The sequence below is a fragment of the Colobus angolensis genome, unplaced genomic scaffold (genome assembly GCF_000951035.1).
Source record: "Colobus angolensis palliatus isolate OR3802 unplaced genomic scaffold, Cang.pa_1.0 Scaffold99, whole genome shotgun sequence".
NCBI lineage: Eukaryota > Metazoa > Chordata > Mammalia > Primates > Cercopithecidae > Colobus > Colobus angolensis.
Genome location: NW_012123931.1, coordinates 4,115,184 through 4,173,485, shown reverse-complemented (window position 1 = coordinate 4,173,485; position 58,302 = coordinate 4,115,184). Strand labels below are relative to the sequence as shown.

Below are 58,302 nucleotides of genomic sequence, written 5' to 3'. Positions count from 1 at the left end.
GCCTCCCAAAGTGCTGGGATTACAGGTGTGAGCCACCGTGCCTGACCTGGCATCATGTGTCTATGGTTCCGTCCATGTGGCTGTCGTGCCTATCAGTAGCTCAGTCCTTTAGACTGCTGAGTGGTGTTCCATTGTAGGGATACTATGTGCCCCTGGTGGTGGTGGTGGTGTTTTTATCCATTCACTAGCTGATGGATATTTGGGTTGTTTCCAGTTCTTGGTGATTATAAACACGTGCATAAAGGTTCTTGTGTGCACATTTTTATTTTTCTTGGGTAACTGCCTAAGTGCAGAATTCATAGGTTATATTATGAGTGTATGTTTTACTATGTGAGGAACTCCCAAATTATCTTCCCAAGTGGCTGAACCATTTTTGCATTCCCACCAGCAGTGTATGAGCTGCTCTGCATGCTGGCTAGCACTTGATAATTTCAGTTACATTTTGAAAATTTTTCAGCTATTCTAATAGATGTGTAATGGTATTTTCTTATTTTAAAATTTCATAGCAGCCATTTTGATTGGCATTCACAACTGCCTCAGAGGGAAACGAGACAAAAAGAAAACATAAAGAAAGAAAATTCTGCCTGTGGAACGGAAGAATGGGAACAGGTGCAGAAAGAGTTCTGAGAATGAGTGTGACATTGAGGATATTCAGGGTAAAAAAATCAGCTTTGGCTGAGGAAGAGTGCCCCAGGGAGGTGGGGGTTGTGTCAACCAGACTGCCCTCTCTCCCAGAGCTCAGACCCAGGGCTCTGAGAGTCCTCAGGTCTTCATGTCTCAAGAGGAAAGGAGTTGGGGTGGGGGAAGGGTGGAACTCTTTCTGCCTTTATTTATTTATTTATTTATTTATTTATTTAGAGACAGGATCTTGCTCTGTTGCCCAGGCTGGAGTGCAGAGGCATGATCATGGCTCACTGCAGCCTGAAACTCCCTGGCTCAATCGATCCTCCCACCTCAGCCTCCTAAGTAGCTGGGACTACAGGCATGTGCCACCACGCCCAGTAATTTTTTTATTTTTTGTAGAGATGGGCTTTTGCCATGTTGCCTAGACCAATCCTGAACTCCTAGGCTCAAGCAATCCTCCTGCCTCAGCCTCCCAAAGTGCTGGGATTACAGGTATGAGCCACCACACCAGATCCAGAAAGTTTATTTTTGAGCGCAGTGTCCATGTCACCCTACTATGAGCTCCATGAAGGCAACCCATCATCACTCTTGTCCCCTGCTCTGTTCCCACACCTGGCTCACTGCCCGTCTCATGGTTGGAGCCCAGGAGGTACTTATGGAGTGGATGGAATAATGAATATTTCTAGACCACTGAAGCTGCTTTAGTGAAATGTCACACAGAACAGTGACTGCATTCTTTCTGCCAGTCTAGGGAAGGTCCCTTTTGCTCGCCCTAGGCCCCGTTGATGGCCCATCTGGTCATTTCTTCACCACCTCTCACACCTGTTCACTTTACTACCCCTTCCCTCACCACTGCTTCTTCTGTGGGCTGTTGACACAGCCTCCTAACAACTCTCATGGCCTCCCCCAGTCTTCTTCTGTCCCCCAGTTTCTAATCTGTCTTATCTTTGCCAGATGTTGGATTAATAAGCCTTGCTCTTATCCTGACCTTTCACACCAAGAGCCCCTGTACTGGCTCCTGATATCCACAAAAGAAGAGCCAACAGGAAACTGGCCCCTGCTCCTTTCCTATATCCCAGCTCCCACTGGCCCTCTGGAGGGCTCTTGATTTTGGTCAAAGTCTACCATCATGTTTGTTGTTGTTGTTTGTTTGTTTGTTTGTTTGTTTGTTTTCTGAGACAGAATCTCGCCCAGACACCCAGGCTGGAGTGCAATGGTGCGATCTCGGCTCACTGCAACCTCCGCTTCCCAGGTTCAAGCAATTCTTCTGCCTCAGCCTCTTGTATAGCTGGGATTACAGGTGCCCGCCACCACGCCCAGCTGATTTTTTGTATTTTTGTAGAGACAGGGTTTCACTGTGTTGCCCAGGCTGGTCTTGAACTCCTGACCTCATGATCTACCCTCCTCAGCCTCCAAAGTGCTGGGATTACAGGCATGAGCCAACACACCCAGCCACCTTCCTGTTTTTAAAACTGCCCTTTCCTGCTGAAACCAATCCTACCCTGTCTGCATGGCCTCTCAAAAGAACGAAAGAACCAGGGCTTCGGGATCAGAGAGACGTGGGTTCAAACTCTAGTGACCTATTTCCTAACCAAGGGGACATTGAAAAATTCCTTACCCTGAGTCTCAGTGCTCTTTTCTCTAGAATGGGCAATAAAAAGTACCTACCTTTACTTGGGAGGCTGAGACAGCAGGATTCTTTGGGTCCAGGAGGTTGAGGCCACAGTAAGCTATGAAGCGCCACTATGCTCCAACCCGAGTGACAAAGGGAGACCCCGTCTCTAAAACAAAACAAAACAAAAAAGTACCTACCCTGGGTTTGTGTAATGAGATTGTATGTATAAAGGGGGCCTGGCATATACTAACAATGTATAAATTTTTTAAAAGGTAGATATGATTTTTGGTAATTCCTGCCTAAAGAAAAAAAGGCTAAAAATAGGAGTATAGTTAATTAATTGTTTTCTAATTCTTTCCCAGCCATAACACTGAAGGTTGCTTCCCTAGGGAGGGAACTACCTGAGTAGAGATTGGGTTTCAAGTGTGGGTGCTGCTGCCCCCAGCCTAATGGGTCTCATGCCCTAAAGAGAAGCTGGTCAGTCACAATGCTCCCTCCAACTCCTCTCTACCTTGGGATAGAGTCCTCATGGGTTAAAAGACCAACCAAACAACAACAGGACACAGTAGAGAAAACAGTCAGTGAGGGAGAACTTTTCATCCTTTCCCACAGACATCTGGGGTCATCTCATGTGTGAACATGGTGAAGGAGGAAGACAAAGACAAACAGAATGTGGTCCTCCTGATTGGGTGCTCCCTGAGGGAGAGGCATGAGCCTACTGATGATTGGAGTTTGCTATGGTTTGTATAATAGTGTCGCCTCTGAAATTCATGTTGAAATGGAATCCCCCATGCAACAGTATTAAGAAGTGTGGCCTTGAGGATGTGATTGAGTCATGAGGGCTCCATACTCATAAACGGATAGGGTTAGGGCTCTTATAAAAAACTTGACAGGCCGGGCACGGTGGCTCACGCCTGTAATCCCAGCACTTTGGGTGGCCGGGGCAAGGGGATCATGAGATCAAGAGTTCGAGACCAGCCTGGCCAACATGGTGAAACCCTGTCTCTACTAAAAATACAAAAATTAGCTGGATGTGGTGGCGCGTGCCTGTAATTCTGGCTACTTGGGAGGCTGAAGCAGGAGAATCACTTGAACCCAGGAGGCAGACGCTGCAGTAAGCAGAGATCATGCCACTGCACTCTTGCCTGGGCAACAAGTGTGAAACTCCATCTCAAAAAAAAAAAAGTCTTGACAGATGGAGTTCACTCTTTTACTGCCCTTCCATCCCTTCTGCCACTTGAGACCACGGCATTCCTCCCCTCTAGAGGATGCAGCAACAAAGTGCCATCTTGGAAGCAGGGAACAGCCCTCAGCAGACACAACCAAACCTGCTGGTGCCTTGCTCTTGGACTTTCCAGCCTCCAGAACTGCAAGAAAATACCTTTCTCTTTTTTATCAATGACTCAATCTCAGGTATTTTGTTATAGCAACAAAAATGAACTAAGACAGAGTTGTTCCAAGAAGAAGACACTTAAAACCTCTCCAAAGCAGATGGGTCTCCCTGGAGTAGAAAGCTCCCCAATATCAATGAGATTCTAGAGGAAACATTATGATCACATATCAGGGAAGAGAGTGAAGCTTCAAATGGGCTCTGATTAGGGGCTCTCTAAAGCCCAGCCTCATTCTGGGTTCTGCAACTGAAGAGGCTTTAGGGTATCAAAGGGCTTCCAGTTGCTTGAAAAGCAAAAATAAAAAGAAGAAGTTCATATATCAATAAGGCAAGTCATTAAGAAAGTAGGTGCTTTTAATACCAGGTAATGCCAGCATGAGAATATGTATACAAAGCTGGGTTATTTTTAGTATTGGGTGAAGGCACATTATTCTTTTGACAATTAGAATAAAGAAAGCAATTAGAAACTCCAGGAAAATGAAAAGCTGTGCAGAAAAAGCTGCAGCCCAAATACAAAGCAAATGAAATGTGGCATGTCTTTGAGCAGTTGATGGAGCATAAGAAAATTGAATACATTTGACCTTGATGCTAAGAACCCCTTCTGAGCAGCCTGGGCATCATGACATTAGATCAGAAGGGAAAGAAATGTAATTCTTGGATATTCCTTGGCTCAGCAGTGACAGTGAACTGTACTCACACAGGCATGAGAATATAATATTGGTTTATTGATTTTTTTCTTAGAGTCAATTTATGGACAAAATGCAGCTGTTATAATAATGACTTCAGAATAGTATCTAAATGTTATCATCAATTAAAATGTAAAAGTAAGACTATTAAAGACTTGAGAGGTAGAGGAGAGATAGAAGTCGGTTTCTCACTTTACATAGTGGGAAGTCAGATTGTATCTTCACTCTATGGGGTAGGAAGTAGGTCTGTTAGTTAGAGCTCGAAGATAACCAGTAGAAGAACCAAGAATATTTTAATTTGCAAAAACCAGGAGGAATGAAGAGCGATGAAAGGGAGCCATGCACATGAACCAAAACCTTGTTTTTCACAGGAGAGTGAACGAGTTTCCTAGGATTGCCATAACAAAGTATCAAAAATAGTGTGACTCAGCCTGGTGCAGTGGCTCACGCCTGTAACCCCAGCATTTTGGGAGGCCAAGGCGGGCAAATCACTTGAGATCAGGAGTTCAAGACCAGCCTCGTCAATGTGGTGAAACCCCATCTCCACTAAAAATATGAAAATTAGCCGGGCGTGGTGGCAGGAGCCTGTAATCCCAACTACTTAGGAGGCTGAGGCAGGAGAATCGCTTGAACTTGGGAGGTGGAGGTTGTGGTGAGCCAAGATCACACCACTGTACTCCAGCCTGGGCGACAGAGCAAGACCTTATTTTAAAAAACAAATAAATAAATAAAACAGTGTAACTCAAACAACAAAAATTCATCATCTTACAGTTCTGAAGGCTGAGGTTGAAATCAAGGTGCCAGCAGTGTTGGTTTCTGCAGGGGAGGATCTGTTCCAGGCTTCTCCACTAGAATCTCTTGCTTGCTGGCGATCTCTGGTGCTTGCAGATACACGGCTCCACCAGCTGCTTTCATCTCCACTTTATGATCTCCCTGTGTCTTCACCTTGTCTTCCTTCTGTACCCAAATTTCCCCTCTTTATGAAGACACCAAGAATTCTAAATTTTGAATTTGGTCTTCCAGGTAGTTATCAAGACACATTTGTCATGGATTGGAGAATAGAACATATTAAATCTTCTGTAGATTTTATAACTTTAAAATATTTACACATATGGCCAGGTGCGGTGTCTCACACCTGTAATCCCAGCACTTTGAGACCAAGGCAGATGGATCACCTGAGGTCAGGAATTCAAGGCCAGCCTGATCAACATGGCAAAACCCTGTCTCTACAAAAATACAAAAATTAGCCAGGCGTGGTGGTGGGTGCCTGTAATACCAGCTACTCGGGAGGTTGAGGCAAGAGAATCACTTGAACCCAGGAGGCAGAGGTCACAATGAGCCAAGATCATGCCACTGCACTCCAGCCTGGGCAACAGACCCACCACTGCACTCCAGCCTGGGCAACAGACCCAATCTCAGGTATTTTGTTATAGCAAGACAAGAGTGAGACTCTGTCACAAAAAAAAAAAAAGAAAGAAAGAAAAAGAAAAAAAAAAAAAGGAAAATAGGCCAGTCGAGGTGGCTCACGCCTGTAATCTCAGCAGTTTGGGAGGCCAAGGCAGGTGAATCACATGAGGTCAAGTGTTCGAGACCTGCCTGACCAACATGGAGAAACCCTGTCTCTATTAAAAATACAAAATTAGCTGGGCATGATGGTGTGCACCTGTAATCCCAGTTACTCAGGAGGCTGAGGCAAGAGAATCACCTGAACCTAGGAGGTAGAGGTTGCAGTGAGCTGAGATCACACCATTGCACTCCAGCCTGGGCAAGAAGAGTGAAACTCCATCTCAAAAATAAGTAAATAAATAAATTAAATATTTACACCTATGGTATATGGGCTTCCAATTATACTCTTGTCATAGGCCCTGCAAAAGTATGGGCAGGCCTGATGTGTGTAACCACAGCAGAAGAATAACCAGAAACCATCAGTTGTTGCTCTGGAGAGTGCATAGGAGAAGCTGAGAGTGGGAGAAGGAGGATTGTAGTGTTCTGTTAGAAGCCTCTCTGTCAATGTGATGCTCTGTTTTGCCATTTGCATGCTTGACTTCAATAAAACTTATGAAAATTATCCAAGTTCTCACCTTCTCCCTTGAGTCTTCCTGATCCCCAGCTCTCACCACAGAGAGAGCTTCTACAATCCTCAGCAGCTGTGCTGCCTTCTGTCCTGCTTGGCCTGCTCTCCCAGAGGCCCCTGAAGACAATACCACCTCCCCAGGCCCACTGGCCACCTGTCTTCTTGTCTCCCCCGAGAGGTTCCCTGAGCTGAGGTCAGCACAGCCTGTTTGCCCTGCCTCCTCTTGGTCAGCATTCTCTGCCAGAGCTTCTCTCCTCCCTCCCTCTCTAGCCTGGTGCTCCCATCTGCACCTCCTGGTAGCCCCTCAGGGTTGGGAGAAGCCCAAGCTCTGCCCATAGTCTCTGTCTGGTGGCTGGGGGTGGGCGGGGAGGTGTTGCATGGAACAGTGCTGCAGCCTCACCTCTTCGTGAGAAGCAGGTGCCTGCCAAGTCAAACGGCTTTCTGCTGTCAGTGAGAGGCTCCACTTTCCTCCTGACTGGCCCAGGCCTTTGCCACCACTGTTCTCTTTATGTCTCAGTCTCCCTCCCTCCCCTCTCCCTCACCCTTGCTTTCTGCTGGGTCCCCCTGTTTCTCCTTTTCTCTCTGTCTGCATTACCCTCCAAGCCCTTTACCTTCAATTCCATCTTGCCATGGAGCAGAGGGATTATTGCGACTCCCCCATTCCAGACCCCAGATCCTGCTTCATCCTCAGGGGTAAACTACCCCTGCCCCACACACTCAACCTGCACTGGCATCTAATCCAGGCCCTTCATGCTGACCCCTGACAAGTGGCCTTTGGCCCATTCTTAGTGCCCCACAGCTAACAGCGGGACGTGATCCTGACCCTGTAGCACTGGTTCCAATCTAGAACCTTAATCTGAACACTCACTGTCATTCATAACACTCCCCAATCCCACCCCTACCCTTTGGGAAGGGCTGGGGCTGAAAACTCGAGGTCTGCGATGTATCCTGGGGGTGCGGCCAAGTTCTGCATTCCTGGAAACTGGGACTGGCTTGGAGAAAAACAAAAAGAAATCCTATGAAGTATGCTTCAATTGGTGCTACTGCTGAAAATAGTCCCTGAGGACTAAGACGAAGGTCAGGAGAGAGCAGTGGGAATGGTGTCAGGAGAGGGGACCAGAAATGTGGCTGAAGATGGCCCTGAGTGGAAGGGCAGTGACAGTCAGCAGGGAGGGATTAGGAGGCCCTGGGCAGATGGAAGAGGGAGGAGAGAGGGGGGCAACGGCTCCAGCTGGAAGGCCAAGGTTATTGTTCATTCATTCCTTTGTTCAGTAACTATTTGTTGAGCACCTACTAAGTGGCAGGCCCTTTGCTGGGCACCAGGGAGATAGCAGTGGACAGAACCAAATACCCGCCTGTGTGGAGCTCACATTAGATTGCAGAGATAGACAGGAAACACACTAACAGAGATGTTAGGGGAAGGTAGGAAAGAAGGACAAATAAGGCAAGGTGAGCAGACAGCGAGGGACAAAGACTTTATATAGAGTGGCCTGGGAAGGCCTTTCTGGGGAGCTGGCATTTGAACAAACCTCAAAAGACAAGAGGAAGGGAGCCCTGCAAGTATGGAGGGACTTTGTCCAGTTAGAGGAAATAGTAGGAGCAGCAGCCCCAAAGTGGGAGCAGGGGACACGTGGAGCTGCACACAGCGAGCAGGGCCAGAGCAAAGCGGGGTGAGGCCAGAGAAAGCAGCCAGGCTGCCCACCAAGGCTTGCCTGGGTTCCTAGGTCAGAGATCCCGAGAAGTGGGGAGAGGCCCTCATGCCCAAGTGGTGGGAAGGGGTGGAGGAGAATGGGGAGGAAATGGAAGTGAGGCCACCCCAGGTAAGGTCAGCTGCGACCTCTGAGTTAGCATGATGCCAGAAGAGAAGACAGGGCCTGCAGGGCCTCTCCCCCATCCACAGCCCTGGGTGCACATGCCACGAGCTCCTGCTTACTCCACCTCACGTCCCCACACATGAACAACACACACACAGAAAATAGGCACAGGCTCAGCTTTCACATGCATGCACATAGAAATTGCGTGTAAACACACGCATGCACACGGGCCCCTCGTGTCAATGGAGACATTTTTGAGAATTCTAGATAGGCAGAATATAAGGGCCAAAGGACTTTAGACCAACTCTCACGTATGACAGAGGCACTAAGGCCTAGAAAAAGGAAGCCTCATAATTTGTTGAGCTAGGCAGATTGCTCTATGTACCCCCCATGTATGTGCGCGCACGCGCACGTGCACACACACGCAGTCCCACCAGCTGGCCAAAGCTCCTTCCATAACCTTATCTTCTCAACAGCCTCTGCCTCCCAGGACACCCACAGGCTTAACCAAGTCCCACCAGGAGTGCACCGAGCTTCCTCCCAGCTATTCCAGCAGGCTGCTGGGGGGAACACAGTGTTGGGACCAAGACAGACTCTGCCCCTCTTGGTGGGATGGCAACAGCTCACAACCACAGCCCAGCCCCCGACTGCCTCTCTCCTCTCAGAGCCTGTTTCTGGGTCCAACAGACCTTCTTCCTCCATCTCTCTTTCTGGGTGTTTCTCCCTTGCTTCCTTTCTCTACCTCCAGAAAGGAGGCCGTGATTCCGTTTTTCCCTCTCTTTCTCGTGGTATCTTTCTCATCACTCTGTTTCTCTCCAGTTCTCTGTCTCTGCCGGGCTTGTCCCTCTCACTCCATTTTTTCATCAGGATCTTTTCTTGCTTTCCAGCTTTCCAGGGAAAGCTGACGTGGCACCCCTGGTCAACGGAAGTGAGGCCTTCTGGGGTGGGGGAGTCCCGCTCGAGCTGGGGTGTGGCTGCCGCCCTGGTTGGGGGCAGCAGGAGCAGGAGCGGAGTTAGAGGCAGCGGAATGGGGGGAGAGAGGGCTGGGCCTCCGCGGGCAGGAAGGGGAGCAGGGGGAAAGAAAAACTGTGGGAGGAAGTGAGCCCCCCTCCCCTGCTAGGGTGACCAACTGTACTGGTTTGCTGAGACTGTCTGGATTTGAGCATGGAAAGTCCCATGTCCCAGAAAATCCATCAGTTCCAGGTGAACCAGGACTGCTGGCTGGTCACCCTATAAGCTGCCAGGGACCCACAGGAGAGAGGGCCAGGACTCACAGGTGGGGCTTCCAAGCTTGGCCTCTTAGTTCTGGAAACAGTCAGGGCCCCACGTACTCACCAAGGGTCCCCATCTCAGGCCTGAGCCCAATTTAGAGGAGGCCAGGAGAGGGGAGATGACAACCCAGACAGCCCACAGGAAGCTCCCAGGCGGAAAAGATGAGGAAGCCCAACTTCTGGCTTGTCTCCCAGCCTGCTGGCATGATCTCCCGTGAGGTGGGCTTTACAGGAAAAACCTGAGCTATGACAGCAAGAGACGGCAGAGGGGCAACCCGGGAGATCATACCCCATCCTTAGAGGCCTGCACAACTGCTCCTGGGCTCTGCTGAAGGGTAGGCCCACCTGTCCCACTGGGAGACACCTTGGAGAGTCAATGGTCCTTAGCTGAGATCCTGCCGGCCCTATTGTCCTTCCTGGTGGAAGCGGGCACTGCCACACCTTGCAGGCAGTGGCAGGACCTGAGCAGACTAGGAAGATACATCAGTGACCAGCACGCGCAGTCTCATGTCTGCCCAAGTGGGCTGGTCCCTCTCACTTTTTCCGCCCTCAGCCCCCAACATCTGTTTTGAGGTGGGAGTCTGAGCTTAGTATTTGGCTGTCATCCAGGTCTTAGGTAGGGAATGAGGGGACAGACTCCCTGCCCCCAGAAAGCTGCTGACATACTCACCCATCCGACAGAGCATGGGTCTCCTACACTGTATGAAATATTCTCTAAAATGTCTTGGGCATGTCCCTTCCCTAGCCTGGGCCCAAAGGCCCTATCTGTAAGATGAGGAGGAGGTGAAGTGGGTGAGCTCTAAAATGCTTCATTCTGATGATCACCCAACTTGTCCATCATGCCGTGAAGGGGATGCTTACTGAGTGTCTTCCCAGTGCCAGAGATCAGTAGCACCTGGGAAGGTAAGGCCTCTGCCCTCAGTGGGCTTCCTCTGTAGTAAGGGGACGTACATTAAACACACATGAATAAATAATCACAGCTTATAGGAAGAGCTATGAAGAAAAGTCAGGAACGTCCGCGAGAACAGTCACTGGGAACTGAGGGCTGCGGAGGTGCTTGCACTCTGACCCTGGTGTGCTTGGAAGGAGGGAGATGGGGTAGGAACTGTGAACTCCTCAGAGCACCCTGGAGGTGAAGCTGCTGGCATAGACTTTGTGCAGGTGAGGGTGTGTGTATGGGCTGTGCAGAACACAGTGAAGCCCCCTCCACCAGGAAGCCCTCCCTGACTGACACAGGTCACTGCAACTCCCCTCTGGTTTACTGAACCCTGGATGTGTATTCTTGCAGCCTCTGGTTGACCCACCAAACTCAAGACTTTCCTAGAAATTTTCTGGCACAGTGAGGATGATGCAACAGAGGCCTTCCTCTGCAGGGGAAAGAAAGGGGACTCTCCACTAGACCATAATAATATCTTCAACATCATACTGGGGTGTTTTGCAGGCAGCATGCTGGGGACTTCTGTGGCCTTGCTTGGTGACAGGGAATGGGGCGTGATGAGCTGCGGCAGGCTTCCTGGGTTCAGCCAAAGATGATCCCTGTCTGCCCTTGGCCCTGCTGAGAGGGTAAGTTGAGTCATGAGCAGAATTCAGCCAGTTATCAGATGGAAGGCTAAGGAAGCTTGGGGAGGGCTACTGAGGGGGTACGGTAGGCTCGTTCTGTGGAGGGGAAAATTCTTCAGTCTACAGAGTTCTTTTCTGGGGCTTCTTCATCTTTCGGTTTCTCTTCCAGCTCCCTTGTTTTGGGCCTCTTTTGTTTCCCCATTCCCCTACCCTGGGCCTTCCTGTTTGGAAAAGGGGTCAAATATCTTCACCCTGGAGGCGTCTGCCCCTTCCGCACAGCTGGTGTTGTAACAGTGGAGCTCAGAGAGGCCGAAGTTGACCGCATAGATGTCCAGCACCAACAGGGGGATTTGGGGCCCTGTGGGGGACACAGAGAGAACTCTCCAGGAGTGCGGCCCCTTGGCCTCCCCTCTGGGTGCCCAGTGGGCAGTGGGCCTGGGTGGTTCAGAATCCCAGCCAGGAGCACTGAAGGCCAACAGGCTCCCGCCCTGAGCTTTCTGAGCCAGGATTCCTTGTCTCCTCCCCAACCAGTGGGGAGTGCAGTGAGGGGCGGGGCCTGGAGTCTTGGGAGCTCCCTGGACAACAACATGCATTTAGCGCAGCTCAGTCTCAGAGCCAGTAGGATACGTTTTCTTAAAAAAAAAAAAAAAAAAAAAAAAAAAACACGCCTAACATCTTGGCTTTCACTGAAGGGTTGGTATCTGCTTTGTACACTTTGGTCTTCTTGGCTTTTCACTGAGACACAAATACATGGATGCACACTCACTTCCACACACAGACCCACACCAAGCCAGACACACCCCATACAAACACACACCAAGACGTACACACACACACACACACTCACACACAAATTAATGTACGTGGTTTCATACCCACATCCACACAAACACACATACAAAGTCAGGCACACACAGAAATACGCACCCTCATACCCACAAACTTGTACACACACACACATATACACACCAACACACATACAACCCTGGCTTGGACAAAGGCTTCCCCTTTTTCCTTGTTTGCAGTGGAAGTTTCCCACCTTCCATGAGATTCAATTTCTCGCCCTTCCCCCGCTAAAATCCTCCTGGCCCCATCATTTCTTGGGTCCTTTCCAGACAGTGCTGTGTCTTTAAGGAAGTTGAAGCTGCTAAAAGTGAGTGAGAGAGAGAGAGAAAACACAACCCAAAAAAATTTGGCATCTCTTCCCCCCTCAAGTTTCTGGTGTCACTTATGAAACACGGGTCCTTGTTGCTGCAGAGCAGTTGTTTTGCTGGAAGGAGGGAGTGCGCGGGCTGCCCCGGGCTCCTCCCTGCCGCCTCCTCTCTGTGGATGGTCCCAGGCACCGTGTCTGGGGCAGGGAGGGCACAGGCCTGCACATTGAAGGTGGGGTGGGACCAGGCTGCCCCTCGCCTCAGCATCCAAGTCCTCCCTTGGGTGCCCGTGGCCCTGCAGACTCTCAGGGCTAAGGTCCTCTGTTGCCTTTTGGTTCCACCTTAGAAGAGGCTCCGCTTGACTAAGAGTAGCTTGAAGGTAAGCCAGTGGGGAGGAGGGCTCCAGGGCCAGCGGCGTGAAGGGGAGGCCTCTTGGATATAGGGGCTGGTTCCCTTTTGGTCCATCCCTGCTGGTCTGAGGTGCATGGGACAATCCTTAGCTTGGAGCCGTCCAGGGGGCATCTGCTGCTTCCACAACCCACAACTGAGGCCCCACAAATCCCAGCTGCGTTTGGGCTGAGCCTCTGGCCTCACCCCAGTCAGCTGAGAGGTCCTGGAGGGGGTTTATTTGGGCAGCTGCCTGGCTAAATTTGAACAGAATAGGCCACGGGTGTGATTCCACAGAAAAGGCCTGGTGTCTGCTGCGGTCACGGCCGGAGGAGCGGGAGGGGGTGGGTGGAGTGGATGGGGGTGGTGTGCGCTGCACAAGGGGCCTTGTCTGGGCCAGGGGGCAGCATACCTATGGGGGACTCCGGTGGGAGGGACTGCGGCCAGGATGTGGGAGGGAAGGGGGAGGTTCTGCAAAGTGCTGGGGGAGGGGGGTGGCTGGAAAACAGATTTCGAGTCATAAAGTCAGCTAGGAACAGGCCGAGGCAGGGAGAACTCTCCACTTGAAGGAGGAGCTGGGGTCCTCTTCCATCCTGTCTTCGTCCTGCCTGGCTGCGTGACCTCGGGCAAGTCTCTGCCCTTCTTTGGGCCTCAGTTTCTCCTTCTGTAGGATGGGGGCGGTGGGCTAGGTGGTGTTGGGCTTTAGCTGGGTTATGTGGGACAGGGCCTCCTGATGGGAAAGAGCTCTGGCTAGGCTTGTGGGAGGAATGAGTCCCTCTGGTGGGTTCTCAGGATCCCCGGGGTGACATGCCCTTCTCTGCAGGAGGCACCATGCAGGAGCTGCATCTGCTCTGGTGGGCAGTTCTCCTGGGCCTGGCACAGGCCTGCCCTGAGCCCTGCGACTGTGGGGAAAAGTATGGCTTCCAGATCGCCGACTGTGCCTACCGTGACCTGGAGGCCGTGCCGCCTGGCTTCCCGGCCAATGTGACTACACTGAGCCTGTCGGCCAACCGGCTGCCAGGCTTGCCAGAGGGTGCCTTCAGGGAGGTGCCCCTGCTGCAATCGCTGTGGCTGGCACACAATGAGATCCGCACGGTGGCCGCCGGCGCCCTGGCCTCTCTGAGCCATCTCAAGAGCCTGGACCTCAGCCACAATCTCATCTCTGACTTTGCCTGGAGCGACCTGCACAACCTCAGTGCCCTCCAATTGCTCAAGATGGACAGCAACGAGCTGACCTTCATCCCCCGCAATGCCTTCCGCAGCCTCCATGCTCTGCGCTCGCTGCAACTCAACCACAACCGCTTGCACACATTGGCCGAGGGCACCTTCGCCCCGCTCACCGCGCTGTCCCACCTGCAGATCAACGACAACCCCTTCGACTGCACCTGCGGCATCGTGTGGCTCAAGACATGGGCCCTGGCCACGGCAGTGTCCATCCCGGAGCAGGACAACATCGCCTGCAGCTCACCCCATGTGCTCAAGGGCACACCGCTGAGCCGCCTGCCACCACTGCCATGCTCGGCACCCTCAGTGCAGCTCAGCTACCAACCCAGCCAGGATGGTGCTGAGCTGCGGCCTGGCTTCGTGCTGGCGCTGCACTGTGATGTGGATGGGCAGCCGGCCCCTCAGCTTCACTGGCACATCCAGATACCCAGCGGCATTGTGGAGATCACCAGCCCCAATGTGGGCACTGACGGGCGTGCCCTGCCCGGCACCCCTGTGGCCAGCTCCCAGCCGCGCTTCCAGGCCTTTGCCAATGGCAGCCTGCTTATCCCTGACTTTGGCAAGCCGGAGGAAGGCACCTACAGCTGCCTGGCCACCAATGAGCTGGGCAGTGCTGAGAGCTCAGTGGACGTGGCACTGGCCACACCCGGCGAGGGTGGTGAGGACACACTAGGGCGCAGGTTCCATGGCAAAGCGGTTGAGGGAAAGGGCTGCTATACGGTTGACAATGAGGTGCAGCCATCAGGGCCGGAGGACAATGTGGTCATCATCTACCTCAGCCGCGCTGGGAACCCTGAGGCTGCAGTCGCAGGTGTCCCTGGGCAGCTGCCCCCAGGCCTGCTCCTGCTGGGCCAAAGCCTCCTCCTCCTTCTCTTCCTCACCTCCTTCTAGCCCCACCCTGACCAAGGCTGAGCTGAAGCAGCCCCAGGGCTTTCCTAACTCCTCCCCTTGCCCCTGCCAATGCCCCTTTAAGTGCTGCAGGGGTCTGGGTTTGGCAACTCCTGAGGCCTGCATGGGTGACTTCACATTTTCCTACCTCTCCTTCTAATCTCTTCTAGAGCACCTGCTACCCCCAACTTCTAGACCTGCTCCAAACTAGTGACTAAGATAGAATTTGATCCCCTAACTCACTGTCTGCGGTGCTCATTGCTGCTAACAGAATTGCCCGTGCTCTCCTCTCAGGGGCAGCATGCTAACAGGGTGATGCCCTAATCCAACTGGGAGAAGCCTCAGTGGCAGAATTCCAGGCACTGTGACTGTCAAGCTGGCCAGGGCCAGGATTGGGGGAATGAAGCTGGGGCTTGGCTGGGGGGTGGTCTGAAGCAGACAGGGAATGGGAGAGGAGGATGGAATGTAGACAGTGGTTAGCATGGCTCTGAGGCTCCCTAGGGCCTGCTCAAGCTCCTCCTACTCCTTGGTGTTTTCTGATGACTTGGGAGATTGGGAGCCCCTTTGTCCTCATCTGAGACTGAAATGTGGGGATCCAAGATGGCCTTCCATCCTCTTACCCTTCCTCCCTCAGCCTGCGCCCTCTATCCTGGAAACTGTCCTCCCTTTCTCCCCAGCTATGCATCTGTTGCCTGCTCCTCTGCAAAGGCCAGCCAGCTTGGGAGCAGCAGAGAAATAAACAGCATTTCTGATGCCCCTCTGTGTCTGCCTGGAATTTTGTCTGGATCTAGGAGACCTTACTGGGAGATAGAATCAGGAGCTGAAGATGCAGGGCAGCCAGCCTGCCTGCCCACAGTGGCAGGGGCCTCTGGGACCCCAACAGACTGTGGAGGCACAGGAGGGCTGACCCAGTGCTTGTGTCAGGGGCTGGGCCTTGCAGTGGGCTGAGCTGCAGATAGTCCCTTCCTCCAAACCGTCCCACAGGACAGGTGGGGGCGGAAGCCTGGGGTGGCTGGCTACCCTGAGCAGCGCCTGATGTCAGCAGTGGCTTCAAGAGAGGCATTTGGAAAGGCGCAAGGAAATGGAGGTGCCTGGGTGGTAGTTCCTCTTCCCTGTCCTGCTCCTGGAAGAGATGTTAGGAATGAAGAGGAAAGAGGGGACAGGTGGGGCAAGATGGAGGAGACAGATGAGGAGCAGGGGACACAAGACAGAGGAGAAGAAAGCCCCAGAGAGACTGGGAACAAGAGAACATATTTGAGGGAGAAGCCAGGGGAAATGAATCGTACTTATCCTTCCCCCAAAGAAGAAATGGTATTCCAAGAGGAAAGTCCAAATGAGGACTGCAGATTCCCTGTAGGAATCTTTCCCCACGGAGCAGGTGGATCAATAACTGGCCTGGGCCGTGTGTGTGTGCGTGTGTGTGTGTGTGTGCGCGCGCGCACGTACAGCAACTTTCAACCCCTCCAGATGAGGAGCATAAGGATGATGTCCTAACCTGGAGACTCTGTACAACCTCCTATCTGTGCCAGGTAGGAGATATGTCTTCCTACTGCCTCTATCCCATCCCTTTCAAGATCGAGGATGCTGTGTGCAGAGACAATGGCCCAGAGGGAGAGGCTCTGCGGCCTCTGTCCAGAGCTCCCAGAACTGCTGAGTTCAGCAAAGTGGAGGCAGGAGGCTAAGGATTCTGGGGTAGCAGCTGTGAGCTTTGGCTGCTGGCCAGCCCCCTTCCCTCCCTCCTGGTCCACATACAGCACCTCCCCCTGCCCACTCTCCCCTCATCCACTTGCAGCTCCTGCTGAGCTGATGTCACCAGCAGCATGTATCAAGAATGACTCCTAATCTAAAATAAAAGTTGAAAAAAAAATGACTCATGTCTGGTGGAAAACAGCAGGATGGAGCCAAATTCCATGTGCTGGGCCACCTTGGGTAAGTAATTGCCCTCATCTGGGCTTCAGTTGCCTCAAAAACCAAATGATGTGGTAGGACTGGGTGCTGCCTCATGGTCCAATAGACTGATTGCCTAAAGCTTGATATTCTCAGCCTGACTTGGACATCCCTGGCTCCATTCCCAGCTGAGCGGCTTGGCTTCTTGGAGTAGGACCTGGACCTAAGACCTGGGTCAGGGGCAGCACAGGGAATGGCTGTGCCTTGAGTGGACTAGCTACTCCCCTGCTTTAAGGTCTTCTGTGGCCCCCACTGCCCTCCAGGTGAAGCCTGAATTCCCCACTTAGAGCCTCTCTGACCCAATCCTCCAACAAGCCCACCCTTTCTTCCTCTTCTTGGAACAGCTATTTAATTGTTCCCTTAATGCTCCATGGTGTGCCATCCTTTGCACCTTTGCTTACACTGTTCCCTCCACCCAGGCACCCTTTCCCTGTTCTTCATTTGGCTAAGTCGGTCTTTGAGAGTTGGCTCTGGCATCACCACCTCCAGAAAGCCTGCCTCCAGAAAGCCTGGATGTTCCCCCATCCCCAAAGTGGACAGGGCCCCCTTCTCTGGGAACCTGGATTCTCCCCACCGAGACCCTGTCAGTTGCTGAAACAAGGTCAGGAAGCCTCTTTCAATGGGCTGCAGTGGGATCGCAGCGTGCCTCTTTGGCCTCCTCAGGACAACCCCGAAAGTGGGTTTCAGGTCCCTGACCCCACCCCTGGCTTTATAGGTATTTGAGGTTGTAGCAGGAACCTGGGCGTGGGGCAGGGGACTGTTGATCTCCACTAATTGTGCAGGCATTTCTCAAGGCCCTGCAGACCTAGATCTGTAGGGTAGCCACATCTTCCTACCTTCTGTAGCCCCCAGCCCCTCAGTGGACCCAGGGCATCTTCCTTATTCATATACCCCACCCCCACCTCCACCAAGCCCCCAGCAGGGAAAAGACCCTAGACTGTCTCCACCCTCCTTTGCCCTCTGTATTCTCATTCTGCTCCCATCAGGACAGGCCACGCTCTGTCCCCCCATGTGACAGGCCCCCTCCTACCTCCACACCTGGAGTCACACTGCTTCCCCAGCATTCCTGAAGTCGCTTCTCCTCCCCAGATCCTGCCCCTTCTTCAAGACCCAGAACAAGTCCCACTTCCAAAGCCAGCATCCACATGGCTCAGGGGTGGCATCATAGGGTCCCCAGTCTCTTTGCCACCCAAAGGGATGCAGCTATGGGTTCTCTCTGCCTTCCACCCAGTGTCTGGCCCAGCATGTGGCCAGAACACCTCAAGCCCCATCCCCATCAACGCACAGTGTGGCTGTACTGACAGCGTAGGCGGGGTTTTCCCTGCATACCCCTCCTGCTATGAGGACAGTTTCTCAGGAACGAGTTTATTGCAGGGAACACACTAACCTCTTTCATAATAGCCAAAGGCATAAAAACTACAAAAATATCTGGCTCTCAAGTGTGGGCAGCTCGGTGTGGGACCTGGTCTGAGTCGTGACTTGGGCTGCCCTTCAGGCCAGCAGCCTGGGAACCTTCCAGCCACTCCCCAGAGAGGTCCGTGGAGCTGAGGGGGTGAGGCAGTGCCTCGGCTGCTTCCACAGCATGAAGGCCAAGGCTGAGGTGGAGCTGAACTGGAGTGGTTCCAGAAAAGGCTTCATCGAGGCCCTTTGAGGCTGGTGGCAGAGCCAGGGTAGGGAGAGGCCTGGATGTGGCCGCCCTGGCTCGACTGGCTCCTGGACCAAGGCCCTAACCCGCCAGTTTCTTTCTTCAAAACCCCTGCTGGCTCGCCCATGGCCAAGTGGGCGGAGCAGAGCTCTCCTGAGGCTCCCAGTGCAGACAGACCTCCACCCAACCAGGGTGATCCAGAGGACCTGCCGGCTGCATGGCTGGGGTGATGCTGGGAGAGCCAGGGAGGGAGGAGGATGGTATGCAGGAACGTGCCTCAACACAGATGGGCAGGTGGGCTGGCCTTCCCTGCCCTCAGGACTGGGCACCATTGGCACCCAACAGGGCAGTCTTGCGGAAGACCTGCAGGGTTGGGTTGTGCAGCAGCGTGTAGGCCAGACCCCAGCGAGCCCTGCAGCGGCTGGCCCTGGGCCTTGCTCCCTTGGCCATGGAGTCCTTTGTCTGTAACAGCTGCATCCCTGAGAGAGACGGACTTTTCTGTGAGTCACTCAACAAACACCCAGCCAAGCCTCCCTGGCCCTCAGACCTGAGCAGAGAGCCTGAAAATCCCAGGCGTAGTGCAGGTGGTGAGGCTTAGGATGTCCTCTGCAGGCAGCACATGGAAGTGGGGTGTGAGGTCTGTGGAAGGTGTGTGAGGTGTGTGAGGACTGGAAGCTGGGTGGGACAAGGGTCTGGAGCTGGCTTAGTGTCCCCTCCCTACACATACTTCTGGGCGGAAAGAAAGGAGGAGGTCATACTCCCTGCCCCAAGGGAGAAGTAGGGGCAACGAGGGAGCCCCTTAGCAAGACAGCTGTTTCATTCTCTCTTTGTGCACACATATGGTGTGTGTATGTGTGTGTTCATATCATGGAAAAAATTACCCTGAGATCAGACCAGGAGGGGTGACCAAAGGCAGCCAAAGAGAGGAAGTGAGAATTTTCCTGGCGCTCACTCTGTGTGCTGGGGAGGGGCACGCATCCTTCCTGGGAGAAGCTGGGTAGGCTCTATTCCCCCATTCCCAGTGGGAGGGCGCACCTTCGTCTTCCTCCCCTGGTCTGAGGCTGTCCTTGGGGGCCACCATGGTCCTGGGTAGGAGGCTCCGAGCTTGCAGGAGCAGGAAGCAGAAGGCTGTCATGGCTGGATGCGACTGGCTGACCTCAATCTTCAAGAAGTTTCGGTACGTGCAGTAGCCTGGGGTGGGGTGGCAGATGGCAGTGCTGGGGGAGCAGGGGCCAGACTAGAGGCATCCAGACACCCCCTAACACATACACAGGGAGTGTGCGTGCACACCCTGCATCCAAGCATGTAGACACACCAGGCATGTGGCATATCTGCTGCACGGGCACATGTGGACCTGCTAGAACACCCCACATCCGCTGTACATGCTGCAGGGCCACACGAGGCACAGTGCAGGCACACACAGGTGGTATCTGCAGCTACAGACATCGGTGTGAGCTGATCAGCTGGCACAGGCCTGGGGCAGGGAAGATGCCTTCCTCACTGCTTGGGTAGCCTGAACAACCCTCCAGCCCTGCCCAGTGACCTTACCGGGGTCGAGAGTGGCGGCTCTCGGTGGCAGCAGGCTGAGGTCCATCTGGCCAAGGTGGATGGCATTGTAGAGGGCAGAGAGGAGCACTCGCCAGGTGGCCACCATGGCACCCACCAGCACATTGAGGGGAAAGAGAAGAAAGGTGGCTGCATAGAGCACTCGCCTAGGGTGGGAGAAGAAAGCTGAGGCAGGCCGTCCCCCAGAGCCCCCTCCCCAGGGTCAGTGTCAGACCTAGATGCCCAGAACTGCTGTGTATTTACTGAGCACCTACCATTTACTGCTGTGTCTCCTGTGCACCCCACCCTGGGCAAGGCCTTCTCTCTTTCAACCCACTACCCTGGGAGACGGGAAACTGAGGCCCAGAGAGATTGGGTGACTTAGCCAAGGCTGCTATTCAGTGGCAGAGCTGGGCTTTAATTCTAGGTCCATCTAAGTCTTTCCATGACCCTGATGCCTCCCACCTCCCTTTTCTGGGTCCCCTGTCTGCTAATTCCAAATTCCCCTGGGAGCCAAGTCTCTCCCACAGCCTTGTCACCTGACAGGGAACTCCCTTGCCACAAAGCGGGGAGGGGCATGGTTTTGAGGAAACAGAGGATCCAGGGGAGAGCTGTACCAATTCTCAAAGCCAGAAAGGTTCCCAGGGGTACTTCCAGCTCCATGCCGGGTTTGTAGAGAGGTACTTTGGAGTGGGCTGAGCCACTGTCCCTTTTCTGTATGGGTAAGGCAAGCTCTTTCTACTATCTTCTGGGCTTCTTGATAGAGAGAGGGGATAGATGGCAGTGGAGGGAGGACACAGAAAGAGAGAGACGCTGAAGAAAAGGCTGACGGCCTGAGGGAGCCACAAGCCCAGGTGCCGCCTCACCGGTTGGTCAGCTGTGGGTGTCCATCATGAGTCTCCAGGAAGACCCAATGGGCTGCCATGTTCTGCAGGGTCACAGTCAGGGCCAAAGTCACCCAGAAGGGCCTGCCAGTAGGGTGAGGAGGTGGTCACTGTTAGCAGACCTCTAAGGAGGCCCCGAGCCCTCCATGTCTTGCTTCACTCACCACGAGGACTCCAGGGAACGGAAGAGCAGGAGGTTCCTGCCATGGAGCACAGGCATGAGCACCAGGAAGGCCAGGGCCGTGGTTCCCAGGAAGAAGATGATTTGCTGCACCAGGAGCCCTGCCAGGGGCAGGAGTGGCAGGGGGACAGAAAACAGGTTCTATGAAAGCTGGCCACCCCTACCACCCCCAGAATCAAGGACTTTGGAATTGGGCAGGCCTGGTTTTAGATCTCTGCTCTGCCTCTGCCCAGCTATGCTGCCTTGAACAAGTCACTTTACCTCACTGAGCCTCAGTTTCTTCCTTTGTAAAACGGAGATAATAGTCCCTACCTCAGAGGCTGTTGTAAGGATCCGATGAGGTAATGTCTGTGGAAACTCTTAAAATCACAAAGTACTTTGTAAATGTTATTTCCCTCCAGTTTCTCCTGAGTTTGAGTTCCTGGGGAATAAGACTACATTTTAAGCTGATGTTTGCATTCCTTCAAGCTAGAGCCTGGCATATGGTAGGTGCCCAAGGACTGTCTATTGAAATAATCTGGCCAACTGATTAGAGAATGATGCCTACAAAAAGGGCATAAGGGCTACCAAGAAGAGATGCTATGGCTTTTGTTCTAGTAATTCCTCCACTCCTTTACCATCCTTCTCCTCCCTCAAGGAGGTGAGAATGGAAGGAAATGGAGAGAGAGATACAAGGCCCTTGGATGGGCAACCCTGGCCACAGCCCCTCACCATTCAGAGTGCTTTTCTCACCGCAGTACCCAAGGGGAGAGTCAGAAACTTGGGGCAGGTAGGGGTCCTGGAAGGTTATCTGGTCCAACTCTCTCAGGGCAAGACCCCCTTTGCAGACCCCAACAATATCCATGGAACTCTGCTTGCATACCCTCAGTGACAGGGGTCTCATTACCTTTGTAGGTAGCCAATCGTGGCACAGCCCTTTCTTAAGTTGGAGTGCAGTGGCGCGATCTTGGCTCACTGCAACCTCCACCTCCTGGGTTCAAGTGATTCTCCTGCCTCATCCCCCCCCCCAAGTAGCTGGAACTACAGGTGTGCATCACCACACCCGGCTAATTTTTGTGGTTTTAGTAGAGACGGGGTCTCACCATGTTGGCCAGGCTGGTCTCCATCTCCTGACCTCGTGATCCTCCTGCCTCGCCCTCCCAAAGTGCTGGGATTACAGGTGTGAGCCACTGCACCCAGTCAGGAATGTACCATTTTGAATTTGACACCTCCAGACCTGGGTCCACCCCCCATGAGAACATCTGATGGCACCCAGGGTTCACCTCCATGTGGAGGGTACCCACTCAATTTCCCAAGGGCTCCTGTACCCCCATCCTGAGTAAGCTTCTTAAGGGCAGGGAAGGCAGGGGGGTCCCTCCTCTTGCTGTCACCCCAGAGCATTCCCAGACAAACCCTGAGGGCAGTACTTGCTGAGCACTCTTCTCTTCAACTGGGGCCAGTGTCTGAGGTGAGGCCCAGGCTGAGGCTGGCTGTGGCGGGCAAGGGAGGCTCACCAAGGCAGATAAAGGCCGTCTGGTAGGCACTGAAGCTCATCCAACAGAATATGGCTTGGCGGGAGGGGTGGGGACTCCGATGCAAGGGACTCAAGTCCAGGGCAGCTCCTCGGTACAGAGCTTGAAGGTTGGTCCTGGGGTGGGAGCCAGGGAGGCAGAGACCTCAGGAAGCAGCACTCTCTTCCTAAATCCTCTTCTGGGCCAGCAACTGTCCAAACTCCCAATAGAATTTCAACCCACAGCCATCAGCAGGGAGTCCCAGAACTGTGGGAGCCAGGAGGAGGCCACTAACCCAAGATATCTGGAAGAGGTGATACCTGGGCAGTCTTAAAGAGTGAACGAGGAAGACAAAACCAGGCAGAAGGCTCAACCTGAGCCAAGTCAGAAAAGTGACAAACAATAGTGAGAATGGAAGTGACACGCAGCACAGCCACCTGGTAAAGAGGCAAGGCAAGCACAGGCTGGGGAGCTTTGAATGCCAGGAGAAGGAGGGGTGACCTGTGGAGAAAGACCCCTGGGAGGAGCTCTGAGGCCTGGCAAGTGTACAGGACATATGGGCCAGTTCTCTGACATGGGTAAGTGCTTGGGCTGCCCCTTCCACCTGCCCTGGGCCTTCAGTGCTCCTCACCACTCACCACTGCAGGGCAAGTGAGGCAGCATGGCGAGACCCGCACCACTTCTCCAGAGCGCTATGCCCCCAGGCCACCCCTCACCTACGCTCTCACATGGCAGGGCCACCCCAGCCTCTGCTCTCGTCCACACAGTCCTCACCTCCTATCTCTTCCATTCCCGAGCAGGTACAGCTTCCCCAGGCCGCCTTCCCTCTCATCCAGCCCACCCGGTGGCCCCTACTCAGGGGGCAAGCTCCATCAGCTGCCCTGAGTTGGTGGTGCCCTATGTCCCTCATACTCACAGACATTTCCCCAACCAGACAGGAAGGTCCAAGTGCAGGACCCGGCCCCACCTTCTCCCTCCACTGCAGCACAGCCACACTCAGGTGGGCTCCCTGACAGCCTGGGCTGGCAGAGCCCTTCCCTACCTCTAGCCCCAGGGCCTCCCTGCAAACCCACAGAACTCCCACTCCTTCCCCACCTCTGCACTGGGTGAGCCGGAGCCTGCCACTCACCTGTGTGTCACCAGTGAGCGCATCAGGACCAGGAAGGTGAGTGAGCAGGACAAGACCAAGGCCGAGATGTAGCACACTGGTGGGCAGAGAGGGGACAAAGTGAGAGGTCGGGGCCTGGAGCCTCCTGGGGTCCTCGGAACCCCTGCCAGGGTGGTGCCTTGTGGGGAGTTCCCCCTGCCCCACAATGAACTCTGCGTGGAGGCCTCTTGGCCCCATCCCCAGTTCTCAGATCCAGTAAGCCAATGACTTCGGCCACCCCATTCATCCCAGCGATACATAGTAGCCAAGAGATGAAACCAGCTCTGAGTCTGCAGACCTGGTCCTCACCCTGCTGTTGCTGCTTCCATTGCTGCGGGACCTCCATCCAACCTGGCATCTGCCTCCAGCTTCACTGCTTCTTGGCCATGTGGCCTTCAGGAAGGCACTCCATCTCCCCCAGGCCCCCATTTGCTCGTGAACATACCGCTGGGCACGCTGTTATGCTGCCCAGCTCCCAGGATAATGTGAGCCATAAGGCCCCATCCATGTCTGCACTAACGGTCTTTGTTCAGGGCATAGAGGGTGTGAGTCCATATCGGTGTGGCCTGAGTCCATCAGAATAAGGGAGGCGGCTGCTGTCACCCAGCTCCCTCACCCCTTCCCTGGCCATGCGCACAATGAGTGCGTGCATGATGGTGTGTCATGAATGAGCCTGGATGTTTAAGAATATCAGGGGTGCAGGCTGCAACTCTCCCACCTTACATCCACATCCAGCCTTGCTCTGGACTGTCACGGCAACCCCACGAGGTTAGACAGAAGAACTGTTCCCACTGGGCTGAAGAGGAAGCTGAGGCTCAGAGTGAGGGCTTCGCCCAGCCAGCCATGCCGCTAGAAATGATAGAGTGAGGTGTGCAACCATTTCCAAGCAGATCCAGAATGAGCCTGAGATGCCTGCACCCTGATCTCATTAGTCAGCCCAGGGAAGTGTTCCTGGTGCCCGTGTCACCACCAGAATCTCAAGCGCAGGGAAAGCAAACACAGAAAAGGTGAGTGCTAATTCCACAGAGCCACAGGGATTACAGCGGTGGGTCTCCACATTGACATCGCCTTCAGGATCACCTGGAGCTGCTAAAACTCGCCCATGGCCCAGCCTGCACCCAAACCAGTCAAATCAGAATTTCTGTGGGTGGGACCCAGCCTTAGCGTGTGAAAGCAACACTGGTGATTCAGTGTGCAGTCAGGGCTGACAGCCACTGCTCTGGGGACTTTTCAAAGGCAGAGCCTTCATGATTTATTTCCATCAGCAATGAATTGAAATCAATCAACCAGCCAATATTCATTGGGTGCCTACTACAGTGGCGCTCAAACTTTGCTTGCATGAGAATCACTGGAACTGTAATCCTGGCACTTTGGAAGGCTGAGGCGGTGGATCATCTGAGGTCAGGAGTTCGAGACCAGCCTGACCAATATGGTACTAAAAATACAAAAATTAGCTGGGCCTGGTGGCAGGCGCATGTAATCCCAGCTACTCGTGAGGCTGAGACGGGAGAATCACTCGAACCCAGGAGGCGGAGGTTGCAGTGAGCTGAGATCGTGCCACTGCACTCCAGCCTGGGAGACAGAGTAAGACTCCATCTCAACAACAACAACAAAAAAAATTAGCTGGGACTGGTGGTATGTGCCTGTAATCCCAGCTACTCAGGAGGCTGAGACATGAGAATTGCTTGAACCCAGGAGATGGGAGTTGCAGATTGTGTGACTGTACTCCAGCCTGGGCGACAGAGCACAACTCCATCTCAAAAACAAACAAACAAAAATCACTAGGAGGGCTGTTCAATCATAGAGGCTAGGCCCCACTCTGAGAGTTTCCGATTCAGTAGGTCTGGCACAGGGTTTGAAGTCACCGGGTGCTTCCCAGATTCAGCCAGGACTAAAAATGATGCTACAGACACCCAGGCCCTTCTGCCGGTCCCTAGCTCCCTCCTCCAGGGCCCTGGCCAGGACACTTTTCTCAGAAGCAAGTTTGGGAGAAAGCACTGCAAATGCATAGCTCCAGCCTCTGTGGTCCCCCTTCTGAAGCCAGCTGGGCTGCAGCGAGGGCGCATTCTGGACCAGTTGCTGCCAGGATGTGAACAGCCCGCCTGTTGAGCCTGGCCTGGTGAGTGTACAGGCTAACACAGGGGTGAAAGTTAGCAGCCCCCTTGGCCACAGGCCTGGCCTTTGATCTCCATCCATCTACCTCCTACCTCTCTCTCCCTCCATTGGTCCCCAACTTGGACGCCCCCAAACCCCAGCACTCACACAATCTTCCTGCTCTTTGCCACCTCTGGGATCCTGTGCCTGCCTTCTTCTGGGCCCTGCTTTGGGGGATAGATCTGTCTTCCCTCATGTGATTGAGGGCCTCAAGGGCAAGTGTTCCTTTTTCACTCCAGCACTCATTTTGCAGGTGGGGAGATTGAGGTCAGGAGAGGTAAAGCACTTTGCCCAAGGTCACTTAGCTTGTAAGTGATGGAACAGAGATTATAATCTGGTTTGCCTGACTCAGCCTGAACTCTCTGTGAGTGATGCCAGGCTTATGGTCCAAGTGCTGGTTGGCAGTCCTAAAGAAGCTCTGAGCTCAGAAGACATTAGTTCCTTAGCCAAAGGACAGACCAAGGGACACTGGAGCCCAGGTTGTGGGGTGGTTTTGGGGCCTGGTGGCAGGCGCCTATAATCCCAGCTACTTGGGAGGCTGAAATGGGAGAATTGCTTGAACCCATATCTCTAATCCTCTTGGGCTGCAGTATTCCTCATCTGCAAATTCAGAGAGTAAATGCTGCTCTGTTTGGCCCAAGAAGATCCAAAGTGGGAGCCTTTGAGCTTTAAAACTGCAACATGCAATTAAAAATATAAGGCGTGATGAGTGGAAGCAGAATCCTTTGCCCTGGACGTGTCTCTTCTTGCCTTCAAGCCTCAATGTCCTGCTCTGTGAGCTGGGATCAATGATGCTGACCTACAGGGTCACTGTGAGCAAGGGTCTGAGGTTGGTTGTGGACTGACCTGGACCATGTCTGCACCTGCCTATGACCCAGGTTGCAACCAGCTCGAAAAATCTCCCAGGAGAAGTCATTTTCAGCTCACCCAGAACTTGTCACCTGTCCAGTTTGTGGGCCTCAGCAGCAGTTCCAGGGCAGCCTCTAGTATGGGAACTGAGGTGCTCAGGGAGATGGTGGAGGTGGTCAGGGAAGGAAGCGGTCACTCCGTGCACCTCTGCCCACTCCCCACTCCCTGCCCCCAAGACCAGCACGCCCAGGTCTGTGGGATAAGGATGATGTTAATGGTCAGGTACAGCTGCGGAGCAGCCACACCTCCACCTGCAACGCTGGCAGCCCATGCTCTGACCATCACGTTACTCCTCAGAAGCCAGGGGCCTGTCCGTCCCAGCCTGGGGCCCCCAAGTCAGCAGAAGGTGCATGCCTCCTGAGTCCTGAGCATGAGGCTTTGCCCCAAGGTGACGGAGAGAGCCCCCACCTAGTCTTCAGGAGCCCTGCGTTCTCTTGGCTGCACTCTGCCCTGCTGGATGGCCTCAGGCAAATCCCTCCCCATGTGTCAAGTGGGGACACTTCTCAGTCCCCTCCACAGGGCTGTTGGGAGCGCCCAGAAGGCAGAGTAAGTAGGTGGCTGCAGGAGGCATCAGACCACAGAAGCGAAGGCCAGGATGGTTCCCTGGTTCAGGAGCTCATTGTCAGAGGAGGGAAGGAGAAAGGAGATGGCCCCGAAAGACAGGGAGTTGGGAAGAGAAAGCCTGCGCCCTGCCCAACACCAGCCCTCTGCCATGAGGATTCGCTCAGAAATCCTTACGGTCCTCCATCGCTGTCTCCTCCCTCCTTCCCCACCCTCATCTCACCCAGCCCATGGCCTTCCTCATCTCCATTCCTGGAGAGTTGGTCAGAGACACTGGGGGTGGTGGGGGAAGTTGCCACAGAAGCAGGCAAGGGGCAGGAGCTGCTGAGATGTCCCTTCAGGTTTCATGGAAGCTCAGAACTGGAAGCGCCAACTGCCTCAATTTGGAGATGAGGCAATTGAGACCCAGAGAGGGGAAGGAATGTGCCCAAGGGTCCCCAGTGTGTCCATGGCCGACTAGGGCATAGACCTTGGGTCTCCCCATTTTCATTCCCCACTGCAGCCCTCAGGGGCTCCCTGGAGGCCTCACCTTCCAGAGCCCACAGATGGTGCTTCACCAGCTCCACCACTTCCTGCTTGTCCTCTGAGAGCACGATCCCAAAGCCGGCCAGCAGATAGGAGACATCCGTGGTGATCCCCGCCCTCACCTTCTGGATGGTGGGTACCACGCCCACCAGCAGCAGCAGGGCCACCTGGAAGAGTCCCACAGTGAGGGCCCCATCCCAGGAAAGGGTTTTCTGTACTAACAGGGGAGACTTTGGGGAAGAAACTGGCAGCACACAGGCTCCAGCCACACGCCCATTGCCCATCAGTGTTCTTATCTGCCCCTTAGAGCAGGGTCCTCATGCCTCTAAATGAGGACATTACAGACAGGTGCAATTATAGCCTAATAGGCCAAAGGCATGCCTTCAAGCACCATAACTGCATACAGTCGGCCCTGCATATCTGTGGGTTCCACATCCATGACCAACCAATTCAATCAAGCACAGATCAAAAATATTTGGGGAAAACCCCTCAATAAAAAATAATAATGCAATACAAATAATACAAATAAAAAATAATACAGTAGGACAATTTTTGGTTTTGTTTTTTTTTGAGACAGAGTCTTGCTCTGTCACCAGGCTGGAATGCAGTTGTGCAATCTCGGCTCACTGCAACCTCCACCTTCCAGGTTCAAGCGATTCTCCTGCCTCAGCCTCCCGAGTAGCTGGGACTACAGGCCCACACCACCACATCCAGCTAATTTTTGTATTTTTAGTAGAGACAGGGTTTCACCACGTTGGCCAGGATGGTCTCAATCTCTTGACCTTGTGATCCACCCGCCTCAGCCTCCCAAAGTGCTGGGATTGCAGGTGTGAGCCACCTCGCCCAGCCATGGGACAACTATTTACATAGCACTTATGTTCGGTATTGTAAGTAATCTAGAGATAACGAGGTATACTGGAGAATGTGTGTAGGCTACACGCAAATACTACACCATCGTATATCAGAAATTTGAGCCTTTGGATTTTGGAATGGAGGGGTGTCCTGGAACCAGTCCACCTCAGATACTGAGGGATGACTGTGTCTGCACCTCTATTTACCCATCATCTATCTATCTAAACTTTGGAATGTAAAATTTCCGGTTTTTCTATGTTGTGAAAGTAAATGAGTGCAGGAATTAAAGCTAGACAGACTTGGATTCAAACTTAGGCTACGCCGAGATATCAGCTGTGCAGAAACTTGGCCAAGTCAAATTCACCTCTCCGAGCTTCCATTCTCCCCATCTGTAAGGTGGGGAATAATTATAACTACCTCCCAGGATCTGAATTGTTGTTGTTTGTTTTTTCTTTTTTCTTTTTTTTTTTTTTTGGAGGTAGTGAGGCAGAGTTTATCAAACATGTTATCTCGCTAAATCTTCCCAGTTACTCAAAGAGGAAAATTACTCTATTTCCTCCTTTTTACAGATGAGCTAACAGGTTCAGAGAGGTTAAATAACTTGCCCAAGGCCACACAGGAGGTAAATAGTGGAGCTAGGATTTAAATTTGTGTTTATGTGGCCTCCAAAATTAATGCTCCGAGTCACTTTGTGAGTCCAAGAGTGAACACCCCCGCCCTTCTGGGTAGGCCAGAATTCCCAAGATGGCCTGCAGCACCTGGTCAGGGTTCTGGATGGGGCACCTAGAACCCTGTTGGGCCGGAGCTACTCCAGGCTTGGGGGTTGAGGGCAGGGCTCCACAGGCAGATGGCAGTACAGGGTGCAGGACATACCTGGTAAATGGCCGTCCCTGTCAGTGTGGCTGAAAGCACCAGCTTCAGCGGAAGACGGAATCCTGTAGTCCTCAAAGAAAGGAGTGTGGTGAACAGCACCACTCAGGCCCAGGAGCCCTCCTCCCTCCCAAGGGTCCCAGGAAAACAGCCAGCAGGACTCTGAATGACCAAGGCCAGGCCAGGGTCTTCCCCCTGTCCCAAGCTGGTAGTTGTCCCTGTTGATGATAAGGATTCCAGGGAGCAGAAGCCAGTCCTCCACTGAAGCTATTCTGTGCAAGGTAGGGTAACACCCCCTGTCACGCTCGGCCTCAGCTCCCAACCCCATACCTGGCTGTGGAGTGTAGATGCTGTGTCTCAAGCAGACCCGGGCCCAGGACAGGAAGCCATGCTTGGAGGTGTGGGAGCTGCAGAAAGACCCAAGCAGGTGTGGGGTCCTCAGTGGAAGCCCCTTCCCTGAGGGCCAGCCCCAGAGGCTGGTCTTTCTGCCCCTCTGCCCCGCCATGCTGCCCAGTGCCAGCTACCCAAGCACGGCTTCTAACCAGCCTGATCCACTGGCCCACAGAGGGTGTGTCGGAGACCCCACCTGCTTCCCAGCTTCTTCCTGCAAAGGAGATTCCTCAGATATTCCTCAGAGTAGCTGCTCTGCAGCCCCTGTGGAGACAGACAATTGAACAAGCAGATGAGACCTGCCTCGACCCATTCGTGGGTCCCTGGCTCAGGGAACTAGAGTGTTCACCAAGCAGGTGCTCCATAAAAACCTCTTGGCCATGGCTGTGGTGGTGAGTGCGGAGGGGGCTGACTTGTGGGTTTGAGATCCATGCCCTCCAAAGCTTCCCTTTTCTCTCTCACAAATACAAGGCCAGTTTCCTGTCAAAGAACCATCAACGCCAGGAAGTTCTTCCTAAGATCTGTCTCCAACTCTCACCTGCTTTGCTCAGTCACATCTCATCACTGTTTCCTCCCACCCCTAGCCCTCTGGCCTCTGCCAGCTGAAACTGGGGCAAAGGGAAGCTGTGTCCCACGGGCACATCCCAGGCCAGGACACAGGAGGGGTCATTCCAGGTCAGACCCCCTCAGGCTTCTCCTCCTGCTACTACGCAAGGGAGATCACAAGGGTGACCAGATTTGTCTAAGCCACATTCCAGGCCTTAAGCTGCCTGTGAAGTGGCAGAGGTCCATGGGAAGATGGGGCGAGCCCCTGCCCTGAATCACTGGGAGAACATAGGCGATTGTCACTTGTTGCCATGACAACCCTGGGATCCAGGGCAGGAGTGGGTCAGCTCAAAGCTGATGGGGGTCCTTTGAGACTTAAACCTCTTTGACCAAAGTCCAAAGAGGATTTTGCACCTCTCAAGCCTGGGAGGAAAGGCTGGCAATGAAGAGAGGGGTGGGGTGGTAGAAACCCTGGAAGGGAAGGTAAAGGGCCATGCCTCGGGCACCACGTGGCCCTGGGGGGCCGCTCCCTCTTCAGAGCCAGCTGTAAACAGGAGGGGACATGGGCTTCCTCGAGGAGTGTGAGCCTCAGCAGGGCAGGAGCTACAAGTGTTCAGAACTCCCTGCCTGCCATATGGGAGCCGAGCCTGGAGTCTGTGGGCCTTCTTGGACCAGAGAAGCCCAAAATGGACCCAGAGCTCTCCATCCTGCCTAGGGATCTCACTCATTCTCTGGATTCAGTCTGACCTTGCCGAGTTAACACCCAGTCCCAGCCCCTCTGCTGAGCTCCACACTTTGAGCAACACACACTTAGGCCCAAACGTTGTCCCAGGAGCACCTGCTCCTCCCTCCACCTTCCCTGGGCCAGCAGCTGGCATCACCACCTACCTGCTGGCTGTCCAGGTGCCTCATCAAGCCTTTCCTTCCCCTGCCCTGTCTGAAGAGAAGCCAAGCCCTTTGGCCTCTATGTCCTAAGCCTTTCTCCTAAGTCTGTCCTTCTTTCCCCTTTGAGGGCCTCTGCAGAGCTTTCCTCTTCCTCCTCTCTCACCAGAAAGATGTACTGGACCCCCCCTGCACCAGCAGTCCCAACACCTGCTGCACGTTTCACATTGCACTGTAGGTATTTGCTGCTGCATCTGTCTCCCCCACCACACTGGGAGCTCCTGGAGATTAGACACAAGTTCATCAGCTCCAAGTCCACAGCACTGAGCCCAGGGCCTGACATGGTAAGTCCTTAGAAGGCTTTTCAATAAGATCGAAGTATCTTCTAAGAATTCTCTTACCATGATGCATTCATCCATCCATCCTTCCTTCCGTACATCTTTCCTTTGACCCATCCACCCATCCATCCATCCATTCATCCATCTAATCAAACCTTCAAAAATATTTGCTGAGTATCTATTAAGGGCTAAGGCCTACCCAGTGCTGCAAATACAGTGAACAAAACAGACAGAAAACCATCTCTTCCCCTTTACTCATGCTCTTTCCTGTGCCTACAATGTCTGCTCCTTATTCTCTCCTCACTCTAGATCTCCCTGTCCTTCAGGCCCTTGCTAAAGTCTACCTCCTCTAGGAAGCCCTCCCAGCCGTCCCCTTTATTTGAAATTATTCAACCACATTCAACCTAGAGTTGATTCATAATGCAATTCTGCCCTGGGTGCTTCCTGAATCATCTCAGTATGTGCAGAACTCGGATTAGGCACAAGGCTCCAGGCTGTCTCTCCAGCCAGATCTCAGTGTTTCACAGACAGAGCTATGACTCCTGGCTTCTGACTCAGTTCTGCTTTGTTAAGTCCCTACAGCCCAGTGCCGCGGGTATCCTGGGTGCCAGTCAAGGGCCAGCCCAGCCTTTGCCTGGGGAGGGAGGACTAAGCAGTCTCAGCAAACATTTTCTGAGCATCTGTTCTGTGCTGGGCCCTACATTAAGCACGGCCATGTATCTGGGACCACAGATATGGGGGAGTAGGGCTGTCTTGGGTGCTGAGGAAAACCTTACCCCAGGCCTGCCCCTTTACCTTGGAGCCTGCTCCTGTCCTACGACTGAAGCTTCTCACCAGCTGCACAGGGTACCAAAGGCTCAGGAATCCGAGGCCCAGCAAGAGAGGCAGGGAGGCCAGCAGGGAATAGTACTTGTAGATCTGGACAGACAAACACTCAGACAGACTACCTTCCACCTTCTTCCCCCAGCCAAGAACCAGAATCCATTGCCCTTCCCACCTCACACTGGACCCTGAGGATGGTCTGGGGGGCCATGGGAAGGCTTCAGCTCTGTGGTTCCCAAACCGCCACCCAGCGCAAACCTGCCCACTTCCCCTTCTTGAGCCCTGCAGAGATGCTCACTCCTCCCCACAGGCCTGAGAGGAGCCAAGAGGAGGAGATAACTTGATTCCCTCCTGCCCCCCACACCCACCTCAACCAGGGCTGGAATAAGCCCTGGAAAGGACACCTCTTTCTGTTTCTGTGTTCCCGGAGCATTAGGAACAGTTCTGAAAATCACACGAAAGCCTGACTTTGCCTACATATAGTTTTCAACCTAAGCATCAGGAAAGTCTATGCCCTGCTTCCCAGGGCTGAGGACTTCCTGGGGGTGGGCCTTTTGTATACTCATTCATTTATTTGTTGGTTCAATATACTTTTATTGAGAGCTTAGTATGTGCCAGGTTCTAGGTGGTAAAAAAGAGCCACCAAGTCCCCCCTCTCAAAGCAACCTCTAAGTCTTCACCTCCACCCTGAGGGACTGGTGTTATCAGCTCCAGGGACGGATGCAGAAACAGTCTCAGAAAGGTGGCACTGTTTCCCCAAGGCACTTGGTATCACCTGGCATCATTTTGTTTGTGTATCGTATCTCCCCTACTGAAATGACAGCTCTTGGGAGGCTAGGGACTGTGTTTGTCTTGTTCACAGCTATAGTCCAGTGCCTGGAAATGTCCCTGGTACAGAGTAGGTGCTTCAAACATGTTGCTGAATGAATGGGTGAGTGAATGAATGAAGTGGTGAAGCTGGATTCACACTCAGCTTGTCTGGCTCTAAAGCCTGTACCATCACTCTTTGGGTTCTAGACTGGACAGCTTCACAGCTCCAGCCAGCAGCCAGTGAGCAAGGTCCTGAGGTTCTGGAATTCTCCTCTTGTCCCTCTAAGACCATCCCTGACTTCACACTTGCCGGCCTCCATCACACTTCACTTCCATTCCCTCTCCAGCCTGACCAAAGGGAAGCTGGGGAATCACTAACACAGGCGTTGGGGCGGGGGGGCCATTTCAGGCTTTCTCTTCCACCTACTCTGCCCACTTTCCCTTCTCTGCCCCATCCTAGACTTAAAGCTCCTGAGGGCTGGGCCCAGCCGCCTTGTTCCCTGCCTCTCCCACAGAGCGGTCAAGCTTGGAAGGGACATGTGTTTGAAGGCATGGAATCCTGTGCACAATGGAAGGCTGCAGGGCGGCCCGTCATAGAATCAGAGCTCAAAGGAGGCACTGTGGTTTGAGTAGGTTGCTCTGCACGCCCCTCTGCCCTAGGCCATTGTGGTCAGTGGTTACCTTGGGTGCCTGGGGACACTCTGCCCTCTGCCAGACCTGGACACCAAGGTGGGCCCAGGACAGCATGCTGCCGAGCAAGTGTGCAGCTCTGTGGCCAGCTGTGGCACAGGCGGCCAGAGGGTAGTAGAGAGCAGCGTAATAGAACAGTCCCAGCATCTTCCAGGCCCCTGGAAGATGAAACAAGTAGAGAGACCCATGCTGGAAGAGCAGACATGAGGCCGGTGGTGAGCCCACCCAGGCCTCTCTCCTCTCTCCAGCTTCCAAGCCCTTCAGCACGTTCAGCAGGCAAGAGCCCTAGGTTCAAATCCAGGCTCCAACTAGTCTCAACTCTGATCTTGGGCAAGTTACCTCTTGGAGCCTCAGTTTTCCCACCTGTAAAATGGAAATAATCACAGTATGTTAGCAAGGGAAAAATGAGAAGGTATATATATGATGCTTAGCATGGTGCCTGAGTAAACACTCAATTTAAGATACTACTTCCCTGGCTCTCAGTTCCTCCACTGCAAAATGGAACTAATATGCATACTTTGTGGCATCATTGTAAAGACTGGATGGTCTGAAGAGGTCATGTCTCAGGATAGTAGCCCATCTCATTGACAGCTATTCCTGTTACCCTCATCTCCTTGAGCTCCGCTTAAAACTCCGAGACCCCACCCTACTCCCATCCCATCACACCAACCTCAGGGCCTGGGGGGCAGTGGGTACCTTGGCTGGGTGCTGAGGCAAGAGTCAGGAAGGGCAATGGGTCCTCGTCGGGGAGCAGCAAACACAGGGAGCTGAAGAGGACCATGAAGACAGCAGCAGGCACTGCCTGGGGCCTGTCCCCAGCCAAGAAATCCACAGGGCTAGCACAGAGGCAAGGACAGGGCAGGAAGGAGTTACTCAGCCCCTGCACCCCCATTACCTCCAGGCTGTATTCCATAAATCAAGGAGGTAGAGTCAGTCCCACTTTCTAGATGGGGGAATAAGACCCCTTTATTCATTCATTCCATAGATATTTGTGGAGTGCCTCTTATCTACCAAGCTCTGGGTCCTGTGCCAAAGGGACTTGGGACATACATACAGTGGGAAGAAGCTCAAAGGCTGCTCCCTCCACCCACCCTGGAAGCTCCAGGAAGCAGCCACCTCCACACTAATTGGTCTGTCTGAGCTGGCAAACCTTCAGAGAACTCAGCGAGTCACAACATCCTTGTACAACGGCCGCCGCCCTGGGCTGGGTGTGGACCCGAGGCAGAGGGCAGACAGCGGGCATAGCTGTCCCAGGCATCACCCCTCTGGGCTCAGGGCAAGCCACTCAGACCCTTGGCTTCTGCACTGCAGCTTGCATTCACGCTCTGAGAGGTTCATTCTCCCTCAAGCACTGCCCCAGCCAGGGCAAGCTCTTTCTGGGGCCAACCGGAGACCCCAGGCTGGTTCCCTACAAAACCAGCACAGCAAGACCAGCCTCGGTGCACAGTCTGGGTTTGGGATGCGAAGCTGTCTATACCAGGGAGCTACCCATCACCTGCCCCAACCCTCTGGTCTCTCGTGCACTAGCCTGCCCAGCCCCATCTCCTCAGGATCATGCCTATCCAGGCAGGCTCTGGGGTCACAGGGCTGAAGGAGATAGGAGAAGAAAGTTCCAGCTATAGGGGCTAGAGGTCAGTCCCCATAAATCTGCCTTCAAGCATTAGGGTCCAGGTGATACCCTCAGGGAAGACGAGGGTCAAGATGGCATTGGGATGGTCACGTCAATCCACATATGGAGGGCTGCCTGAGAAGGTACACTCTGAAGCTGGGTCATGTCAGGCTTGTTACCCCAGGGCCTGGGTTGGAGTCCTTTCTCCCAGGTGGGCTTGTGCAAGTTCCTCCCCCTTCCTCTGGGGGTCCTGACTAAACCTAGAGACCTGGGTGGGCGTGAGGAAAGCCCCGGGCTAAGGGAGGTAGGGATGTCATTGAAGCCAGAGCTACCTTTTAGGTACCTAACAAATCACCCACCCTCCCAGAGTGACCCTGTCAGCTGGGCCCCCTGAGTGGGGGTGCCCAGACCATGGCACCAACCTGGGCAGGCCGGGCCTGCCACGCACACAGTCAGGCCAGAGCTGGCGGCGCCTCACCAGCACGGCCAGGAGCAGCAGCACAAGGATCTGAAAGGAGAGCGCAGAAGAGGGCTTGGGGTGCCCAGGCCTCCCCTGAGGTCTGAGTTTGAGGGATTGGACTCAGGCCCCGGGATATCTCCTACCTGCCCAGTGCACACTCCTGTGGCATCTCGGGGACTGGTCAAGGGGTGACAGACATCTGGGAGGTTGGACTTGCATCCTGGTTTGGGCCCCCAGGCTGGGAGAACTCCCAGATAGCTCCCCCCACCCAGGATCTCCCAGGGCCCCCATTCACCAGCCCCACCGGGAACACGGGTCCCACTGGCCAGGCTGGCAGTAGCTTTTGGGTTGGACTCACTGACAGCGAGGCCAGGCAGGCGTGGTACAGGCCGGGTGGTACGCTGGTGTGGCAGGAGGGCACTTCCCTACAGAGCAAAGGAAGGCTGGCTCAGGCCTGCGACAGGCCCCCCTGGGTGTGCAGATGGGTCTGGGGTTCAAGACTGTTCACACTGAGGCTTTACCCACTACCTCCCTCAGCCCTCTGATCCCTCCTACACAAGCCTTCCCAGTCCCACCTTCTCAGGGTCATTCTGGGGCCCTCATGTTCTTGTGATGTGCCGGCCCCATGCCAAGCTCTGGGGTTATAAGACTAAAGGAGATGGAAAGCTCCCAGGGGCAGCAGAGACCGGCTCAGCTTGATCACTTATCCTTTTTTTTTTTTTTTTTTTTGAGACAGGGTCTTGCTCTGTCACCCAAGCTGGACTGCAGTGGCGATCTCGGCTCACTGCAGCCTCAGGCTCCTGGGCTCAAACGATCCTCCCACCTCAGCCTCCTGAGTAGCTGAGACCACAGGTGTGCACCACCACGCATGGCATTTTTTTTTTCTGTATTTTTAGTAGAGACAGGGCCTCATCATGTCACCCAGGCTGGTCTTGGATTTCTGAGATCAAGCAATCCTCATGCCTCAGCCTCCCAAAGTGCTGGGATTACAGGTGTGAGCCACTGTGCCTGGCTGACCACTTACTCTTGCTAACCCAGATGCTTCCTGTCCTTCAAGGCCTCCCCTCTCCAGGAAGCCCCTCTGACTGCTCCTGGTCTCACAGACCTCTTCTCAGAACTGTGGCTGAGCGCACTACCTGGGTCAAGCAGTCAAGGGTTTGGCCCTATGATTTGCCCTCTACTCACTGCCATCTGAGGTTGGTCTGTGACTAAAATGATCTCCCCTGGTCCGTCTCTTTTCCTGCTTGCCTCTCAACGAGAGCCTTCGTGGACAGCCATGCAGGTTGCCCACTGCAAAAAGATGCTCAGCCAAGGGAACGAGCAGGCCACCCTGCTCACCAAACCCAGCACCCGCTGAACTGAATGCACCTAACCGGGGATCCCTTTCTCTAATTCCACAGAGGCTCTCTATGGCCTGGCAATGGTCCTGCACGCACCCTGGCTGAGCACAGAGGTAGACCCACAGTGGAGATAGGGGTCACTGAGGACAACGAAACCCTCCACTTCCCCAGGAGAATCATGTGGCGGAGATAAGGGAGTGAGGCAGGAGTCCTGAGCTCAGGGCTGCCCCTGGCCCTGGAAGATCAGGCAGGACTGGGTCCCTGGGGAGTGGTAGAGCTACGGGTTTTCCCAGCTTAGGCTTGGGAGAGCCAGAGGGAGGAAGGCAGCATGGGTGAGACCAGTGCGGTCTGGTGGGCGAGGGCCTGAGATGGAGCCTGGGCTGCGGCCAGTCCCTGCTTGCCCAGAGGGCTCAGCCTCCCGCCAGCACACTCTCCACTGTATGAAGAGAGGCATCAAGGCTGCATTATCCAGGGGAGCACAGATCCCTGGGACCCTCTGCTGGGTCAGCTCGGTCTGTCCTGCTCACTTTCTCTCAGGAAATCCCAGCTGCTGAGTCAGCTCGGTCTGTCCTGCTCACTTTCTCTCAGGAAATCCCAGCAGATGAGCAGTGGGAAAGAAACCAGCCACTTGGTGGACAGGCAGAGTAAGTCAGCTCTGGACAGCTTCTTGGCCAGGAGACCAGCCTCTTCCCAAAGTAGAACTGGGGTCCTGAGTAGCTGCCATGCAGGGAGCAGGTTCCCACCGTTGGTGCTCCAGTCTCAGGCTCCCCACCTCCAGCTCCAAGGCCTCTCATTCCAGTGTACAGGGCAGCCCTCCCTCTCAGCCTGCATCTCCCTGCATGACTAGATCCTGCTCCACCTGTATACCTGGGCCCAGCAGGGACTTGGAAAACTGTCCCGGGAGTAGTTTGACCATTTTCCTATGGACCTTACCCCAAACCACTCCCACCCCCAGAAACGCCCTCCAGGGCCCTGCTTGGGGGAGCCTCTGGCCCTTTCTGTATCACCTGAGGTCCCCATCTGACCTCTCAGCTCAGTGTGAGGGGTCAGATGGGGATCTCAAGTGGCACAGAAATGAGCAAATGTTTGGCTGGTGGCTTGTGGCCCCATGTTTTGTGCCATGGGACAGACAGGATGGCACAGACATAAAGACCTTGGAGAGGGTGGTGAGCTTGATCCTGGGACGGGCACAGCAGGTGCTGAAGGATGCAGAGGAGGGAGAACTTTGGGCCAAAGGAGGTGGCATCTGATTGGAGTTTAAAAGATGGTTACTGGCCGGGCGCGGTGGCTCAAGCCTGTAATCCCAGCACTTTGGGAGGCCGAGACGGGCGGATCACGAGGTCAGGAGATCGAGACCATCCTGGCGAACACGGTGAAACCCCGTCTCTACTAAAAAATACAAAAAACTAGCCGGGCGAGGTGGCCGGCGCCTGTAGTCCCAGCTACTCGGGAGGCTGAGGCAGGAGAATGGCGGGAACCTGGGAGGCGGAGCTTGCAGTGAGCTGAGATCTGGCCACTGCACACTCCAGCCTGGGCGGCAGAGCGAGACTCCGCCTCAAAAAAAAAAAAAAAAAAAGATGGTTACTGGCCAGGCGCAGTGGCTCACACCTGTAATCCCAGCACTTTGGGAGACCGAGGCAGGCAGATCACCCAAGGTCAGGAGTTCGAGACCAGCCTGGCCAACATGGTGAAGCCCCGTCCCCACTAAAAATACAAAAAGATTAGCTGAGTGTGGTGGTGTGCACCTGTAATCCCAGCTACTCGGGAGGATGAGGCAGAAGAATCCCTTGAAATGGGGAGTGGAGGTTGCAGTCAGCCAAGATCGCGCCACTGCACTCCAGCCTGGGCAACAAGAGCGAGACTCCATCTCAAAAAATAAATAAATAAAAGATGGTTGACATCTCTTTAGGCAAAGAAGGGGCAAAGGCAGCTCCAGGTGGAGGGAAGTGCATGAGGAAGCAGAGGGGCAGGCAACAGGCAGCGTGGCTGGGGCTGGTCAAGGCCTCTAGTTTGACTGCAGCCCAGAGGTGAGGTAAGATGAGGTTACAGCAAGCATGGGAGGTCCTGGGAAGCCACTGAGGATGTTTGAGCCATTGAATGTTCTGGATTTTAGGAAATTTCTGTGGCTGACTCCACTGCCATCAGTGTTCATCCACCCCTACTCCAGCCTGAGAGTGCTGGGGCACTGGGCACTCCAGAGCTCTTCAAAGCTCTGAAGCAACATGTCCCCAGGGTGTCTGACTCACAGACAGAGGTGAACCCAAGTTCATCTCCTCGGGATTCCCCTGAGCTCCCAATTTTCTGCTCCCACTTCGGGGGAAGGGGGATGGCAGGCAGCTTAATTGGTTTGGCTAAGTAAATAGATTCAAACAAATCTCTTTATTCTGATGGGTGCCATGCCCTGCAGTGGGAGAAAGGAGCTGAATCTTCTAGATGTCACCCACATGAGGGACTGGACTCCCCATCACCCAGTGCCTGACATACACACAACTTTATTCTGAGACCACGCTACAGCTACAGGCATCTGGCTCCCGGCCAGTGTCCAGGCCCTGAGGCTCCCAAGGACACAGCTTCAGATTAGAGCCTTCACCTAGGTCAGAAACCATCCCCATGGGTTCCTGGGCCTCTCCTCATTCTGGTCCCTCGCAGCCCACACATACGCAGTAGGACATGTGGAGCCCACAGGCTCTCGGTCAATCAGGCAAGAAGAGTGGGGAGCACGCCCTTGCTGACTGCAGGCTATTTTCCAGGTGGTCAGAACCCTGAGTCCTCCAAACAACAGCTCCTTCCCCTAGGCCTGGGAGGAGCCTCTGTCCCTGCTGGATGACCCAAGCCCAGCCAGGCTGCAGCCCCAGCCCCTGGGGAGGCACGCAAGGATTTTTCCTTCTCAAGTTTCAGGTTTTGATGGAGAACAGATGTGCACACATCTGGCTCGGCAACCCCCAGCCTCACCTTTCTACTTCTCCAAACCCTCAGACAGAGCAGGGAGGTAGGGGATGGGGCCAGGCCTGGGAACAACAAGGGAGAACTGGCTCTGGGTCCTATACAGGCAAGGCATCCTGGCAGGAGGTGGGGGACACAGAAGGGGTCCAGCTCCTCCACCAGGGCACCCAGACTAAACCCCGGTAGAATGGACCCAGGCAAAGCAGCTGTGGCTGGGTTCTCAGGCCACCCGGGGGCGGGCTGCCTCCCTGCTCCCACCCTCGCCTGGGCTGGCCTCAGCACTCTTGCTGAAGGGAATAGGCTCTCCTCATCCTCTGAGACCATCCAAAGACAACAAAGGTGCCTGTTTGCTCAATGACTTCTCCCCAGGCTTTCTCCCTTTGGTTCTCTGCCTTCACCGAATCCCCCAGCCTGCCCAGAGAACCTGACACTTTGGAAACACCACACCCAAATGCTCACCACAGAGACCAATAACCCCTTGAAGACAAGTCTGCTTGCCTCAACTGCTCCCAGTAGCTTCCCCATCCTGGCTATGGGCCAGAATCACCCAGGGAGCCATCCTTGCGGATCTGAATCTGCAACGAACACTAAAGGAATCTGTATTTTTAACACATCACACAGGTGCTTAGACATCTTTACAGCAGGGTGAGGGGTCTTGTTCTCATGTAGCAGAAGCAGAGACTGAATGAACCCCAGAGAGGCTGTGACTTGCCCAAGGTCTCACAGCAAATGAGTGGCAAAGCCAGACCTAGCAGCCCCTGACCAGGAGCTGCTCCCCGGCCAGTTGCAACCTCTGCCATCACCCCATTCTGATGGCCGACAGAGTGAGGTTGGGGGGTTCCACACTTACCCCTCTGGCTGGAGCTCCTCGCCCCCCTGGGGCTCATCGATGTACCAGCTGCCATAGGAGTAGTCCTCTGTGGCCCCGGGGGAGGTCTGGTTCCCTGCTGGCTGGGACGACATTCTCCGGCCCTTCTTCTCTGACCCCAGGCGAGAGAAAAAAAAGCCACTACGGATGTGAAAAGAGGCTTAAAAGAGAGAGAGAGAGAAAAAAGAAAGATGGAAAACCCAAACAAAGAAACATTTCTCTTTAACCCTGAAGGTTACTTTCTTACTTTTAGCTCTCTGGGAAAAGCCCGTCTGGGACTGAGGGCCTGAGCAAGCTGGCACAGGACGAGGACAGGGCCTCTCGTGTCCCCTCCTCCCTTCCCGCCCATCGCACCGGTCCTGCAGAGATAGCCGTCCCCTCGGGGGGCCCGGGGCTCCTGCTGGCGCATCTGTCTGTCTGACCAACCACCAGCAGGCGTTTGTTCAAAGGACCATTTTCAAAGAAGGCTTGTCCAGTCCGAGCTGCCTAGAGAGACGCCCCTTCCTTCCCCCTTCCCAAGCCCACCTAGACAGACCCACAGACACACCAGAAGGGAGGCCCAGGGAGGAAGGAGTTGCAGAGATGAAAGGGTAGGCAGGCCACAGCCAGCTCCGCACTGCCTGCCTGGGCCCTCCCAGCTGGGCTCCCCTCCCCTCCCCCAGCCTCAGCCTGCCCCTTTCTGGCCCCCTTGGGCCTCGGTGATGGAAACACACCATAATCCTTGACAAAGCCCCCCTCCTGGGGGAGGAGGCCCCAGCACCATTGGCGGCCTGAGCGCTGCAAGGGTGTGGCCAGGAGCCACCCCCACCCCCGCACCTGACTTCACACACATACCTGCCTTCAGCGCCTGCCCCAGAGCTCCCACGCCCCTGCCCGCCACATCTGCAGTGCCCCACACAGACAGGAGACCAGCATTGCAGCAACAGCCGAGGGAGACCAACTGCTGGGGCTGGGCTGGGGTGGAGGCAGGGAAGGGGAATCTGTCCGTTCCCTCTTCTAGGGTTTCCATGAAGGAGGCAACATGTGTCCACTGGTAAACCCTTTTTGTTCCTACAACTTGATTTCACAAGGAGATAACTCACCCCCACAAGGCGGAAATTAGCTCTTTAAACACAAACCAGACCCACGGGTAGGCAAGAGGAGCCCCGCCTGCCTTCTGCTCCTCCTGGAGTGAGGTTGAGGGTGAACAAGGCAAGGTCTGGGCCAGGGAGGAGGGCTCCTCCTCATTCTCCCTCCCCAGGAGCAGGACCCGTGCCCCAGCCTGAAGGGCGGGGCGAGAGGCAGAAGAAGGTAGAAAGCAGTTCTCAGACCACAGTCCCTGGTGGAGGTTTAGGCCCCTGAAACTGTGAGGGTCTCTGTCCTTCCAGTACCCTACAAGGGCCTTGGGCTTTGACCCTATCAGCTAAGACAGTCATTCAACAGCTTTTTTAAAAAGACATTATTCATTTAGTCTTTTAATTTAAATTTATTGAACACCCACTATGTGCCAGCACTGTTCTGAGCCCTGAGGCAGGAGACATTAGAATTCACGGGGAACACGGTCAGATAAGTAAATCCCCTCCGCAGTCTGAGGGCTACAAAGGGAAGCACAGGCTGAGCTGGTCTGTACCATGGGAAACCAAATTTAGTCCAAGAGTATTTGGGAGTAGGGGGAGATTCTGAAGAAAATAACCTTTCCAGGGTGATCTGAAGGGCAGAGAAGAGTCAGCTGAGCAGAGGGGTGGCAGGCTCAGGATGGGGATGGGGGTGGGGGGAAGTGTGATCCCCACAGAGGAAACAACAAGGGTGAAGTCTCAGAGTAAACAGGGCTTGAAATCCTGGAGGAGGCTGTCATTCAAATTCCCAAGCCCACAGGGCAGGATTAGGGGCTGAGCACCCTGCTAGCCTGAGTTCCTCCCCATTCTTTCCAAATGGCCCTTCTAGCAGGAAGAGGGTTCTGTTGCTCTCCACCATCCCACAGAGATATCAGCGCCTGCTGACTCAGGGCCGAACCCGAGCTTTATTTGATGTAATGCAGGAACCCACACTGGCCCTTCTGATCCCAGGGATGCGGGAAACTTGCCTTCCAGGTGCGGGTGTGAGCTTCTGGAGGGCGGGACTCTATCCCTGCCTTCCCTCCTCCTGCCTTCCCCGATGCACAGCGCCTGGCCCTTGGGTAAGAAGGACTTTAGAAACTGAGCTTGGCAAAGCCATTGCTTGTTCTGGCGGTCAGTATTCATTAGTGGGCCTGTCCTACACAGGCTGCTGCTGTGCCCTGAGGTTCACCAGCTGGGCTTCCCAGAGCCCCCGTGCCCACACCAGAGCCCAGCAAGCCCTTCCCTGCTCAGGGGTCTCAGACTCTTACCTTAGGGAGCAACCGACTCCCATCTGATTTTAAATCCATCTCCAACCATTAGAGTCCAGTTCCAGACAGGGAGCCCACTCCCTCTACAAGGCAGCGGTGTCTGGGGTTAGACATCCTTGCCTATCAGAAACCATGCCCTTTGGCCAGGTGTGGTGGCTTACACTTGTAATCCTAGCACTTTGGGAGGCCGAGGCGGGTGGATCACCTGAGGTCAGGAGTTGGAGACCCAGCCTGGCCAACATGGCAAAACCCCGTCTCTACTAAAAATACAAAAAATTAGCCGGGCGTACTGGTATGCGCCTGTAATCCCAGCTACTAGGAAGGCTGAGGTAGGAGAATGGCTTGAACCCGGGGTGGGGGGGTGGGGTGCTGAGGGTGCAGTGAGCCGAGATCGTGCCATTGCACTCCAGCCTGGACAAAAGAGGGAAACTCCATCTCAAAAAAAAAAAAAGAAAAGAAACCATCCTCTTCCTTGGAGGAAGCCTAACTCTGCCTTCCCCAGGCTGGTTTGGCAGTGAGCAAGATGAGTCAAGCCCTGTACCAAATGGAACCTGATGTATGGTAGGGCTTGAGGGACACGACATGAGAGGGGAAGTGAAGTGGGGGAAGAGAAGAGAGACAGACGGGAGTTGGCTGTTTGAGATGAGGTGGTCAGGGAAGGCCTCACTGGGAAGGTGGTATGTCGCTGATACCTGAGGGGAGAGAGGGAGGTACCAGTTGGGGACTGGGGTCATCTGTTCTGCGTTGATCTAAAGGAAAGCCTGACTCTGGGTAACTTATAGGGTTTATGTGGCCTTCTGCAGGCTGTGCAGGAAGCAGCACGGCACCAGCATCAGCTTCTGGGGAGGGCCTCAGGAAACCTACAGTCATGATGGAAGGTGAAGGGGGGTCAGGCAGGACACTTGGCGAGAGAGGGAGCAGGAGAGATGCCAGGCACTTACCAATAGCCAGCTCTCACATGAACTGATAGAGCAAGAACTCCCTCATTACCGCAGGGAGGGCACCAAGCCATTCAGGAGGGATTCTCCACAATGACCCAAACACCACACACCAGACTCCACTTCCAATATTGGGGGTCACTTTCAACGTGAGATTTGGAGGGGACACACATCCAAACCCTATCAGGCACTGAGGAAAGGCAATCAGGTTGCCTGAAGGAGCCTCCATCCACCCAGGGGCTGCAGTCAGGCTGGCAGAAAGGGACCCCAACTGAGCCCAGGCACAGTCCCTTCCCCACCCCCCACGGAGAACCCAGTGCCAACAATGCCACCTCCCTCCTCATGGGGAGACACAGAGCGCAGAGGCCACCAAAGGAGGCCTTAAGCAGAGGGGAGGAAATGGTGAGCTTCGTCCTTTTCACCTGGTGTGGGCCTAGCAGGCAGAGGGCAGCCTTGTGCCCGGTACTTTGGCCAGGGCGGAGCTGGAAGGTCCAGAGGTAAGGGTAAGGTTTCTGCATGGCAGTGGAGAACGCCTGGTTGGGGAGGCCACCTAGCTGGATTTGAACCCTGGGACTGGCTATGTGGCCTTGAGTGAGTCTTTTCCCTTCTATGGGTCTCACTGGCCTCTATCAAATCCAGCCTGGAGATTCTCCAGTTGTGAACTCTCCCTTCAAGGCACCCCTCCCTGCACGCCAGTAACCAGTTGTAACAAGAAGCTCACAGAGAGTGGTTGTGACTTCCTAGGTGAACCCATTGCTTCCCACGTGCCCCCTCCTGGCCCACAGCTGCCCTGCCCAGTCTGGTGGGGGCAGAGGGGCAAGCTGGGTTGAAGATCCATGGATAGCGGGTAGCCGTGTGGCTCAAGCTGCAAGGTGAGCCCACTTCTTGAGCCCAAGGTACCTCCTCATCTTGGGGCTAGAATCGCTTGGAGCTCCCATCTGCAAAATGGGAGGCTTGGCTCTGAGCTATTAGGAAAGATGCTACCTGGGCAGATGGCAGGAGGCAAAATGTGTTAGGAAGAGAAGGATGGTAATGATGTGCCCCTGAAGAATTTCTCCAAAAGCCTGGGCAGCAGAGTCAAGGGCCTGCCCTCTGGAGCTGGCTTTAAAGGGGCATTGATACCCAGGAAGGTCCAGCCCTGCCCTCAGGAGAGGGCAGGCTGGAGAGTAAAAGTGCTCAAAAGACAGAACTGCCAAAGGCTGAGGAGCAGGGAGGGAAAGGAGGAGATGGCTTGTGCAGTTTTGCAGGCTCCCTGGAGGAGGGGGCCTGGAGCAGGGAACTGAAGCCATGGAAGATCTGGAATGATAGCAAGAATGAATTTACACGTGTCTCAGGAGTGCCAAGAAGGGAAGTCTGAGAGACAAGGAGAGAGGAGCATAGGGGTCTGGGCAGGGCTGCCTCGCTGTGGCCAGCATGAGCCCACGTGGGCACTCAGATGAGGCTGATGCCAGTATCCAACGAGCAGCTCAAGCCAGCAGGACTCCCAGCTGGGCACAGATTGGCAGGTGGCTAAGCCCTGCTCAATATGAGAGGAGGTCCTAAAAAGCTTCTGGACTCTGAGCCAATGAAGGCCATCTGCCATTTGGGCTTGGCACAGAGCTGCTACGCCCCTCGGGTTGGAGCTGGCCCATGAAGGCCTTGGGACAGGGCTTCCTTCCTCTCATGTTTTTGTTCAAGTTGATTAAACCTGAGGAATTTTTGCATCCAGGAACAGAGGCCCACGTGCATGCCTTCGGCAGCCTGTGATGATCAAATCCTCAAAGGGCAAAGTGCTAAGCTTAGAAGAAGCTAACAGCAGGCCAGAAGGAATGGGGAAGGCCAGCAGCATCCCCAGAACCTCAGAAACATCCCCTCAAGGACTCCCAGATCTGCCAGAGCACCTCCAGAATCTCAGCAACATTCCTGAGTTTCAGTAATGCCGTAAGAACCCCTCCAACCTCAATATTGCCCCGAAGAACCCCCAGACCTTCAGTAACACATGAGAACCACTACAACACCTCAGGACACTCAAACTCCGGCAAATCAACCACAGATTGGAACAAGATGTTCAAAAGCCTGTGAGCATTTGCAGAAAGCCTGGAGACCCCTGTTGCTCTCCACCCTCCCATCTCTGAGTCCTACAGCAAACCCAATAGTTCTACAACACTCAAACCTCAGGAACACCCCCAACTCCCACAGCACAGAAGAGAATGCCGAAGAAAGGGGCTTCAGTCCAGGAGTTGGGGGATGGCCCCTGTGCTTACCTGTGCAGCCCAGTCGACTCTCAAGGTTGACTTTCTTGGCTGCTTATTCAACCTCATGCGGGCCCGTGAGCTCAGAGTGTGCCCTCAGTGGCGCAGCACACTCACACACACATCCAACAGCCCTTCGCACACACACGTGCTTAATTCCGGCACCAGACCAAGTCTGCCTCCACCCAGTGGGCTGGAAGGCAGTGTCATTGGCTGCCGTGCTCACGGCGGGAAGAGTATGGATGGCTGTCCACCTCCTGTCTCTCTACCTCCTACCTCCCCTGCCATGTGGGAGGGTCAGAAGCACCAGCTGATGTGCCCTTCCTGCAATTCTCATGCCCCCCTCACCAACAGCATCATCGTAACATAAAGGATTTAGACCAGGCTCTCATATGAAGGTGGACACTGGTGAGGAGGAGGAGGGTAGCCGGCTGTTCCAAGGGAGCAGCATGTTCTTTCCCTCTCCGAGAGCTAGGCTAGTACTGACCTGGAGGAGGGAAGGCAGATTTCAGCTCAGGACAAAGGTAGCCTTCATACTCTGTAACAGAGTAGTGAGGGCCCCATCAAGGGAGGCAATCAAGAAGAGGCTGTTAACATCAATATGCAACAGAGGGTTTCCTGCCTTCAGAGGACTAGACCCAAGGCCATGAAGATTCCCCAGCTATAAGAGCCCCACATTCTCCGTTCCCAGCACCTTCCTCCCTGGAGTGGTGTCACCATGGTGTGTCCTTGAGATGTAGGCTTTGTGCTGCCCTCCTTCTTCACTGAGGACATTGACTGCTGGGCAGATCACCTGACTTCTCTCTCCTTGTTCCGCTGCTGACCACAGGACAGGGCTCTCCACCAACCTCTTGCTCACAGGCGGTCAGATCCAACTCAGACAGGACTCTGTGAAAGTCTCACGGCCTTTTGGAGCCCCTCAGTGTCCCCTGAGGGCAGCCCTCCCCAGGTCTCCGACGTTATTCATCAGAATTGCTCCAGCCGGTCACTCTGCTCACTTCCTGCCCCTAGGCCCTGATTCCTGCTCACTCCCCATCCCTCACACCATGCACCTTCTCCCTGTTCCCTGACCTGTTCCAATCCCACCTGGCCTCCCAGACTTGGCTCCAGCCTACCTCCAACCAGGCGCTCTCCTGACCTCTCCTTTCCTTGTCTCTTTCCTTTCCTTTATTGATCACTCCGGGAAACTTGTCCCTCCAGGCAAGCAGGATGCTGTCAACACAGGGCCTCCTCCTCTGAGCCTGGCTCCAGCCAGGCTGGGATCCTAGAGGGGTGGCTGGTTGTGTGGTCTCAGCAGTTGGCCCTGAGCAGTGGCCCCAGCACCTGCTTTAAAAGGTGCTTGATCTGCTCCTCCCGGAAGACAGCTTCCCCAGTCTGGCTATGCCCCTCCTCCTGCCCTCACAGACCTCCTGCCCCTGATTCCAGGATCAGAGGAGTCCACCCCACCCCCATCTCCAGCTCAGGCGCAGAGCAGGGGCTGGGGCCCCACACCACACACAGGGCGGCTCGTCTCCAGCAGTAGAGCCTCTCCACACCCCCAAAACATTTGCTCGAAACTTGATCTCCTTGGCCCTCAGGCTTCTCAGTGGAGAAGCCTGCACAGGGCTTTGATGGCTGAGTTTCCCCAGATGTGGCCTTAGAGAAGCTGAGGAACCCCCTACTTACACCCATTTGTCCCCATCTATCACTCCCAGGGGGCCACTGCCTGATGAATTGCTGGAGGGGAACCACCAGCTCAGCTTTTAATAACCGGATTGGCATCCTGCTGCCCAGCTGGGCTGACGGCCCTGACCATGCTAAGGGGAGTCATCAGGGGGCTTCAGGGATGGAATCCCAGATATGATCTATTCCTGGGGGAAGTGAAAAAGGCCCCCTCGGAGATTTCTCTTCTATTTCTCACTCCTCACAGACAGGCTGGCGTTCTGGAGTCCTGCTCTTTGCCCCAAGTACATGCCTGCAACCTCCAAGGCTGCAGGACAGTCAACTGCATCGCCCCTCACCTGAGCACAGGCTCACCCTGCCCTCCTTCCCCTTCCTAGAGGGGGCATCCTGCAGGGATGCAGACAAGACTGGGGAAGGAAATGGCGCTCAGAGGGTGCTCCAACTAAGTGCTGCGGCAAGCAGGGCGGGGAGGGAGTAGATAAAGGCCGGGCCAAGAAGCAGGGCCCTAAATTCTCCGGAGAAGGGCCATGGAGAGGCGGTCTCTTCTTCCTTGAAGGAGAAAGGGAGTGCTACCTATAAAAATTTGGGACCACAGGCTTTTGTATGTAAGATTGGCTTCCAATGATAGTGAAAGACCCTGGAAGAGAGGACTAATAAGGGGGATGATGCCAGAGCCAGGCCTGCCCAGTGGGAGGCAGGGAGAGAGGGAGAGAGAGCAGCTCAAGCCGAGACAGGGAAGCAGCCAGCCAGCTTGGATCTGATCACCATCTTGTCCATGGAGAAAAGGATTTTTAGTTCCAAAGGGTTAAACCCACATAAAGAGAAAATTAACCTTTGGCACACTTTTAGGAATCCATTCCCAAGGAATGCCTGTGTGCATGTATATGGAGACAAAATTCCCAAGGCCATTTGTAATGGCAAAAATAATTGGCAACAACCCCAATATCCATCCATAAATGCTGATAAATTGACACGCTGAAGTACTATTTTGCTGTTAAAAAGAATGAGGTAATTCTCTGTGGACTGACGTGGCAGAACCTCCAAGATATATCGCCAAGTAACAGTAACCAAGAAAGCAAGTTGCTGAACAATACATAAATCGTGATCTCATTTTATGCTTCTTTAACTAGGTAGACATATGTGTATGTATGTGTGTATACATAAAAAGTGAATCTGGCAGACACACAGCAAACTGTTCACAGTGGTCACACTTGGGGGAGGGATGAATTTTGGAGAATGAAGGAGGATTTTTCACTTGTTTGAAATGTATATTTTAAAACTCATATTGCATGTGTAATTCTTTTTAAATAAGCCTGCTATGAGTAAGGATCTGTGAAGGCATCATTGAGCTGTGTGAAATTGATTCCGTCCCCAGCGCAGTATTGCACATTTCCCAGTCTCCCTTGAAGCTAGATGTAGCCCTTAGACTAAGTATTGGCCAGTGACTTGGACAAAGAGTGTTGACCGTAATTCCCAGGTTGTGTTCTTAAAAAGAGAGGTGTTTTCTTTACCCCTCCTCCTCCTAGCTGGCTGAAAAACAGTTGTGATAGCTGGATCTCAGGCAGCCATCTTGGACTACGAGATAGAAGCCATCAGTTAAGTAGAATAGAGCAGTAAGTTAGCGGCAAAGACAGAGCCTTAGCTAAGGCCAGGTTATAAGGCTGAAGGAGACTCCTGCTGTACCCCAGACTCCATCACATCCAAAAGAAACTTAAGCCCAGAGAGGCCACATGATGTGCCAGGGTCAGTGACTGACCTAGGGAAAGTTTTACCAGAGATTCCCCACCACCACTACCACACACACACACACACACACACATATCCCTCACTGCTCACTGCTTTTCCTCAAGAACATTCCTTCCTAGAGCTTGGACTCTGTTTTTTTTTTTTTTTTTTTTGAGGCGGAGTCTTGCTCTGTCGCCCGGACTGGAGTGCAGTGGCCGGATCTCAGCTCACTGCAAGCTCCACCTCCCGGATTTGCGCCATTCTCCTGCCTCAGCCTCCCGAGTAGCTGGGACTACAGGCGCCTGCCACCTCGCCCGGCTAGTTTTTGTATTTTTAGTAGAGACGAGGTTTCACCGTGTTAGCCAGGATAGTCTCGATCTCCTGACCTCGTGATCCGCCCATCTCGGCCTCCCAAAGTGCTGGGATTACAGGCTTGAGCCACTGCGCCCGGCCAGAGCTTGGACTCTGTTTCACTGTATGGTTGGGAGACTCCTGGGATTGAGGGAAGGCCCCCAGTGTTGATTAAGCCAAATGGCAGGATTGGGACACACCTCTCAATCCTCTGTCAGATAACACAGCAGAACCCCTGCCCACTGGTGGGTCTGCCTGTCAATATCTGCTCCTGGCTTCTTTCTTTCTCTCTTTCTTTCTTTTTCTTTTCTTTTTTTTTTTTTTTTTTTTGAGACGGAGTTTCACTCTTATTGCCCAGGCTGAAGTGCAATGGCGCTATCGCGGCCCACTGCAACCTCTGCCTCCCAGGTTCAAGCGATTCTCCTGCTTCAGCCTCCTGAGTAGCTGGGATTACAGGCATGCACCACGGTGCCCAGTTAACTTTTTTTGTATTTTTAGTAGAGACGAGGTTTCGCCATGTTGGTCAGGCTAGTCTCGAACTCCTGACCTCAGGTGATCTGCCCACCTCGGCCTCCCAAAGTGCTGGGATTACAAGCGTAAGCCACAGTGCTCGGCCCCTTTCTCTCTTTTTATGTTTGTCCTCCTGTCTGCCTTTCTCCCCCTGTCCATCAGTCTCTGCCTGTCCCTCATATGCCACTCTCTGTTTCACCTGCTCTGTCTGACTCAGTCTCCCTCCTTTCCTTCTGTCTCTCTCTACTTTCCTTCTGTCTCCTCTCCTTCTCCTTTCTCTGTCTAACTCTCTCTGTTTCTATCACTCTCTGTTGTTTCCTTTTGGTTTCTCTCTCCTGCTCTTTGTTTTGCTCCCCATTCCCCAGTCTGGCTGTGAAGTTTGCATCTCTCCTCTTAAAGGTTTTAGGCAGTACATTTTCTAAGCTAGCCCAGGCCATGCCTAAATCTCTGATCTTGGGCCTTGTCTTGTGCTGACTCCATGCTGCCCCTGCCATCTCCTGCCCTCTTTCCCACCTTACCTGCTCTGTCTGTCCCCAGTGCTGCAGGATGAGTGGTGCTGGTCTCGGGATCCACAGTCTTCAGGGCCCTGGGCTTAGACACCGTCTCAGGGGTTTGTGTCTTCAGAGCCTGGTGGAGCAGCCAAGTAACTGGGCACATGAAGGCAAAGGTCAGTGCTGCTGAGCAGTAAGGCTACCCTCTCCCTCCCGCCAGACCAGGAACTTTAGCCCCTCCAAGGCAAGGCTGGCAGAGGGGGGCTGTCAGGGCAAGCGCAGGGATCACTGATGCTGCCCTAGCTCCCCTCCTCCAGCTCCTCCTCAGCTGGAGGTCAGAGCAAAAGGGCTTGAGGGATGGCCCAAGACTCTCCTGACACTGCTTGGTGCTGGAGCCCGGAGCAGGAGGCCAAGAGAGGAAAGGTGTGTTATCCGATGGCACTGGCGTGACAGACAGGATCACAGTTACTACTCATGACAGAAAGCTTCAAAGCAGCCAGGCCCCTCGGTGGAAGGAAGAGACTAGGCTTCTAATTTTGTCTTTACTACTTACTGGCTGAGTGACCACAAATGCAGCCTGTTGGAACTCAGAAAATAACACCCCAAAATGAAAGCCTCAAAAGCAAAAGTGACCTAGCTTTCTCTTGCCCTCCTGTCTCTCAGACCCATTCTCCCCCAAGGACAGATGTAGAAATGAGAATCCCTCCTCCTCCAGGCGGGTCATAGAAATCAAAACCCCTTTTCCCCAAAGCCAGCCGTAAAGCCTACAGACTCTAACTTTCCCCAATTTCTGTGTAAAAATGGGCCACAAAGAAATTCTCAGGCCTAGGTGGGGCACGGTGGCTCACACCTGTAATCCCAGCACTTTGGGAGGCCGAGACGGGTGTATCATTTGAGGTCAGGAGTTCGAGACCAGCATGGCTGACATGATGAAACCCCGTCTCTATTAAAAACGCAAAAATGCCAGGCGCGGTGGCTCAAGCCTGTAATCCCAGTACTTTGGGAGGCCGAGACGGGCGGATCACGAGGTCAGGAGATCGAGACCATCCTGGCTAACACGGTGAAACCCCGTCTCTACTAAAAAAAAAAATACAAAAAACTAGCCGGGCGAGGTGGCAGGCGCCTGTAGTCCCAGCTACTCGGGAGGCTGAGGCAGGAGAATGGCGTAAACCCGGGAGGCGGAGCTTGCAGTGAGCTGAGGTCCCGCCACTGCACTCCAGCCTGGGCGACAGAGCGAGACTCCGTCTCAAAAAAAAAAAAAAAAAAAAACGCAAAAATTAGCCAGGCAGTAGCGGTGCACACCTGTAATCCCAGCTACTTGGGAGGTTCAGGCAGGAGAATCGCTTGAGCCTGGAAGGTGGAGGTGACAGTGAGCCAGGAATGCTCCACTGCACACCAGTCTGGGCGACAGTGAGATCCTGTCTCAAAAAAAAAAAGAAAAGAAATGCAGAAAGTCTCACGCCTACCTTGTTTGATCGCAGGCCAGACCTCCACTCCAGAGTCCTACCCATGCCCACACCCAGAAGGAAGAAATGCATGCTCAGAGAGGCCAGGAAGAAATCCAGACAGACAGGCCTTCCTGGGTGTCCCCACTCGGTCTATTACATTACATCATTGTCATTTTTGACCAATCATATCGCTACACAGGTGTCCATATATCCTTGAAACTCAGCATAAAAATGGACAGTTTTCCCTGTATCTCTGGGTCCTCATTCGGAAAGCTCCTGTGTACGCCTCTCCTCCTATTCACCTGCCTCTTGTTGGTGATTTCCAGCCAAACTTCAGAGGGCGATGGGGAAGGTTTCCCCTGGCCCCTGCAGGCCCCTCCGTGCTCCGGGCTCCAGTTTTCCCATCTGTGCAATGGAGGGGGACTGGCTGCCATCCTTCCCCTTGCTGGTCTGAGCCTGTGATCCTGTCACCCTGTGGGCCTCTGGCACTGTGGACTTGAAGGGAGTGGAAGGTGGGCCTGGGGTGACGTTCCCCTGCAGGGGAAGAGAGGCTGCTGCGGGGGGCTGGGTGCTGAAGGTCCAGGATGGAGCAGTGATAATCGCATGATCGCATTGGACCAGGCATCAGGAGACCCAAGTTCTATCCCTTCACTACCCATCTGCTCTCTCTGCACCTCGGATTCTGCACCTGTGGAAGGGGATGAGTCTCAGCCCCAGGTCCTTGGCTCCAGAGAACTCACGGACTCCCTGCTTGCCAGGATTCAGCTCTGCCTGGAGGAAGGAAGTAAAGTGGGGGTGAGGAGGGAGTCGGAGGTGGGTCGTTGAAGATAGGGGTCTCAGAGCCCTCAGGGGCCGTGGGGGTGTGTCAGCGGGGGAGGTTGAAAGGAGCCATTGTGGGAAGCAGGAAGGGGGCCCTCTGGGGTGGGCTAATTATAGGCCCTGGCTCTTCCAAACAAAGCCAGCGGCCTCTGAGTGGCCATTCTTTGGGGGAAGAAAGAAGACTGGAGGGCCCCATTAAGGTCTTTCACGCTGTAACTTTGGAAGGTGGCTTGGAAGTTCACCTCCCAAGGCTGCTCCCTTCCTGCCTCCCTCCCCTCACCCCAGCCCACATACCCTACTCCTTCTTGACTCCCTCTGGGGAACCAGGCCCTGCCCCCCAGAGACAGTCTCACCTGGAGTTTCAACTTTTTGAAAACTGTGGGAGGCTGAATCAGGGAGGCAGCTGGGAGTAGAGAGAACCTGGGAAGGGAGGAGGGATCTGGTGCTGCCCTGTGGCCCTGGGATCAGTTTCTCCATCTGTAAAATGGGCATGCCAGCCAGCTCTGACTTGCTGAAATTCATTGAAGTTTCTAGATTTCTACATAGAACTGAGGCCAGACCCAGAGATGCCTGAGCATCAGGGTTTCTGCCTCCTGTCCTGCCTCCTACCCTCCAACACAGCTACGCTCCCTCCTCACCAGCTGCTTGCCCACTGAGGCCCCAGGTTGCAACTCTGAGTCCAAGTTTGACTCAAAAGCCCAAAATGGTCTTTGCTTGTCACAGATGGAATCCAAACGAAATAGCCAAAAGAACTCTTATTCCTTTCTGCATAAGTAGAAGCTGGGTTGGATTTCTTCATCAATTTATTCATTCATGCATTCATTCATTTATTCATCCGTAATGCTTTAACCATTTCCCAGGCACCTATCCCTCACCCAGCCTGGGCACACAAACATGATTCCTGAAACAACATTCAGGGCAATGAATGATGACTTGTGTGGGCAAGTCTTCATTTGAGACAGGAGAGGAAAATGCAAAATGGGGTGGAGGGGGGAGTCACTAACCCAGGTCACAGGGGAGGAGGCTTTTAGCCAGTCTGCAGGATGAATAGGGCTGCATCGGGTGGAGCTGGACAGTTTGGGCAGTGGAAATCACACCAGCAAGGGTAGGGAGGTGAGAAAAGGCAGACCTGGCCTGGGGCAAAAGAGAGCCATCCCCAGGACATTATGTTAAGTGAAATAAGCCACTTGTGAAAAGACAAATACCATAGGATTCCAATTCTATGAAGCCCTGAGTAGTCAAATTCACAGAGACAGAAAGTAGAATGGTGGCTGCCAGGAGCTGGGGGGAGGTGGAAGAGGAAGTTGTTTTTTAATGGGTGTAGAGTTTCAGTTTTGCAAGATGAAAAGAGTTCTGGAGATTGGTTGCACAACAATGTGAATGTATTTAACACCACTAAGCTGCACATTTCAAAGTGGTTAGGACGGTAAAGTTTATGTTATGTGTATTTGAATGCATTTTTTTAAAAAAAGTAACCATACACACACATCAAAAAAAGTAAGCCTTCGCCAGAGAGAATGGGGGAGGGGAGGCAAGAAATAGGAGTGGGTGTGGACATTAGGTGGTGGAGGATCCTAAAACCTTGCTAAGGCCAACAGAGCCACCTCGGATTCTTTGTAGAAAGTCGGAGGGAGGTTAGCTGGGCATGGTGATACGTGCCTGTAATCCCAGCTACTCAGGAAGCCTGAGGCAAAAGAATCGCTTGAACCCGGGAGGCGGAGGTTGCAGTGAGCCGAGATCACGCCACTGCACTCCAGCCTGGGCAACAAGAGCGAAACTTGGTCTGAAAGAAAGAAAGACAAAGAGAGAGAGAGAGAGAAAGCAAGCAGGGACGGAGGGAGGGAAGAAAAGAAAGAAAGAGAGAGAGAGAGAGAAAGAAAGAGAGAAAGAAGAAAGAAAGAAAGAAAGGAAAGAAAGAAAGAAAGAAAGGAAAGAAAGAAAGAAAGAAAGAGAAAGAAAGAAAAAGAAAGAAAAAGAAAGAAAGAGAGAAAGGAGGGAGGGAGGGAAGGAATGAGGGAGGGAAGGAAGGAGAGAGGGAGGGAGGGAAGGAAGGAAGGAGAAAGCAAGAAAGAAAGAAAGAGGAGGAGGAGAAGGTAGGAAGGAAGGAAAAGAATGAGGAGGAGGGAAGGAAAGAAAGAAGGAAGGAAGGAAGGAAAGAAGGAAGGAAGGAAAGAGAAAGAAAGAAAGTTGGAGGGAGGGAAAGAAAGTAGAATGAGGGGTATGAGGGAAGTACTGAAGGGACTTGGGATAAGGAAGGGAGGGAGGGAGGAAGGAAAGAAGAAAGGACGGAAGTAAGGAAGGAAAGAGAGAGAGAGGGAGGAAGGAAGGAAGGAAGGAAGGAAGGAAGGAAGGAAGGAAGGAAGGAAGGAAGGAAGGAAAGTTGGAGGGAGGGAAAGAAGGGAGAATGAGGGGTATGACGGAAGGGACTTGGGATAAACCAACTGGGAAAATTTGATTCTGAGAATGGGCCCTGCTTGCAGGGGATGGGGCTGGGATGCGTGCGCAAAGTTTGGCCCTAGGGCAGAAGCAACTGGACTCCTATCTTGTAACATCTCTGTGGGTCACTTCAAATATGCAAGGAAGGGAGCTGCTTTTACTGAGTCACTAAGCTCCAAGACCTCAGACCTGGCAGAGGCAAACCACCACCTCCAGACCCACGATGGTTGGCCATGCCCAGCCGCTGAGGCAAAGGTTTCCAGGTAGCCTCTGCCACCTACCCTTTCCCCAAAATGGCCATACTGTGGTCTTTCCTGACATGAATTATAGAATTTCAGACTATCAGAGCTGAGAGATGATTTACCTGCCCCACTATCCCAATCATAAAGATGGGCACACTGACACCCAAACAGAAGGGATCTGCTGAATTTCACTTATAAGTCAGGTGGCTAGAACTCTTTGCCTCAGCTTCTCCCTGGGGGATCTGAAGAAACTGAAATTTAATCATTGCAGAGGAAGCCTGCTATATACATTGGGACCCGTAGCTGGGCTGGCCAATACCACTTTTTTTTTTTGAGACAGAGTTTTGCTCTTGTTGCTCAGGCTAGAGTGCAATGGCGCAATCTTGGCTCACTGCAACCTCTGCCTCCCAGGTTCAAGTGATTTTCCTGCCTCAGCCTCCCAAGTAGCTGGGATTACAGGCATGCACCACCACACCTGGCTAACTTTTTGTATTTAGTAGAGACGAACTTTCACCATGTTGGTCAGACTGGTCTTGAACTCCTGACCTCAGGTGATCCATCTGCCTCGGCCTCTCAAAGTGCTGGGATTGCAGACATGAGCCACCACACCTGGCCAATACCACTTTTAGACTTGGTATCTTTTACTTTATGAAAGTGACGCATTTCAGTCAATGTAACTTCAAGTGAGATTTTTTTTTAATGAAATCTATGCTGTCTATAAATGTTCTCTTTAGACTCAGAACTATACTACAGTTTTAGGGTACAGAATTCCCTAGTTCCCTAATATAATACATTTAAATCTTTGAGCCAGTCCCAGGACATGTTTAGTAGGGATAAGTGTAGATAGAATTCTGAGGTTCACATCTCAACACTTACTCACTAGCCATGTGATCTTGGATGAGTTTCCTGACATTCTCTCAGCCTTGGATTCTTCATTTGTAAAAGGGGGAATAATTATATCAACTCACAGAGCCATGTAGAGTGCCTGGTATCCAGTGGCAGCTCAACAAAGACTGCCATTAATAACGAGGCTGATGATGATGATATTGGGTAATGATGATGGTAATGGAGGTAATGATGGTGATGCTGGTGATGCTGCTGCTGCTGGCAGTGATGATGGTGACTGTGATGATGGCAGTTATAGTGATGGTGGTGGTGACAGTAGTGGTGGTGGTGATGGTGATGGTGGTGGTGGTGACGGTGGTGATAATGGTGATGACAGTGATGGTAGTGGTGATGATGATTGTGGTGGTGGTGGTAGTGATGATGGTGATGGTGGTCACTGTGGTGGTGATAGAGGTGGTGGTGATGATGGTGATGGTGGCTGTGGTGGAGATAGAGGTGGTGGTGATGATGGTGATGGTGGTGGTGGTGGTGATGGTGATAGAGGTGGTGGTGATGATGGTGATTGTGGTAGTGGTAGTGATAGAGGTGGTGGTGATAATGGTGATTGTGGTGGTGGCTGTGGTGGTGATAGAGGTGGTGGTGATGATGATGATTGTGGTGGTGGCTGTGGTGGTGATAGAGGTGGTGGTGATGATGGTGATTGTGGTGGTGGCTGTGGTGGTGATAGAGGTGGTGGTGATGATGGTGATTGTGGTGGTGGCTGTGGTGGTGATAGAGGTGGTGGTGATGATGGTGATGGTGGCTGTGGTGGAGATAGAGGTGGTGGTGATGATGGTGATTGTGGTGGTGGCTGTGGTGGTGATAGAGGTGGTGGTGATGATGGTGATTGTGGTGGTGGTGGTGATAGAGGTGGTGATGGTGGTGGTGACTGTGGTGGTGGTGACAGTAGTGGTGATGGTGATGGTGGTGGTGGTGATGGTAGAGATAGTTCTTACTGAGGGGAGTCCTGAATCTCCCCTCTCCCATTGGGTAACACCAAGACCTACAGTCAGGGAGAATGGATTCCAGCTTGACAACTCTTTGGTGTAAGAGGCTCTGGGCTGCCTGCAAAGTGAAGCTGTGCCTCACATTGTAAGTCTTGATTAATAAGGTAAACTAGGCCGGGTG

General features: G+C 53.6%; 2 protein-coding genes across 11 annotated transcripts; one reads left to right on the top strand and one right to left on the bottom strand.

Moving 5' to 3' along the window:
* The first annotated feature begins 12,680 nt into the window (after positions 1–12,680).
* ISLR (immunoglobulin superfamily containing leucine-rich repeat) lies at positions 12,681–15,441 on the top strand. The gene is made up of 3 exons (XM_011932932.1): positions 12,681–12,795; positions 13,396–14,694; positions 15,072–15,441. The coding sequence occupies exon 2, from the start codon at positions 13,404–13,406 to the stop codon at positions 14,685–14,687; it is 1,284 nt and encodes a 427-aa protein (XP_011788322.1). The 5' UTR covers positions 12,681–12,795; positions 13,396–13,403; the 3' UTR covers positions 14,688–14,694; positions 15,072–15,441.
* Positions 15,442–17,980: 2,539 nt separating this feature from the next.
* Positions 17,981–48,613, bottom strand: STRA6 (stimulated by retinoic acid 6). 10 transcript variants are annotated; one of them, XM_011932923.1, is made up of 19 exons: positions 48,273–48,613; positions 41,075–41,204; positions 36,300–36,366; positions 35,904–35,989; positions 34,569–34,708; positions 34,212–34,235; positions 33,864–34,030; positions 32,346–32,468; positions 29,981–30,048; positions 29,725–29,801; positions 29,398–29,459; positions 27,677–27,839; positions 23,506–23,581; positions 22,380–22,513; positions 20,870–20,987; positions 20,688–20,789; positions 19,825–19,988; positions 19,312–19,467; positions 17,981–18,755 (listed from the first exon to the last, which is right to left on the bottom strand). In XM_011932923.1, exons 1-19 carry the CDS (start codon positions 48,364–48,366, stop codon positions 18,592–18,594), a joined length of 2,115 nt encoding a protein of 704 aa, XP_011788313.1. In that variant the 5' UTR covers positions 48,367–48,613; the 3' UTR covers positions 17,981–18,591. The 10 variants fall into 10 exon arrangements, with proteins under 10 accessions (XP_011788313.1, XP_011788317.1, XP_011788319.1 ...); XM_011932927.1 differs by lacking the exon at positions 48,273–48,613 and adding an exon at positions 47,721–47,993 and having other exon boundaries at positions 41,075–41,202; XM_011932929.1 differs by lacking the exon at positions 48,273–48,613 and adding an exon at positions 47,721–47,951 and having other exon boundaries at positions 34,569–34,681; positions 41,075–41,202.
* Positions 48,614–58,302: the final 9,689 nt, after the last annotated feature.

What these genes read in the sequence shown, in the direction of transcription:
- ISLR (XM_011932932.1), top strand. Translation starts at nt 13,404, where the DNA reads ATGCAGGAGCTGCATCTGCTCTGGTGGGCAGTTCTCCTGGGCCTGGCA.
- STRA6 (XM_011932921.1), bottom strand. Translation starts at nt 41,501, where the DNA reads ATGCGCCAGCAGGAGCCCCGGGCCCCCCGAGGGGACGGCTATCTCTGC. An exon ending in CCATCTGTGGGCTCTGGAAG is followed by an intron (nt 23,582 to 27,676) that starts GTGAGGCCTCCA and finishes TCTGCCCACCAG; the next exon opens with TGTGCTACATCTCGGCCTTG. An exon ending in ACCAGGGGAGGAAGACGAAG is followed by an intron (nt 18,756 to 19,311) that starts GTGCGCCCTCCC and finishes CGTCTCTCTCAG; the next exon opens with GGATGCAGCTGTTACAGACA.